Genomic DNA, 59,827 nt, shown 5'->3' with positions numbered 1-59,827 from the left:
TTGTCATTCACTTCACATAACCACACAGAATTAACCCAGAGTTAACTCACACCTGGTCTCGTCTGTTGAGTCAGGGCACGTGTCGCGTTCAGAGTTAACTCATCCCTCATCCCACCTGTTGGGATGGGACAATCCTGGAGAAGAGAAGGCTGAGAGGGGATCTCATCAACATTTATGAATATCTCAAGGGTGGGTGCCAAGAGAATGGGACCAGACTCCTTTCAGTGGTGCCCAACGATAGGATAAGGGGCAATGGGCACGGACTGAAACATACAATATTCACTCTGTATATCAGGAGAAACTTCTTTACTTTGAGGGTGCCAGAGCCCTGGAACAGGCTGCCCAGAGAGGTTGTGGACTCTCCTTCTCTGGAGACATTCAGGACCCACCTGGACACATTCTTGTGCAACCTACTCTAGGTGACCCTGTTTTAGCAGGTGTGTTGGACTAGGTGATCTCCAGAGGTACCATCCAACACTAAACATTCTGTGATTCTGTCTCCCGCTTAACTTGCTCAAAGGCTTGCTACTGCTGAGGGCCCCACTCATAATCAGCCTTTTTCCAGGCCACTTGTTAGAGAAGGCTCACAATCTGACATCTGACAGTAGCTTGAAACGTGCATTCTCCAAAACCCCACAACCCCCAAGAAAGTCTGTGTTTCCATTTTAGTAGCTGGGGGAGACACAGCTGCTATTTTGAACACATCCACTGGGATGTGACAACATCCATTCTGCTGTCTTACTCATAAATACTGGATTTCCTATGTAGGTCCCTTGACCTTACTTTGTTTTATAGCTAAACTGGTTTTCAGAAAAATTTGGATTATCCTCTTCCTTTCCTCAAAAACTTCCTCTGCTGTGTCACTCCACACGATGGTGTCTTCAATGTATTGCAGGTGTTCCAGAGCTTTGGCCTGCTCCAGTCCACTCTGGATCAGTCCATGACAAATGGTGGAACTGTTTCCACCCCTGGGGCAGTCAATTTCAGGTGTACTGGATGCCCCTCCAGGTGAAAGCACTGTGGCCTGCACTCTGCTGCCAAAGAAATTGAGAAAAATGCATTAGCGATGTCAGTTGTGGAATATCGCTCAGTTGCCTTCGACGCCAGTTCATATTGCAGCTCTAGTATGTCCAGGACAACAGCAGTTAACAGTGGCGTGACTCTATTCAGGCCACAATAGCCTACTGGTAGTCTCCACTCTCCATTGGACTTCTGCACTGGCCATATGGGACTGTTAAAGAAGGAGTGAGTCTTACTGATCACTCCTTGCCTCTCCAGTTTACAAATCAACTTATGCATGGGAATCAGAGAGTCTTGGTTAGTGCACCACTGCCGCCGGTGCACCGTTGTGGTAGCAATTGGCACCTGCTGTTCTTTGACCCTCAGAAATCCTCCAACAGAAGGGGGCTTTGAGAGACTGGGCAAGGTAGACAGCTGTTTAATGTGCTCTGTCGCCACAGCTGCTACGCCAAAAGCCCACTGGCACCCTTTTGGCTTCTAAAAATCCCCTTTCCTGAGGTAGGCTATACCAAGGATGCGCAGAGCATCTGGGCCAGTCACAAAGGTGTGCTTTTGCCAGTCCTTCCCAGCTAGACCCACTTCAGTGTCTAACACAGTCAACTGCAGGGATCTGCCAGTCATTCCAGAAACACTGATGGGTTCTTCCCCTTCATAGTTTGATGGAATTAGAGTACATTGAGCACAGGTGTCCATTAGAGCCTTGTACTCTTGTCAGTCTGATGTTCTAAGCCATTGAATCTCCATAGTCAAATAAACCCGGTTGTCCCTCTCATCCACCTGGCTGAAGGCAGGGCTCCTCTCGTTCTGGTCATATTTTTTTTTGCAAATATGAATCAGAAGCCCCTTCAAGAGGATCAGAAGTAAGATCAGCCCTTCCACTCTGTCTGGGCAACTGCCCACTGGAAGCTAGAGCAGCATTTTTCCTGGCAGAATCCCCTCTTGTGGTTGTTTTTCCTTGCTACTCATGTACCTGTGCCTCTAGGACTGAGGTAGGTTTTGCCATCCCACCTCCTCATGTCTTCTCCATGGTCACACAGGAAAAACCACAGGGTTGTCCCTTTTTTGTACATTTTATATTCTTTCTCGTGATTATCTTCTTTCTCATGATCTGAGAGACACTCCCTCTGAGCATCTGAGTTCCTAGGCTGTACAGATGGTGAGTGGAACTTGTATTCGAAATGGTCCTCGTGGCTGCTCTGAAGCAGCAAGTGGATTCCCAGTTGCAGCCAGTGCCAAAATCTCCCACCATCCCAGACAGCAGCTGGCACCTGAAACACAAAAACACTGAACCGCTTTGTCCAGAGGGAACTAAGAATGTCCCAGACCACCCAGCTCCCTGGCAACAAGAGAGATGGAGAGAAAGAGACTGCCTCTCTGGTCAGCCCCCTTTATAACCGACCATGACCTTATACGGTATGGAATACCCTTTGGCTAGTTTTGGGTCAGCTGTCCTGGTTGTGGCATCCTCCCAGCTCCCTGTAGATATTAACCCTATGCTCAACAATCCAGCACAGGCCCCACCTGATGGGTTGATGCATCAGTAAACCAAATCCTTGGTATTTGGAAGGTGGAATATCTAATGCAGGTTTTTGTCACTAGGTTCCAGATAGTCTCAGCTATCTGCCCAACCTGTTCCTTATACTGATCAAAGTCAATTATCTTGCGATCCTATAAATAATGGTCCTAAAGCGAGACCTTTGGAGCTCTCCTGGATCACAGCAGGACGCGACTCACTGTCTCCCCCTGACTGGGATGCCTGTCAGGGCCGATTTCTCAAGGACTCAACAACCACCTAATACAGAATCACAGAATGTCAGGGATTGGAAGGGACCTCAAAAGATCATCCAGTCCAATCCCCCTGCTAGAACAGGAACACTTAGATGAGGTTACACAGGTATGTGTCCGGGTGGATTTTGAATGTCTCCAGAGCAGAAGACTCCACACCCTCCCCGGGCAGCCTGTTCCAGTGCTCTGATGCCCTTACTGAAAAGAAGTTTCTTCTCAAATTTAAGTGGAACCTCTTGTGGTCCAGTTTGAACCCCTTACTCCTTTTCCTACCGCTGGTTGTCACCGAGAAGAGCCTGGCTCCATCCTTGTGACATTCACCCTTTATATATTTGTAAACATTAATGAGGTCGCCCCTCAGTCTCCTCTTCTACAATATGAAGAACCCAGCTCCTTCAGCCTTTCCTCATAAGGGAGATGCTCTCCTCCCTTAATCATCTTCGTGGCTCTGTGCTGGACTCTCTCCAACAGTTCCTTGTCCTTCTTGAATTGAGGGGCCCAGAACTGGACACAATATTCCAGATGGGGTCTCACCAGGGCAGAGTAGAGGGGAAGGAGGACCTCTCTCAACCTACTAACCACCCCCCTTCTAATACACCCCAGGATGCCATTGGCCTTCCTGGCCACAAGGGCACAGTGCTGGCTCATGGTCATCCTGCTGTCCACCAGGACCCCCAGGTCCCTTTCCCCTACACTGCTCTCTAATAGGTCATTCCCCAACTTATACTGGAACATGGGGTTGTTCCTGCCCAGATGCAGGACTCTACACTTGCCCTTGTTATATTTCATTAAATTTTTCCCCACCCAACTCTCCAGCCTGTCCAGGTCTCACTGGATGGCAGCACAGCCTTCTGGTGTGTCAGCCACTCCTCCCAGCTTGGTGTCATCAGCAAACTTGCCGATAGTACACTCTATTCCCTCATTTAAAGAATTGATTACTATATTGAACAATACTGGCCCCAGTACTGACCCTTGAGGCACTCCACTAGATCCAGGCCTCCAACTGGACTCTGCCCCACTGGCCACAACTCTCTGCCTTCTTTCCTTCAGCCAGTTCCCAGTCCACCTCACTACCTGACCGTCCAGACCACACTCCCTCAGTTTAGCTGTGAGGATGCTGTGTGAGACTGTGTCAAAAGCTTGACTGAAGTCAAGGTAGACCACATCCACTGGCCTGCCATCATCCATCCATCTTGTTATGTCTTCATAAAAGGTTATGAGGTTGGTCAAGCACGACTTCCCCTTGGTGAAGCCATGCTGACTGCCCCTAACGACCCTCTTATCCTTGATATGCTTTGAGATGGCACCAAGAATAAGTTGCTCCATCACTTTCCCAGGGATGGTGATGAGGCTGACAGACCTAGCATTACCTGGGTCCTCCTTCTTGCCCTTTTTGAAGACTGGAGTGACATTTGCTTTCCTCCAGTCCTCAGGCACCTCTCCCATTTCCCAAGACTTGGCAAAGATGATGGAGAGTGATCTAGCAATGACGTCAGCCAGCTTCCTCCGCATGTGCAGGTGCATGCCATCCAGGCCCATAGATTTATGGATGTCCAGATTGCCTAACTGTTCCCTAACCCAGTCCTCATCAATTAAGACAAACTCCTCCATTGTCCTGACTTCCTCTGGTGTGTCAGGGGTACAGGGCTCCCCAGGACAGCCTCCGGCAGAGTAGGCAGAGACAAAGAAGGCATTCAGTAACTCTGCCTTCACTGTATCTCCTGTCACCAGGGCACCCACCTCATTCATCAGTGGGCCTATGTTGCCTCTGGTGTCGGTTTTGTCTGCCGTTTATTTGAAAAAGCTCTTTCTGTTGCCCTTGACCCCTCTCGCCAGGTTTAATTCTAAGGAGGCCTTAACTTTCCTAGTTGCCTCCCTACATCCTCTGACAACAGCCTTATATTCTTCTCAAGGGGCCAGCCCCTCCTTCCATGATCTGTAAACTCTCCTCTTCCACTTGAGCTTACCCAGCAGTTCCTTGTTTAACCATGCAGGTCTCCTGGCTCCCTTCCTTGACTTCCTACGTATTGGGATGCTCTGATCTTGTGCCTGGTAGAAGCAGTCCCTGAATGCTAAACAACTATCTTGGGCCCCTTTACCTTCAAGCAGCCTTGCCCATGGGATTTCCCCTAGCAATTGTTTGAAAAGGCCAAAGTTTGCCCCGCTGAAGTCCGGGGTTGCAATTCTGCTTGGTATTCTCTTCCTGCCACACAAGATCGGGTACTCGACCATTTCACTGTGACTGAAACCAAGGCAGCCCTCAACCTTTACCGCTTCAACCAGACCCTCCTTGTTAGTGAGGATAAGGTCCAGCAACGCACCTCTCCTAGTCGACTCCTCCACCATTTACAACAGAAACTTATCGTCAAGGCACTGGAGGAACCTCCTGGACAGTTGGGCCCTCTGTCCCTCTCAGAAGGGAATTGCCTACTACAATTACCCTTCTTTTTTTCTTATCGGAAGCAGTCCTCAGGTGTGCAGTCAACTGCCTCTTCCTATGTGACCTTGTAGGAGGGCCTTGCACCACATCCTCACCTACCTCTTCTTCAAGATCCAGGCCCTCAAACCTATTACGGAGGTGCACCTGGGGAAGCAAAGCAGGTATGGAGGGGGGGTTGCCCATGATGCCAAACTGGAACTCGCTTCCAACCCTCCTCTTTTTGGTCCCCTGCCTCTGTCTGACAGTGACAGGGCAGGGGCTGCCTTGGGTCTCAACCCTCTGCCCAACAGGGCCGGGGGTCCCTCACCTTTTGAGGGGTACCTCCCTGGGAACTTTGTCTCTGGTATGCCAGGGAGTTCCTCCACCAATCAATCTCCTTTTCACACTCCCTGATGGCCCTCAGTCTCTCAACCTCCTCCTTAAGTTTCACCACCATCCTGAGCAGATCTTGCACCTGCTCACACCTCACACAGATGGGATGCTGGCCTCCCTCCCCTGGCAGCAGTAAGCTCTGGCACTCCCTGCAGCTGGAAACCTGAACAGCCATGCTTTGGGGGAGGCCCTCAACCTGGGTCACCACAATCTTTTTGTGACAACCTCTCTTTCTGGAGGAGACCACGGTCAGCAGCAGTCTGGGTCACTGGCAATAATTTAGGTGGTCTATCAAGCAAGTGGTGACAACCTCTGCACCCTACTACTGCTGCTGCAGCTCAGTGTGGGTGGTACTCACTCACTTCACAAGCTGGTTGCCCTTCCCAGAGCCTCACGGAGGCTTTTTCAAGGTGAGAGGCAGGGACGTGATCGCCATCACCATGGTAACACCCACACCACATCAGCCACTCTCGCAAGGGCTGCCAGGTGCTTCTAAGTCTCAAAATCAAACCCCCAAAACTGAACAACCCCCCTGTAACACACGATCCACCGATGCAGCTCCGGCTGAGCTGGCTCTGATCAGCTGAACTCGGGGACTCCTTGATCACAACAAGAACAACGTTGGCTTGCCTTGTGATCACCAAGCCAGGAGCTCTTAATTTTCCCAACTTACTCCACCCTTTGATCAAAACAAGAACTTTTGTCCCCTGGGCAGGAACATAATGCTGGCCTGTCTAGTGGTCACTAGGTAGGAAGGCCAGTTCATTTCTACTCACTGCCTTTGTGATCAAAGCAAGAACACTTGTAACCAAGCTGAGAACACAACGTCATCCTGTCTTGAGATTGCCACGAGGTCCCAGACCATTCTGCACTGCCACATTCCACCCTGTGACTAAAGTCAATCTGTTCTTCCACAGAGTGGTGGTATGGTCAGCTCTTGCCTCTGTGTCTGTAAACAGATAATGCCATATTCCAGTCATGGTTGGGGTAACATAGATAGAGAGGCATACATATAAAAGAAAGAGATATATGTTATTTTATCAAAAGTAGTTCAACAATACTATGTAGACAGGGAAGTTTTGTGATTTTTTTAGCCATTCTTCTGAAAGTTTCTTTTCCCTACGTTTCCCACGGCAGACCCTCTGTTATGGATTCCAGAAATCCTTCTGAAATAAGTAATTTATTTGCAAGGTACACTGCAGAGCAACTTGAGCTGGATGTCTCCTGAAGAGGGCCCACAAACAAAGATAACCTTGGGCAAGTATAGCCCTGCAATCTAAGCCTCCCACCCCTGTGCATCACTCTGGACCAACTGCAAAATTGCGTTCTGAGATCTCACTGAATCACAGAATAGTTTGGGTTGGAAAGGACCTTCAAAGCTCATCTAGTACACACCCCCTGCAATGAGCAGGGTTATCTTCAACTAGATCAGGTTGCTCAGAGCCCCGTCCAGCCTGGTCTTGAATGTTTCCAGCATTGGGGAACCTACCATCTCTTTGGGCAACCTGTTGCAGTGTTTCACCACCATCATCACAAAAAATACTCTTCCTTATCTCTAGTCTGATCTCTCCTTGTCTAGTTTAAAACCATAACCCCCTCTCTTATCATAACAGGCTCTGTCCCCGTCTTTCTTATAGGTCCCTTTCAAGCACTGAAAGGCTCCAGTAAGGTCTCCCTGGAGCCTTCTTTCTCCAGGTTGAAGAACTCCAACACTCTCAGCCTGTCCTCACAGGATAGATGTTTCAGCCCTTTGATCATTTTTGTGGCCTCCTCCGAACTTTCTCCAACAGGTCCCTTTCTTCTCTGTACTGAGAGCTCTAGAGTTGGGTGCAGGAGTCCAGGTGGGGTCTCACCAGAGCAGAGCTGACAGTCAGAGTCACCTCCCTTGACCTGCTGGCCATGCTTCTTCTGATGCAGCCCAAGATACGATTGGCCTTCGGGGCTGTGAGTGCACATTGCCGGCTCATGTCCAGCTTTCCATTCATCAGTAGCCCCAGGTTATTCTCAGCAGGGCTGCTCTCCACCCCTTCATCCCCCAGTCTGTATTGATACTGGGGGCTGCCCTGACCCAGGTGCAGGACCTTACACTTGGCCTTGTTGTACCTCATGAGGCTCACATATGCGTACTTCTCAAACTTGTCCAAGTCCCTGTGAATGGCATCCCACCGCTCAGGTGTATCAACTGCACAACTCAGCTTGGTTTCATCTGCAAACTTGCTAAGAGTGCACTCGATCCCACTGTCTGTGCCATTGAAGAAGACATTAAACACTCCTGGTCCAAATATGGACACCTCAGGGACATCAGTTGTTACCGGTGTCCAACCAGACATTAATAACTACCCTCTGGTTGTGACCATCCAGCCAATTCTTCATCGAACACACAGTCTCCCTCTTCTTTGTTGGATCTCATGGTTTTTGTTCAGGGGGCTGCCAGTCGAAGTCCTGACCTTTAGCTGCTTCTCCTGTAGCTAGAGAAAAAAAAAGGTCTTGGCATTAACCAAAACAAGTTTCATTTTTCTCTTTTATCTTCCTTCCTATGCCCCTCTATTTCTTTACTTACCTCCACCTCCCCTTACCTCCTGAGGCCATTTTGCTTAATGAGGCAGGAAACTCAGAAGTTCACAGCTTGCAGAAGTTATGCTAAATGTACTTAAGTTATGCTAAGTGAAGTCTGGATAAGCATTTTCTAAACAAGTTCTGTAAGAAGCACAACACCAAATAATTCAAGAAGCTAAGGAAACCTACTCCCTACCTACCATTTTTTTCAAAGTTTGATATAGAAATCAAAATTGAACAACAAACATAGTATAACGAGAGTCACAAAATTCATGATAGGGTGTAGCATAAATTTTAATGCTCCGTCTGCCGTCGGAGACCATGCCAACAGGACTTTCTAGCATCTATGTTCTTCATTTTTCTTCACTCTTCATTAGACATGAAGTACCTCCTCTGCATCGTGATGGACAGTGATTAGGGATTTCTGTCCACTGATCTGAATTTGGTTTATCACTTTTTTCAACTTATCATGTTACAACACTTTTCTCCCTGCTGTGAGAGTCATTCCAATAGGGGTAGGAACTCACACTCTTTGATCAAGACAAGAACATTGATACCCTAGGCAGAACCATAATGCTGGTCTGTGTAGTGACCACCAGGTGAAGAAGGCCTGTTCATTTCTACTCGCTACCCTTGTGATCAAAGCAAGAACACTTGTAACCAAGGTGAGAACATGACTCGGGCTTGTCTTGAGATTGTCTGGTGACCCTGGGGCAGGTCTGTATCAGCACAAGGAGGGATAGTTTCAGCAGATGCTTGTGGTAGTATCTGCCTGTAAATGTCCTCACCTACGGCTACGAACTGCCAATTTGGAAACACCCAGATTGCACAACATCCTGACTGGAGGTGCCACCCGCAGCCCTGGTAGCAATAAAAAGCTGAGGGAGCAGACACATCGGCAGACAACTACGAGGAGCACATCCCCGTGTTCTCCAGCTGTCTGTCTGTCTGCTGCAGAGATGGTGCAAGTGTCTCCCTTCCTCCTGGTGCTCAGCCTGGCCCTGGTGGTTCCTGGCTTCTCTGTAACAAAGGTAATGTCAGGGCTGGGATGCATGGGGCAGGTTGGGCAGGGGGGCTCTGTCTCCCAGGGATGCCCCCTCTTGCTGCCCTGTCTGTGACTGGGCTGTGCTGTGGCACCAATACTGGGTCCCCTCCGCTACAGTGCGAGCTGACCGGTAAGTGGATCAACGACCTGGGCTCCAACATGACCATCGGCCCTGTGGATAAAGAAGGCAAATTTAATGGGTCCTACCTCACGGCTGTGAAAGACACCCCAGGCAACATCCGTCGCTCACCACTGGTAGGGTTCCAGCATAACCCAAACACATGTAGCAAGAACGTCACCTTCGGCTTCACCATCAACTGGAACTTTTCAGGTGCTCTTCCATCCCCAGCCTCCCTGCAGTGCCTGCAGAACTCCCCTCCCCTCCCTGTGATGTCCCCAATGGTCCCCTGCCTTACCTGTAATGTTGCCAATGGTCTTTTGTATTCCCTGTGATGTCTCCCATGGTCCCATGCCCGACCTCTAGTGTCCCCGAACCTCCCTTGCAACGTTCTCACCATTCCTGGGCCCTCCCTGTGATGTTCCAAATCTTCCCCTGCCCTTTCTGCGATGACCCCAGATCTCCCATGCCCTCCCTGTGATATCCTCAGAGCTCCTCTGCCCTTCCTGTGATGCTTTAAGAGCTCTTCTGCCTTTCTTCTGATGTCCCCAAAGATCTCTTGACCTTCCTGTGGTTTTTCCACAGTTCCCTTGCCTTTCCTGTCATGTCTTCATTTGTCCTTTGCCCTACCTCTGCTGTTTCCAATGTTCTCCTGTTCATCCTCTGATGTCTCCAGTGCTCTCCTGCCCTCCCATGTGGTGTCCTTCATGCTATTCTGCCCTCCCCTGTGATGTCCTCGATGATCCCCCATCCTTCACCCTGGAAGTCCTTAGCTGGTGTCACCTCCCAGTCCCTGAGCACACAGGATGTGCTGGGGGCTGAAGCCTACTGCTGTCTGCCTATCTCCATGTGAGAGCAGCCCTCTGACCCCTTCTACCTGCCTTCCTCATCACTGTTGTCCCCAGAGGGCAGGGACAGCCCAGGTCTGATGTCCCCTGTCCTGGCTCAGCACTTATCTGCACATCTGGCCACTCTCACCTCCACCTCCTGCTTCATCCCACAGACTCCATCAGCGTCTTCACGGGACAGTGCTTTGTGGACAAGAAGGGAAAGGAGACTTTGAAGACCATGTGGCTCCGGCGGTCACACCAGGACAAGATTGAGGATGACTGGAAAGCCACCATGTGAGCCCCCTGTCCTTGCCACATGCGGGTTCCCTGCACATCCCTGGGTTTGAGCTCTCCCACCCTGCAGTACTGAGTGCTCGGCAGAGCTACTGCCACTGTGAGGGTGACCGAGGATGGGGTACTCGGGCATGGCCTCTCAGAGGTCCCGCGAAAATGCAAATACTGTTGGAGAGTGGGATGGGATTGAATGGGTATTCAGCACTGGGAGTGTGCATTTGTCTTGTGCAAGTGTGCTTTTCCCACCTTTACATCTCTTCCTTCTGTGTCCCTGAAGGGTTGGCACCAACACCTTCACTCGTCTGCACCGACAGGACCAGAGTGATGTCGCAGGAGATTGCAAGGCTGACAGAAGAATCTGGGATGCTGACACCATCTACTGCCCCACCACCTGTTTCTAATATGTAGACTCCCTCCCCTGCTCCAGGACCTGCTTCTAACATGTAGACCCCCTCTCCTCCCCATCACCTGCTTCTAATAATAAAGCTTTGCTGCAAACAAGTGTCTGCTTCCTCATGTCGTGGCCCAGTGCCCATGTTTTCCTATCCCCTCACAGCATCCCATGGCTTCTCCTGTCACTGTCCCCAAGGTACAGTCTGTGTTCCCTGCCGTGACCCCCTCATGACCCAGGGTCCTCCTTTGCAACCCTCACCACCACACCATGCTCTCTCTGGAATCCCACCTTGCCCAGGGAACAGGACCCTGCTCAGTCTGGCATGGAGACTAGTGGCCCATGTTCCACTGGGGTGGCCCTTGGCAGGAATCCCTGGCATGGGCCATTGCTGCCCAACTGCAGCCCACTCCACTATAAAATAGGATGAGTGGATGTGGGACAACAGTGAATGCTGAGCTCAGGCACCATGTACGGCCACCACTGCTGCCACTGTCGCCATGGGGAGCCTCCAGTGCTGCCTCCTGCTTGCCCTGGCCCTGCTTGGTCCCCACACTGCTGCTTCCAGGAAGGTAAGGGCAGCCTGGGGACAGTCTCTGGCTGGGGGCTGCCCGCTTCTGCTGTGCTGTGCCACGCTGTGTCATGCCATCCCCAGGGTGTAGTAAGACAATGAGGACCTGCGCACTCTGGCTGTGCTATGGCATCCCCGGGATGCAGCGTGAACAGCTGAAAGGCTGCCTGTGCTTGTTCTGCTCTTCTGTGCTGTCTGGTGCCATGCCGTGCCCTGTTGTGCGATGCCATGCTGTGCTGCACTGTGCTTTGCCACAGTGCATTTTGCCATGCTGTGCCATGCTGTTCTATTTCTGTTGGGTGCACCTGGCTGGGTAGCATCCTGGTGATGTCCCTGATCTGGGCTCCAGGTAGACTACAAACTCCCCTACAATGAGGGTGAATGCTGCATACTGGGCCCTTCGTTCCTCTCAGAAGGGAATTGCTTACTACAATTACCCTTTTTTCTTTCTTATCTGAGGAGGTCTTGAGGCACAAGGACTACTGCCTCTTTCTGTGTGACCTTGTAGGTGAGTCTTGCACCACATCCTCGCCTACCTCCTCTTCAAGATCCAGGGCCTCAAACCTATTACGGAGGGGCACCTGGGGAAGCAAAGCAGGTAGGGAGGGAGGGAGGGCGGTTGCCCACAGCCCCCAACTGGAACTAGCTTCCAAACCTTGTCATCTGTTCTGTCCCCTACCTCTGCCTGACAGCAACAGGGCAGGAGCTGTCTCAGGTCTTCTCCCTCTGCCCAACAGGGCAAGGGGTTCATCACCTTTTGGGGAGTATCCCCATGGAGCTTCTCTGAGTGGCACGCCAGGGAGTTAGTCCACCAGTCAATTTCCTTTTCACACTCTGTGATGGCCCTCAGTCTCTCAACCTCCTCCTTAAGTTTCACCACCATGTAGAGCAGATCTTGCTCCTGTTCACACCTCACACAGGTGGGATGCTGGGCATCATCACCTAGCAGCAGGCTCTGACACTCCCTGCAGCCAGAAACCTGAACAGGCGAGGTTCGGGGCAGGCCGTTGGTCTGAGTTGCTACAGTCTTCTTGAGGCAAGCTTTCTTTATGGACGGGACCATGGTCAGCAGTGGTCTGGGACAGTGGCAATAGGTCATAGGGTCTAACAAGCAAAAAGTGACAACCTCTGCTCCCCAGTGCACAAGTTACCACACGTGCTGCTGCAGCACAGCATGGGTGCTACTCACCCACGTCACACGCTGATTGCCCCTTCTGGCATCTGGTGGCCACTGACTCGTCCCTGATGCTTTTTCAAGACAAGGGGCAGGGATGTGATCGCCCTCACCATGGTAACGCCCACTCCATGTCAGCTGCTCTCGCAAGGGCTGCCAGGAGCTGACGGGTCTCTCAAGAACGAAAGCACCTGATTGAGAGGAAAAAACAAACAAACAAACCAAAACCAAAAACAACAAAAAAGGCTTCTCTGTACCTCGGAGATTTCACTTAATCGGGACCTGCCAAGCTGGCTTCGATCAGCTCATCTCAGGAACTGAGTGCTAGTGTCAAGTTACGATGGCTTTTAAATCACCAGCCCTCGCTATTAGCAATTTAATGTAGATTCAGCGAGGGGTAACTGACGGTTTCACAACTATTCAAAGGCCTAATTTTGCTCAGTTGATGATTGTTTCTTGATGAATATCAACATGTGAAAATCAGTAATTTATAAAACTCACAAAAGGGAAATTTTAATCATAAGTTAGTGTGTGTATGCATGGGAGAGATTGTGTGTGGGTAATTTGATTTTTGAATTGCTTTGTCTGCCTGTCTGCTTGTTTCTATGTTTCATTTTACCCTCTTTTGTGTGTGTATGGGTCTTCGAATCAAAAACCCTGCTGTAAGTTTAGCATGAAATTTGGCAGTTATGAATCTGTAAATAAATGGCTATTTTTGATAGATCATAACAACTTTCAACTATATCACCGGTAATTTGGCTGATGATTAAATGCTATCAGTAACTATACAAGCTACCCTTGTAATCTACCACAAAGTGTGAATAAATCCTAAATTGCTGCTAAACCAAATCTGTGCAAAAATTCTGTGCATGACCAGGGTCCCCTGGCACCTCACAAGAGGCCCTGGCTCCTGCAGGTCAGTGACCATGAGGACGGATGCTCAGGTAGGAAAAAAACCCATATTTGGGACTGTTATCCCTTCTGTCACCCATTTGCCACTCCATCATCATGCCCAGGGTGCACATGGAAGCCAAGGAGCCGTAACTCCAAGGCATCCCAGGATCAGCCACTGCACACGGTCTCACCCTGCTCCTCCCCACCCAACATCCTCATATGAATCCAAAGATTGCTGGCAGCCCTGGGATGCCATGCTGAGTACTGCTGTAGCTGTGAACAGGCATTGCACAGTGAAGCCAAAGGTGGGCTGTTCGTCGTTGCTGGGGTGCTACTGCACGTGGTGAAGACAAAGGTGGGCTCCTACTTGCAGGATGACACCAGGATTGGCTTGCTGGTGGAGGCCGTGGTGGTGTGGTAGAAACCTGAGAAGATCCTGGCTGCATCCAGGGCTGAGAGAATCACATTGGAGCCCAACGTGGCTGGAATGTGGTCGTGGATGGCTATGTCCTTCTCAGGAAAGACAGGACAGCCAGGCGACGTGGTGGAGTTGCTCTTTACGTGAGAGAGCAACTACAATGTACTGAGTACTGTCCAGGCACGGATGAGGAGGGAGTTGAGAGTCTATGGGTGAGAATTAAGGGGCAGGCTGGCAGGGGTGATACTGTTGTGGGTGTCTATTACAGGCTACCAGATCAGGGTGAGGAAGTTGATGAAGCCTTCTACAGAGAGCTGAGAGCAGCCTCACAGTCACAGGCTCTTGTTGTCGTGGGGGATTTTAACTTCCCTGATGTTTGCTGGAAGGACTGCTCAGTCAGCCAGCCACAGTCCAGGAGGTTCCTCCAGTGCCTTGACGATAAGTTTCTGATGCAAATGGTGGAGGAGTCGACTAGGAGAGGTGCGTTGCTGGACCTTATCCTCACTAACAAGGAGGGTCTGGTTGAAGCGGTAAAGGTTGAGGGCTGCCTTGGTTTCAGTCACAGTGAAATGGTCGAGTACCCGATCTTGTGTGGCAGGAAGAGAATACCAAGCAGAATTGCAACCCCGGACTTCAGCGGGGCAAACTTTGGCCTTTTCAAACAATTGCTAGGGGAAATCCCATGGGCAAGGCTGCTTGAAGGTAAAGGGGCCCAAGATAGTTGTTTAGCATTCAGGGACTGCTTCTACCAGGCACAAGATCAGAGCATCCCAATACGTAGGAAGTCAAGGAAGGGAGCCAGGAGACCTGCATGGTTAAACAAGGAACTGCTGGGTAAGCTCAAGTGGAAGAGGAGAGTTTACAGATCATGGAAGGAGGGGCTGGCCCCTTGAGAAGAATATAAGGCTGTTGTCAGAGGATGTAGGGAGGCAACTAGGAAAGTTAAGGCCTCCTTAGAATTAAACCTGGCGAGAGGGGTCAAGGGCAACAGAAAGAGCTTTTTCAAATACACGGCAGACAAAACCGACACCAGAGGCAACATAGGCCCACTGATGAATGAGGTGGGTGCCCTGGTGACAGGAGATACAGTGAAGGCAGAGTTACTGAATGCCTTCTTTGTCTCTGCCTACTCTGCCGGAGGCTGTCCTGGGGAGCCCTGTACCCCTGACACACCAGAGGAAGTCAGGACAATGGAGGAGTTTGTCTTAATTGATGAGGACTGGGTTAGGGAACAGTTAGGCAATCTGGACATCCATAAATCTATGGGCCTGGATGGCATGCACCTGCACATGCGGAGGAAGCTGGCTGACGTCATTGCTAGATCACTCTCCATCATCTTTGCCAAGTCTTGGGAAATGGGAGAGGTGCCTGAGGACTGGAGGAAAGCAAATGTCACTCCAGTCTTCAAAAAGGGCAAGAAGGAGGACCCAGGTAATGCTAGGTCTGTCAGCCTCATCACCATCCCTGGGAAAGTGATGGAGCAACTTATTCTTGGTGCCATCTCAAAGCATATCAAGGATAAGAGGGTCGTTAGGGGCAGTCAGCATGGCTTCACCAAGGGGAAGTCGTGCTTGACCAACCTCATAACCTTTTATGAAGACATAACAAGATGGATGGATGATGGCAGGCCAGTGGATGTGGTCTACCTTGACTTCAGTCAAGCTTTTGACACAGTCTCACACAGCATCCTCACAGCTAAACTGAGGGAGTGTGGTCTGGACGGTCAGGTAGTGAGGTGGACTGGGAACTGGCTGAAGGAAAGAAGGCATAGAGTTGTGGCCAGTGGGGCAGAGTCCAGTTGGAGGCCTGGATCTAGTGGAGTGCCTCAAGGGTCAGTACTGGGGCCAGTATTGTTCAATATAGTAATCAATTCTTTAAATGAGGGAATAGAGTGTACTATCGGCAAGTTTGCTGATGACACCAAGCTGGGAGGAGTGGCTGACACACCAGAAGGCTGTGCTGCCATCCAGTGAGACCTGGACAGGCTGGAGAGTTGGGTGGGGAAAAATTTAATGAAATATAACAAGGGCAAGTGTAGAGTCCTGCATCTGGGCAGGAACAACCCCATGTTCCAGTATAAGTTGGGGAATGACCTATTAGAGAGCAGTGTAGGGGAAAGGGACCTGGGGGTCCTGGTGGACAGCAGGATGACCATGAGCCAGCACTGTGCCCTTGTGGCCAGGAAGGCCAATGGCATCCTGGGGTGTATTAGAAGGGGGGTGGTTAGTAGGTTGAGAGAGGTCCTCCTTCCCCTCTACTCTGCCCTGGTGAGACCCCATCTGGAATATTGTGTCCAGTTCTGGGCCCCTCAATTCAAGAAGGACAAGGAACTGTTGGAGAGAGTCCAGCACAGAGCCACGAAGATGATTAAGGGAGGAGAGCATCTCCCTTATGAGGAAAGGCTGAAGGAGCTGGGTTCTTCATATTGTAGAAGAGGAGACTGAGGGGCGACCTCATTAATGTTTACAAATATATAAAGGGTGAATGTCACAAGGATGGAGCCAGGCTCTTCTCGGTGACAACCAGCGGTAGGAAAAGGAGTAAGGGGTTCAAACTGGACCACAAGAGGTTCCACTTAAATTTGAGAAGAAACTTCTTTTCAGTAAGGGCATCAGAGCACTGGAACAGGCTGCCCGGGGAGGGTGTGGAGTCTTCTGCTCTGGAGACATTCAAAATCCACCCGGACACATACCTGTGTAACCTCATCTAAGTGTTCCTGTTCTAGCAGGGGGATTGGACTGGATGATCTTTTGAGGTCCCTTCCAATCCCTGACATTCTGTGATTCTGTATTAGGTGGTTGTTGAGTCCTTGAGAAATCGGCCCTGACAGGCATCCCAGTCAGGGGGAGACAGTGAGTCGTGTCCTGCTGTGATCCAGGAGAGCTCCAAAGGTCTCGCTTTAGGACCATTATTTATAGGATCGCAAGATAATTGACTTTGATCAGTATAAGGAACAGGTTGGGCAGATAGCTGAGACTATCTGGAACCTAGTGACAAAAACCTGCATTAGATATTCCACCTTCCAAATACCAAGGATTTGGTTTACTGATGCATCAACCCATCAGGTGGGGCCTGTGCTGGATTGTTGAGTATAGGGTTAATATCTACAGGGAGCTGGGAGGATGCCACAACCAGGACAGCTGACCCAAAACTAGCCAAAGGGTATTCCATACCGTATAAGGTCATGGTCGGTTATAAAGGGGGCTGACCAGAGAGGCAGTCTCTTTCTCTCCATCTCTCTTGTTGCCAGGGAGCTGGGTGGTCTGGGACATTCTTAGTTCCCTCTGGACAAAGCGGTTCAGTGTTTTTGTGTTTCAGGTGCCAGCTGCTGTCTGGGATGGTGGGAGATTTTGGCACTGGCTGCAACTGGGAATCCACTTGCTGCTTCAGAGCAGCCACGAGGACCATTTCGAATACAAGTTCCACTCACCATCTGTACAGCCTAGGAACTCAGATGCTCAGAGGGAGTGTCTCTCAGATCATGAGAAAGAAGATAATCACGAGAAAGAATATAAAATGTACAAAAAAGGGACAACCCTGTGGTTTTTCCTGTGTGACCATGGAGAAGACATGAGGAGGTGGGATGGCAAAACCTACCTCAGTCCTAGAGGCACAGGTACATGAGTAGCAAGGAAAAACAACCACAAGAGGGGATTCTGCCAGGAAAAATGCTGCTCTAGCTTCCAGTGGGCAGTTGCCCAGACAGAGTGGAAGGGCTGATCTTACTTCTGATCCTCTTGAAGGGGCTTCTGATTCATATTTGCAAAAAAAAATATGACCAGAACGAGAGGAGCCCTGCCTTCAGCCAGGTGGATGAGAGGGACAACCGGGTTTATTTGACTATGGAGATTCAATGGCTTAGAACATCAGACTGACAAGAGTACAAGGCTCTAATGGACACCTGTGCTCAATGTACTCTAATTCCATCAAACTATGAAGGGGAAGAACCCATCAGTGTTTCTGGAATGACTGGCAGATCCCTGCAGTTGACTGTGTTAGACACTGAAGTGGGTCTAGCTGGGAAGGACTGGCAAAAGCACACCTTTGTGACTGGCCCAGATGCTCTGCGCATCCTTGGTATAGCCTACCTCAGGAAAGGGGATTTTTAGAAGCCAAAAGGGTGCCAGTGGGCTTTTGGCGTAGCAGCTGTGGCGACAGAGCACATTAAACAGCTGTCTACCTTGCCCAGTCTCTCAAAGCCCCCTTCTGTTGGAGGATTTCTGAGGGTCAAAGAACAGCAGGTGCCAATTGCTACCACAACGGTGCACCGGCGGCAGTGGTGCACTAACCAAGACTCTCTGATTCCCATGCATAAGTTGATTTGTAAACTGGAGAGGCAAGGAGTGATCAGTAAGACTCACTCCTTCTTTAACAGTCCCATATGGCCAGTGCAGAAGTCCAATGGAGAGTGGAGACTACCAGTAGGCTATTGTGGCCTGAATAGAGTCACGCCACTGTTAACTGCTGTTGTCCTGGACATACTAGAGCTGCAATATGAACTGGCGTCGAAGGCAACTGAGCGATATTCCACAACTGACATCGCTAATGCATTTTTCTCAATTTCTTTGGCAGCAGAGTGCAGGCCACAGTGCTTTCACCTGGAGGGGCATCCAGTACACCTGAAATTGACTGCCCCAGGGGTGGAAACAGTTCCACCATTTGTCATGGACTGATCCAGAGTGGACTGGAGCAGGCCAAAGCTCTGGAACACCTGCAATACATTGAAGACACCATCGTGTGGAGTGACACAGCAGAGGAAGTTTTTGAGGAAAGGAAGAGGATAATCCAAATTTTTCTGAAAACCAGTTTAGCTATAAAACAAAGTAAGGTCAAGGGACCTACATAGGAAATCCAGTATTTATGAGTAAGACAGCAGAATGGATGTTGTCACATCCCAGTGGATGTGTTCAAAATAGCAGCTGTGTCTCCCCCAGCTACTAAAATGGAAACATAGACTTTCTTGGGGGTTGTGGGGTTTTGGAGAATGCACGTTTCAAGCTACTGTCAGATGTCAGATTGTGAGCCTTCTCTAACAAGTGGCCTGGAAAAAGGCTGGTTATGAGTGGGGCCCTCAGCAGTAGCAAGCCTTTGAGCAAGTTAAGCGGGAGACAGAATCACAGAATGTTTAGTGTTGGACGGTACCTCTGGAGATCACCTAGTCCAACACACCTGCTAAAACAGGGTCACCTAGAGTAGGTTGCACAAGAATGTGTCCAGGTGGGTCCTGAATGTCTCCAGAGAAGGAGAGTCCACAACCTCTCTGGGCAGCCTGTTCCAGGGCTCTGGCACCCTCAAAGTAAAGAAGTTTCTCCTGATATACAGAGTGAATATTGTATGTTTCAGTCCGTGCCCATTGCCCCTTATCCTATCGTTGGGCACCACTGAAAGGAGTCTGGTCCCATTCTCTTGGCACCCACCCTTGAGATATTCATAAATGTTGATGAGATCCCCTCTCAGCCTTCTCTTCTCCAGGATTGTCCCATCCCAACAGGTGGGATGAGGGATGAGTTAACTCTGAACGCGACACGTGCCCTGACTCAACAGACGAGACCAGGTGTGAGTTAACTCTGGGTTAATTCTGTGTGGTTATGTGAAGTGAATGACAGACAATCACTCCAGAGTTCAGATTCAATTATGACTTTTACTAAAAGTACGTATTGAAATATTAATTACAGCGAATAGTGGCTTGGCAAAAGTATAACAGAACTTAACAACACATTAACAGCAAAAGTCCTACTACAGGCAATGCATTGGCAACCATTAGTAGCTATAATATGAAATTTAACCAGAATCCAACAGCAGAGCTTAAAGATGATGTTACCCTTATATGTTCAAAAGGAAAAGAGAGAAAGAGAGTGGAAGAGAGGGAAGGAAAACTAAGGTGTAAGAGAGAGAGAAAGAGAGTAATATATCACGGAGGGAGAGACAAAGAAACAGGAATATAGACAAAAGGAGAGAAGGAAAGAGCAAAGAGAAAGGAAGAAAGAAAAGGGTGAGGGACCCAGTTACTCATCCACAGCATGAATGACAGGACTTGTATGATGATGTATGGCCTCGGTGTTCCACGGTGAGGATGCTCGGGTTTGCAGTTCAGGAGCACAGTGTCCTCCAATGCCTGGTTCAATTCCCTTTGGCAAGACTGGTGGGCTGAGGGTCCTCGGGGTGGTGGATTCCCTCGGTGAGGCTGGGCTAGTGAGTGAAGAGTCCTGAGGGTGGATTCCCTACCTGTGCTGTTTAGGTGAGATTTTTTATAGCTCTCCGAGTAGTGAAAAGTCTGGGGAGAAAGGGGTGATTGCAAGAGATTGACAAGTCTGGACAAGTCCTGGGCCACTGAAGGGTCTCAGCTTTTCCCCTTTGTTTGCCAAGCTGGGCATCTCAGAGGATGGGGCTATGTGCCCTCCAGCACATCCTCCACCTCTGGTATTGGCCAGCCGGCCTGGGCTGTGGGTCATTAGCTTGTCGTTAATATGTAAATTGCAGTTCCCCCTATACTCAATGTGTCATCTCCTGTGGCTGGATGGACTAGTTTCACCACAATGTTTTCAGCCATGATCCCTATCAATACACAACAAGGATTAACAGACTGCATTCTCCCAATCTCTTCCCCTGAGAAAGATGCTCCAGACCCTCAATCATCTTCGTAGCCCTCCACTGAACACCCTCCTTGTCCTTCTTAAACTGTGGAGCCCAGAACTGGACACAGTACTCCAGATGCGGCCTTGACAGGGCAGGGTAGAGCGGGAGGACAAGCTTCCTCAACCTGCTGGTCACACTCTTCTTAATGCACTCCAGGATACCATTGGCCTTCCTGGCCACAAGGGCACATTGTTGACTCATGGTCAACCTCTTGTCGACCAGAACTCCCAAGTCCTTCTCTTCAGTGCTGCTTCCCAGCAGGTCTGCCCCTAACCTGTACTGGTGCCTGGGGTTATTCCTCCCAGGTGCAGGACCCTACACTTGCCCTTGTTGAACTTCATCAGGTTCTCGTCTGCCAGCCTGTCCAGGTCTTGTTGAATGGCAGTACAGCCTTCTGGTGTGGCAGGCCTTCCTCCCAGCTTGGTGTGATCAGTAAACTTGCTGAGGGTGCACTCAGTCTTTTCATCTAGGTCACTGATGAACAGGTTGAACAGTACAGGACCTAATACTGACCCCTGGGGAACCTCACTAACTACAGGCCTCCAACCAGACTCTGCACCATTGATCACAACCCCCTGAGCTCTGCCATTCAGCCAAGGTAGACAACACGTGCTGCTCTCCCCTCATTGACCCAGCCAGTCATACCATCGTAGAAGGCTGTCAGGTTGGTCAAACATTATTTCCCTTTGGTGAATCCACGTTGACTACTCCTGATAACCTTCTTTTCCTCCACATACTTGGAGGTGATGCCCAGAATTAGTTATTTCATCACCTTTCCAGGGATGGATGCGAGGCTGAGGCCTGTAGTTTCCTGGGTTGTCCTTCTTGCCCTTTTGAATACTGGAGTGACGATGGATTTCCTCCAGTCCTCAGGCACCTCTCCTGTTCTCCAAGACCTTCCAAAGATGATGGAGAGTGGCTTTGCAACAATATCTGCTCATTCTCTCACCACTCATGGGTGCAACTCATTGGGGCCCATGGATCCGTGGATGTCCAGAGTAAAATGATCTCTAACCTAATCCTCCTCAACCAAGGGAAAGTCTTCCTTCTGCCAGACTTCCTCTTCAATCTCTAGGGTCTGGTATTCAGTAACTCTGCCCCCTCTGCATCATCCGTCACCAGGGCATGCCATAGGTGAGACAGATTACATCCCCTTTCCCCCATCATATCTAGTTTAAAGCCCTGTCAACGAGCCCTGCTCACTTTTGTGCAAAGATACTCTTCTCCTTACGGGTAAGGTGAACTGATACCAGCAAACCTGGTGCCCATTATCAAAAAAGCCAAAATTGTGGCAGTGACACCATGGATCCATGTGTTAATAGAGTGCTCCCATCTGTTTATTCTAATGTCACTGCCCACGACTTGAAGAAGAGAGGAGAAAATCACCTGTGCACCTGATATCCTCACCAACCTTCCCATGGCCCTGAGGTCTCTTTTAATTGCCCTTGGATTATGGATCACAACCACATTGCCACCTACATGAAAAAACAGTAATGGGTAGTAGTCTGACGGCCGTGTTGGGCTAGGAAGTTTCCTTGTGATGACCCTCACCTGAGCCCCAGGAAGGCAGCAAATCTCCCTAAGAGGTGGGTTCTTCCAGCATATTGGGCCTTCTGTATCCCTCAGAAAGGAGTCCCCTACAACTATAACCCTCCTTTTCTTTCTTGTGGAGGTGGTCGTAATACGGAGATGGGCCTTTCAGATCATGTGAGCACCTGTGGTGTAGATGGTGTAAACAGTCCTTCATTTTAATTTGCTATTGACTGGCCTTCCACTCCCAGAGCCTCGTACCTGTTGTATACAGGGACCTGGGAAGGTGGGATGGGCAAGGGGATGTTTCACCTGCTACCTCAGATGTGGACTTGCTTCCATTCATCCCCTTCCCTTGACCTGCTGTCTTCAGTCAGCTGGGGGAAGGTGAAGAACTCTCTTGGTCTTGGTTACTTGGTGGTGGTCCCTCATGTTTCAGGGAGGCCAGGGATTGATCCCACCAGTCTATTTCTTTCTCTGCCTCCCTGATACTTGGCAACACTTCTGCCTCCTCTTTTAGCTCCACCACCAGGCTGAGCAGGTCGTCCACCTGCTCACACCTTGCATAGCTGTTCTCTCTCTTACCATTCCACGCCAGCAAGAGACTCTGGCATTCCCTGCAGCCTGAGGTCTGGACGGCTGCATGTTTCCTTGGCAATTCTGTCTGTGTTGCTGCCTCCTTCATGGTAAGTGCAGGGGACTTACCTTTCTTTTGAGTGGTTACCATAGTGAAGCTCCTCCTGTGAGGGTAATAACCACCAACCGCACTAATCTCTTGAGATGGCAGAGCTTCCTCACCCTTGCCACTCACCCTTCCATGCAAACTGCCACGCTAACTTCCTCATCCCTGTTTGCTGACACTTTGTTGGCTATGTTCCTGGTAGACTTGACCATAGATTCTGTTGCCCAGGTTATCCACGAATGTGGAAGACACGCTACAATCAAGCCGGCCAAGTGGTTAAAGCCTGTGTGGCATGGGGGGCAATAGCTAAAGTATAAATATGGGGAGGGCTGGCAGATTGACTGTATCACAGTCCCACAAACCCACCAAGAAAAGTGCCATGTTCTAAAACGGTGGAAGCAAACACTGGATAGTTGGAAATATATGCCCCGTGCCCTGTGCCCCGTGCCCCGTGCCACTGCCCGGGACGCTGTCCTGGGCCTTGAAAAACAAGTCCTATGGTGACATGACAACCCTGAAAGAATGGAGTCAGACAATGGGAGTAATTTCTGGAACAACCTCACAGACACTCGAGCCAAAGAGCACGTCATTGAATGGGTATATCACATCCCGCACTAGGCACCAGCCTCCAGGTAAACTGAACACTACAATGGACTGTTAAAGAGTACACTAAGAGCAATGGGTTCCTGAACCTTCAGAAATCGGGATTTAAATTTAGCAATGGACACCTGGCTAGTCAATGCAAGGCATCTGTCAGTTGAGTTGTTCCTGTCCAGCCGAAGCTTCCACGTATTGTAAGGGGATATAGTCCCTGTGGTGCACAGGAAGAATGTGTTAGGGAAAACAGGCTGGGTTCCTCCTGCCTTGGGCAAAGGCAAACCCATCCGTGAGATTCCTTTTGCTAAGAGACCTGGGTACACTTAGTGGATAATACCAGAGGGTGGAGAAGTCCAATGTGTACCTCACGGGAATTTGATTCCAGGTGAGAAAACTCCCATGCTGTGAACTGCATGCTGTTAAGTACTACTGTGAATCACTACATAATACTATCCACCATATTAGAAGTTTTCAGTAAGTACCTTTTGGATTAATGTAGGATGAACTTTGATAAAACTGAACAAAATGCAGCAATGATGGAACCAGAGCTGGCTTTGACAACTGGCAACCAGCCACCTCTTTGAGGTCCACACCTTTGACCTGCAAACCGTGGGCGTGAACTACACTAGATGCACGAGATTGAAGTTACAGATGCAGCATGCAACAATGCAACACTCCAACATGACACTCCATCTTTCTTGACCTGGGAAACTACCTTGACAGATAGAATCCAAAGTCATAGACTAAAATATACTCAATGAACATTTTAGAAGGATGAGAGAAGGCCATGGACTAAGGGAATAATATCTGTGTGCATATATGTGTGTGTGTGCGCATGTATATATATACAAAAGTGGTAGTAATTAACTGAAATGTATTGGTAAGTGTAAGACCTGAGCATGATGTTGATGGTATAGAGTAAGGGTTGGAACATGTTGGGCCAGTCAAGACAGGGTTAATTTTTAGAGGTAGCTGGGGGGATGACACAGCCACGACAGCTGACCCAAAGCTAACCAGCTAGCCAAAGGGGGATTTGATACCTTAGAGGGCTGTGCTCAGTTGCAAAGGAGGCTGGCCAGGTGGCAGTTGCCCTCTTTGCCACGGACCGGAGCAGTCCAGGACGGTATCAGTTCTCTCTGGACCACTCGGTTCAGTGCTTTTGAGTTTCATGCAGAAGCTGCTGTTCATGACAGGGAGGTTTTAGCACAGGCTGCAGTTGGGAATCCGCTGGAGACATTGGAGGAGGTGAGCTGCGGCTCTGGAATTGCCACGTGGTGCGATTGCACTGTTTATCCATCACTTTTCATATTCCTTCATTCATAGTGTTGTTATAGTTTATCCAGGGTTTGTTGTTTGTTTCTTTGTTTGTTTCTTTGTTTTTTCACTGTTCCAGTAAACTGTTCTTGTCCCAATGCATGAGTTTTGCCTATTTTTTCCTGATTCTCCATCCCACGAGTTGTAGGGGAGAGGTGAGTGAGCAGCATGTGGTTTTGGTTGCCAGCAGGGGCTGGGGCTGGGTCTAAACTACAGCAGTCAAACAAGGGCTCAGTGCCCTTAACACAGATCATCCGCCATGTGAACATCACTTCAGCAACTCATGAAGTTTCTAACTCAGGAGTTTCCTTACCTGTAATGTGCAGTTCTTAACTTGGCTGGCCCTGTGCACCCCAAGGAGAAGTTGTGAGGGCAGGGAGACGTGTGAGGGCTCGAAGGAGGGGGCTGCCTGCGGGCTGCAGGGCTGCTGGGGAAAGACACTGGGATGCAGCAGGGACTTTGGGGCAGTGAGCACACAGTGGCGCGAGAAAGTGTCTTCCTCTCATGGTGTGCTTGCCATTCCCCAGTCTTCCTCAGCCTTGGCGGCTCTCCTACTATCCCTGCTTAGCTCTGGGGCTGCTCTCAGCCCCCCTGGCTCCTGGACGTGAACCACAGCCTGTCCAAGGTATACCTGTATCAGCTCATCCCAACAGGCTACTGTGCCAGTTCGTTCAGCATTTGATCAAAAGCCAGCCCTGCATGCTCATCCTCACCCTCACATCCCCATTCTCACTCTTAAATCCTCATCCTTACCCCATAACGTCATCCTCACCCCTGCATTCTCATCTTCACCCCTGCATCCTCATCCTCATACCTTCACCCTCATCTTTACCCTCACGTTCCACATGCAGCTTCTCAGATCAGCCCCATTGCACTATGGCATCCTTGGCACTGCCCTGACCATCCTGTGCTCATTCTCATAGTCACCCTCCCCAAACAGTTACTGGGGCTATGATCAGACCTCTGGTGGGAGAACCCCATGGCGGGATGCAGTGCCATTTAGAACCATGCAGGATCATGTCGGACCCCTGGAGATTAAGACTTTATTCTGTCCTAATATCACCCCCACAGCTGTCAATTCCATCTCTCCTCATCTCGCAAAAAAGGCAAAGGATGGGAGAGGAGATGATGGAAGCAACCTGCTTACTACATGGGGGAACAGAAACAGAAAGCAGAACAACAGAGTTTAGAGGGAGCCAGCACTGATGGTCTCACGGCCACTGGCCCACAAGCCATGTTCATCACGTGCCACAGGCACCCCGCATCTTTGTCCCATGTCCCTTTACAGCCTCATCCTCAATCCTTCTGTAGCCCTCCTGGCCGCATCCTGCCTCAGCATTCACTAGCATTTTGCACTTGCCTGGTACCTGTGACCAGGGCTGCCCATTCTGGCCTGCTATGCCCTTGGATCTTCTTGTTGCTGAAGGGGCAAGTTCGCTTCCTTCATCTGCCGAACCCCTGGAGCCACTGCAGATCACCAGGCATCCCCACACACATGCCCTAATTGTGCTCTGGTGATTCCCCATCCTTCTGTCCACCCGTTGCAGCGTCCAGAGGGCTGTTCAGGTGCAGGGCCTCCTGCAGGGCAGGGTGAAGCCCAGGCACAGCCCTCAGCCAGGGGACACTGGGACACAGGCCGGGGACCCCCAGGCTCAGCCATATCAGTGAGCAGCTCCAGTCAGCCCAGTCTACATCCCCAGCCCTCTTTCTATCACTGTGCTCATGGGACAGAGGGAGGGGCTGTGTGCAGACAGCCCCCAGGGACGTGACTGCTCATCCCCCAGTCATTGTGACCTGACTAGCTGGTGGGAGAACAAGCTGGGCTCCAAGATGCACAAGTCCATGGTCAACAGCCAAGGCAACTTCACTGGCAAGTACCACATTGCTGTGTTGAGCACTCAGAAATCAAATGAGTCATCCCCCCTTGTCAGTTCCCAGCACTTGGGTAAGGAAAGACAGTGCACCTTCAGCTTCACCATCACTGGAAATTTTCTGGTCAGTATTTGCAGCAGCGGTCATGCCTGGGTGGTGTGGTGGAATGGGGAGGGTAGCTCGGGCAGGTCGCAGCACCTACTCCAATTCCTCTGTCCCCTTTCCAGTCCCCAGTCTGTCCTTCCCTGGCCCCTCCCTGCTCTGGTCAGTATCTGCACCGCAGCAGGACACCTGCTGAAACACTGTTTAGGCATCAACAGTTGCTCTTGTGACCTGAGGTTTGATCTGTTTCTGCTACTAGTGCCAAGCTACTAAACCTAAACAAGACTTTTCAGATAGAAGAATACATTAAATGTATGCTGTAACAGTTCTCCCTACTCCTGTCTTAAGAATTTATAGAAGATAATCCAGTACTAAAACATTGAGCCTCATGGCTAACTTTTCTTTACTGGATTGCTGGTGGCACCTGCATGCATAGCACCACTTTATGTATCCTGCTGCTCCTTTCCTGGTTAAGATTCCCCAGCCCCAGTCTTGATGATTGTTTTCCCAACAACCTTGACAACAGTTATTAATACACCGACCAGGATGATATAGGCTACAACTACTGCAGGATAACCAAAGCCAACTGTGCTGATGCCGTTTCAAATCTACCCCTATTGCAACTGAATCTTGACTACAGGTTCAAGCATTTTTGGTTTTAAGAGTCCTGTTCATTCCTTCCACCTGTCCTGAGGACAGCAGATGACATAGAACATGTAGATGTCACTGTATTCCTCAGCCTCTATAGCTATTGCTTGGTATTTCTGGTGAAAAATGAGAACCCCTATCAGATACTGTAGTTTCAGGTATCTGCAAATGATGTCACACGAGAGTGCTTTGAATACTCCTGTAGTGTCAGCTTTACTGGTGGGAAATGCTACCCAACCTGTGAGGTGATCCATGATAACCAGCAGGTGCTTAAATCTGCTTACGGGAGGCATGTCAGCATAAGCAATCTGCAGTCTTTGGAATGGGAAATATGCCCATGGTCATACTCGAACCTCCTGTTTGGGTTTTGCATCAGAAAGCTTCCTGCCTGTGGGACAAGAACTCACAGTCCTTTTTACTGCCACATGTATCTTGGGAGCTGCCCATATTTTCTCAGCCTGGTGAACAACTGCTGTCATTCCTCCATGTGTTTGTCAGGAAGACACCTAGCCAAGTCATTAAGGATTTTCTTGATAAAACAGCTTTTCCTCCAAGAGTCCAAATTCCAGATCCATCTTTCACAGCCTTCCAGCTTTCCCATCAAGCCATTTGGTCTGGATTATTGATAACTGTCCAGTCATTGCAAGAGAGAGTTGCTATGGTGTTACACTCATATATAGATTAGCAGGAAACAAACAGCTCTAGCTGCTTTATCTGACAAATCATCATTTATTTAATTTCACTGGATCCTTTGTCATGAGCTTGACAACATTCTATGGTGATTTCCCTTGAAGATTAATGACTTACAACAGTACTTGTATCTCAGTCTCATTAGAAATATTTTTTCCCAATGAGATAAGGAACCTTCCATCTTTCTATAGCACATTTGTTTTATAGCACATGCCAAAGGTATATTGAGAGTCAGGATAAACAGTTACTTGCTGGTTAAATTCCCAACAGACTGCTCTACTAATGCAGTTAATTCAGCCCTTTGAGCACTCACTGAGGGTTGTAGAGGTTCTGCTTCAAGCATAGCCCATGGGTTGTTTTCCATTCTCGTAGTATGAAGATCCAGCTGTGAAAAAGGTTAGATCTGAGTTCTCTAGAGACTGAGTTTGCAGGCGGCTTGAGTAAAACACTACCTTAGTACAGTCACAATGCAGGTCACCATGAGAGGGAACAGAGGGAACAGTTGTTCCATTACTTACTAAAGTAATATCACCTGCCTTTAAAATTACCTGGCTGATGACATTATCCTCTATGCACTCCAGGAGTCTCCTGGATCACCTGCAGCTCACCATTTTACTCTTCCAGCAGGTGATGGGGTGGTTGAAGCCAACCTGCAGGCCAAGAGCCTGCCGGCAACAACACCTCCTGTAGCTGGAATAAGAAGGCTTCATCAATAGTTTTGCCCCAATTGAGAGGCTAATAGTAGGCACAAACCACAAGGTTCCCTTTGCTGCTTTGGTCTCTGATTCTTACCCATGTGCTTTAAACATGCTGGTGGCTATTCTTCAGAAACAGCTCTTCCTGATCCATTTCTTGACTCAGAGGGCAACCCGTCTCCACCTCCTTCTTTGACTGTCCATTCAGCATAGTCTGGAGCCACTCATTGCTGCACTCCCTGTCATGGGATGCATCCCACCAAGTTTCAGTCGTGCTAACTAGGTTGTAGCTTTCTAGTAGTACCATCTAGGGCTTCCATCTCCTCGTGTTTGTTGCCCACGCTGTGTGCATTGATGTAGAGGAATTTCAGCTGGGCTGTTGACCGTGTCACCTTTATAGAGCAACCCACCTTCATTGCTGTGAGGTATGTCATCGGTATTCCCCTCTTGTCTCCGATTACCTCAGGAGCCCCTGGCTCAATCCATCTGGGAGTTCTAGTGTGCACCAGTGTACCCAAGACATGGCAGGGCAGCAGGCTGAGGGCCCTCGTGAGCACTCCATCCCTCCAACCTTGCCATGTCATCTCATGGCTTGTCACAGGTGAACCCTCTCCCTTCAAGTCTAGTTTGAAGTTCTGTCAATCTGGTCTGCTAGCTCCCGAACAAAGACCCTCTCTCAATTTTGAGATGATTGAGCCTCATCCACTGACAGAAAGCCTAATGTCACCTAGACCATCACATTATCAAAAGCCCCTAAATTCAGATGGCTGTCAATGAACACCCCCTGCTCTTTTTTCACCAGGCAGCTTTCCAGCCACTGTTGACCGAGTCTGCAGTGTTGCATGGGTTGTCGTGACCCAAGTGCAGGACCCAGCACTTGGCCTTCTTGAACCTCTTACAACTGGCCCCAGCCCATTGATCCAGCCTGAATATGTGGCAACTCCAATACCATGGTGAGATAAACCAAAGACACAAAAGGAGCCTGGTGCTGTGTGGGTCTGCACGAGGATGCCTGGTGAGGAGGAGCAGGATGAGGCTGTGTACTGTAGCTAGCCCTGGGGTACCTTGGGGTTAAGGCTCCTTGGAACCTCTAAGCATCCCTGGCACAGCAGCGGGGTGGCAAATGGGTGGCAGAAGGAACAACAGCTCCTGAGAAGGTTTTTCTCTGGCTGAGCATCTGTCCTGGCAGTCACTGACCTGCAAGGGCCAGGGCTTCTCTGCAAGGTGATGGAGAGGCCTTGTCATGCATAGAATTTTTACACAGCTTTGTTTTAGCAGCAATTTAGGATTTATTAGCACTTTTTGGTAGATTACGAGGACAGGTTGTATAATTACTAATAGTGCTTAATCATCAGCCAATTTACCAGAGTCATATAAGTGAAATTTTTTATAAGCAATCAAAAATAGCTACAGGGTTCATGCTAAACTTACATCAGGGATTTTTAACTGAAACACACACACAAAAAGGGTAAACTGAAACACACACACACACAAGCAGACAAATAGATAGACAAAGCAGTCCTAAAATAAAATTAAACATACACACAAGATGAATTACAATTAAAATTTCTTTCCATGAGTATTATAAATTTCTCACTTTTCAGTGTTGACATTGACCAAGACAATCACCAACTCAGCAAAATTAGACCTTTGTTCTTTGTGAAATCACCATCAGATGATGACTGAATCTACATTTCACTGTCAATAGACGATCACTGAGTCGTCAAGAAACGGGCCCTGAGAGGCATCCCAGTCAGGGGGAATCACTGGCTCACATCCTGCTGTGATGCAGGACAGCTGCAAGGATCTCGCTTTAGGACCACTGTTTATAGGACTGCAAGATGATTGACTTTGGTCAGTATTTTTCCATTCCAGCCGTATACCGCATCGGGCAGCCCTGGCCTTTCGCAGACTGGGCAACGATCCAGTTGGTCGGAGTCTCAGGTGCAATCAGGTGGTGCGTGATTCACAGAATGGTTGGGGTTGGAAGGGACGTCTGGAGATCATCTAATCCAACACACCTGCTAAAGCAGGTTCACCAGAGCAGATCACACAGGAATGTGTCTAGGTCAGTTTTGAATGTCCCCAGAGAAGGAGACTCCACAACCTCCCTGCACAGCCTGTTCCAGTTCTCTGGCACCCTCAAAGTGAAGACGTTTCTCTTCATATTCAGCTGGAAGTTCCTATACTTCAGCCTTTGCCTGTTACCCCTCATCTTATTGTTGGGCACCACTGAAAGGAGTCTGGTCATATCCTCTTGACTTCCACTCTTGAGATATTTATAAACATTGATGAAATGGCCTCTTAGCCTTCTCTTCTCCAGCCGGAACAGACCGAGCTCTTTCAGTGTCACTTCATAAGAAAGGTGCTCTAGGCCCCTAATCATCTTTGTAGCCCAGAGCTGGACTCCCTCCAGTAATTCCTTGTCCTTCTTGAACTGGGGAGCCCAGAACTGGACACAGAACTCCAGATGTGGCTTTACCAGGGCAGAGTAGAGGGAGAAGAAAGCTTCCCTCGACCTACTTGTTACACTCTTCTTAATGCACGCCAAGCTATCATTGGACTTCTTGGCCACAAGGGCACATTGTTGACCCATGGTCAACCTGTTGACCACCAGAACTCCCAAGTCCTTCTCTGCAGCACTTCTTATCAGCAGGTCCACCCCTAACCTGTACTGGTGCCTGGAGTTATTCCTCCCAGGTGCAGGACCATACACTTGCCCTTGTTGAACTTCATCAGGTTGTTGTCTGCCAGCCTGTCCAGGTCTTGCTGAATGGCAGTACAGCCTTCTGGTGCGGCAGGCCTTCCTCCCAGCTCGGTGTGATCAGTAAACTTGCTGATTGTCCCTTCTCCCTCTCTGATCATGACAAGGACATTGTTGGCCTGCCTTGCGATCACCAAGGAGCGATTAATTGTCCCACCTCACTTCACCCTTTGATCAAAACAAGGACATTTGTCTTTTGGGCAGGTCCATAATGCTAGCCCATGTAGTGATCACCAAATGAGGAAGAGCTGTTCATTTCTACTTGTTGCCCTTGTGATCAAAGCAAAACACTTGTAACCAAAGTGGGAACACAACGTCATCTTGTCTTGAGATTGCCATGTGGCCCCTAACCGGTCTGTACCACCACATTCCACACTGTGACTAAAGCCAATCCATCGCTCCACAAAGTGGTGGTGTGATCACCTCTTGCCTCTGTGCCCATAAACAGATTGTGCAGTATTCCTGTTGTAGTTTGAGTGAAATTTTTCATATTTGGTTAGAATATATATACACACACATGTATAAGAAAGAGATATATGTTATTCTGCCAAATGTGGTTCAACAGTACTATATACATGGGGCCGGGGGGCGGGGGGACGTGTAATTTGTTTAGCCATTGTTCAGGAAGTCTCATTTCCCTAGGTTTTCCATGACAGAGATCCATGGTTCGATCTCTTGATTTTCGTTTTAGGGCTGTCAAAGTCCTGACTTTCAGTAGCTATTTTGCACCTGCAGCTGGCAAAGAATATGTTCTTGGCAGTAACTAAAATTTTGTTCTGTTTCATCTACTTTTACATGTCATTCTGCTCCCTCACTTATCTCCAGGGATGCAGGTCCCCTTATCTTCAGAGGTCTTTTTTGCTTAACAAGGCAGGAAGTTCAGAAGTTCAGAGCTTGCAGAAGTTAGGCTAAGCAAAATTCCATGATGTTATGCAAATTCTATATGGTCAGTTTCAGAACATGTTGTGTAAGAAGCAGTATACCAAATCATTCAAGAAGCTAAGGTAATCTACTCCCTTTACAGCCATTCTCCAAACTTTAATGTATAAAAAAAGTTAAACAATGACCATAGTATAACAAGAGTCACTGAAATCACCGTAAGGTTCGATGCTCCAGCAAGGAAAGCCTTTCCTCAAGATACCTGTTCCCTGGGCAGGACCATAATGCTGGCCTGAGTAGTGATCACCAGGTGAGGAAGGCCATTTCATTTCTACTCCCTATCCACGAGATCAAAGTTAGAACACTTGTAACCGAGGTGAGAACACGACATTGGCTTGTCTTGAAATCACCATCTGATGTGGTGATGCACTCGACTCCCACCACTCCCTCAGCCAAACCAGCAGCAGTTTGGAACAGACTCCAAGGAAGGTAAAGGCCTGAGCTGCAGCCAGACCAAGGACTCCTATTAGGAAACCCACGAGGAAGCAGAACAGTACACCAAACAGTGATAAAGTGTGGGTTCAGGGACCCTCGTGCACAACTTTTTCACAGTATGCAATCTGACTACAAGGCAAACACTTTATTCCATGACTATGACAGCCTGGGTGAGCCTACTTTGAGCTCTCTCTGCTGAACAACTGTAGCTGTATGGTGATGATCTTTTACTACTCATAGATTACTGAATGAGACGAATTTCAGTTTCATATCAGTCCTCCAGCTCCAGTAAATCTGTGTTCAATAGAACAAATCCCTTAGAATGATAAAGTTGTGTGATTGTTAATATACTGTCTGCTTTCTGTTACTTCATGAGCTGAATTTTCTGACATTTGAAGCTTTATGTTGTAAAGCACTGCTCATATTTACTAAACTTGCATCTACTTAATGGAAACAAAAACAGCTACAGACTACTATGGACATCTGTGAGATGAGACCTGTTCTGAACTTTGCTGGAAGGAATGTAATTGACTGGGGAAAAAATTATATCTTCAAGGCCAGCAGGAAGCAATCGTGGACACCTAAAATATAAGGCCCGTTCTGCACTTTGGTGGGAGGAAATAGGATTCATTCGGACAAAAAAACACCTTCAAGGGTGGCACAAAGCACCTATGAACTGTAAACAACATCTACAGCTAAACAAAACAATGGCCAATGTGAGGTCAGTGAAAAGAATCCAACGAGAAGCAAGAAGACCGCAGACTCAAATATTGCTATTGGACTGAATCATGATGTCAGGGATGGGTAAATAGTCTGTAAGGGTATAAAAACGGAGGGACTTCTTTGCTTGGCTGGGATCTCTGCAAAGGGACTCAGTCTTGTCCCCCAACCCTGATGCTGGACTACTCCATCAAATTATTTATTTCTTCAAACTTTGATGCCTGAGAGTTTGCTTCAGGTGACCGAGGATCCAGACTCCAAAGTGACGTGACACCAGGCCCCTAGAGGGGACGTAAGCAGGTTGAGATGCAGAAAGATGAAACTTTGCAATCCCAGCCAAGCGATATAAAGAATCAGGTGTGCACACATATAACCCTCTTATCTTTGAGAAGGAGTTTAGAAAGCAAGGAGGTCCATTTTAAGCCTTATGATTCAATGGGAGGACCTCTCTCTACCCTTTTGCATCTCCTGTCCCCATAAAAATCACTCTAAAACAACTCTCACCTAATTCTGCTTGATGTATTTCCTCCATGCAGTAACTAATAGAGTGAGCCTTGACATCAAACTCTATTAAGTCATACTTCTCTTTTTTGTGATCTAAAATCACTGCTCTGTGAAAAGTCAAATGTTAAATCACTCATTTGCATTTTCTAAACGAGTTCTGTGAGAAGCAGTATAACAAATTATTCAAGAAGCTAAGTCAACCTACTCCTTAAACATCATTCTGCAGACTTTGATATGTAAACCAAAGTTGAAAACAACCGTAGTGTAACAAGAGTCACTATAAATCCTGATCGTGCATAGCACAGGGTTCAGCGCTCCGTCTGCTGTTGCAGACCTTCCGGGACCTCTCCAGGTTCCTCGGAGCACTGAAAAATCACAGAGAGAGGTCTCTCTGGGACATCAGTCAGCTCTTTATACACCTTTGGACGAATCCCATCAGGCCCCATCAACTTGTAGGGATCCAGCTGGAGTAGCAAATCCAGTACAAGTTCAGGATAGTTCACGTACCCATGGTTCTCTAACAGAGGGCTATGGGGGCCCCCAAGTCCATCTTCAGTGTGTAAGACTGAGGCAAAGAAAGTGTTAAACATCTCAGGTTTGTCTGTGTGCCTGTTAATAAGGTGATCATACTTATCAATTAATGGGCCAATGTTATTTCTAGTGTGCATTTTGTCATTAACATATTTTTAAAAGCCTTTTATATTGTTCTTCATGGTACTCGCCAGCTTCAATTCTAGTGGAGTTTTGGCCGCACATTTTTTTTCCCTGCAGTGGCGAGCAGCATCTCGTTAGTCCTCCCGTGTTGCCTGACCTTGCTTCCACTGACCATGTAATTTCTCTTTTATGCTTAGGTGGGACGTCTGTGCAGGTACCAGCCTGAGCCAGCCCTCCTGCTACTCTACTCCTTTTTTTCTTTTTCTTTTTCTTTTTTTTTTTTTTTTATTTCTGAGAATTTCTGAGAAATCTAAACAGTAATCAGAACCCTTAATTGCTCCCCTGCAACAGTTCATCAACATTTCAGGTATAATCAGAGGGTGCCTGATTGTCCCATCCCACTCTCGGATCACAACAAGAACAATGTTGCCTGCCTTGTGATCACCAAGTAAGGAGAGCTTAATTGTCCCAACTCAATCCACCTTTTGATTAAGACAAGGACATTTGTCTCCTAGGGCAGGAATATAATACTGGCCAGCCTAGTGATCATCAGGTGAGGAAGGCCTGTTCGTTTCTACTCACTGCCCTTGCAATCAAATCAAGAACCGTTGTAACCAAGCTGAGAACACAAACTCATCTATTTTTGAGATTGCCAGGTGTCCCCGGGTCAGTCTGCACCACCACATTCCACCCTGTGACTAGTTCAATCTATCACTCCACAGAACAGTGGTGTGGTCACCTCTTGCCTTTGTTCCTATAAAGAGATAATGCCATCTTCCAGTCATAGTTTGGGTAACACAGATAGAGAGGTATACCTATAAAAGAAAGAGATACATGTTATTCTGTCAAATATGAGTTGACAGTACTATATAGACAGGGAAGTTTTGTGATTTGTTAAGCCATGGTTCAGCAAGTTTCTTTTCCCTAGGTTTCCCATGGCAGAGGCTCAGGTGTACATGTCAGAAACTCTTCTGAAAGAAAAAAATTATTTGCAAGGAGCAGCACAGAGCAGCTCGATCTGGATGCCTCCTGAAGATGGACCTTGGGCAATTATGCCCCTACAATCCAAGCCTCCCACCCTGTGCATCACTCTGGACCAACTGCAAAATTCAACTCCGAGATCTCATTGAATCACAGAACAGTTTGGGTTGGAAGGGACCTTCAGAGGTCACCTAGTCCAAGCACCCTGCAATAAGAAGGGTCATCTTCAACTCGACCAGGTTGCTTAGAGCCCAGTCCAGCCTGGCCTGGGATGTATCCTTTGTAGGGGCATCTATCAGCTCTCTGGGCAACCTGTTCCAGTGTTTCACTGCCCTTATCCTAAACAAATTCTTTCCTAACTCTGGTCTGAACTTACTTCTTTTAGTTTAAAACCATTACCCCTTGTCCTATCACATCAGGCCCTGTCCCCGTCTTTCTTTACAGGCTTCTTCTAAGCACTGAAAGGCTACACAGCTGAGGGCTCCAGAACTGGAAGCAGGACTCCAGGTGGACTCACCAGAGCAGAGCAGAGCAGAGCAGAGCAGAGCAGAGCAGAGCGAGAGGCAGAATCACCTCCCCTGACCTGCTGGGCACGCTCCCTTTGATGCAGCCCAGGATATGACTGGCCTTTGGGGCTGCAAGTGCACATTATCAGTTCATGTCCAGCTTTCCATTCAGCAGTATTCTCAAGTTATTTTCTGCTAGGCTACTCTCAACCCCTTCATCCCCCAGGCTGTATTGATATTGAGGTTTGCCCAGACCCAGGTACAGGGCCGTGCACTTGACCTCGTTGAGCGTCATGAGTCTCATTTGCACCCGCTTCTCAAACTTATCCAAGACCCTCTGGATGGCATTCCATCGCTCAGGTGTGTCAACTGCACAACTCAGCTTGGTGTCATCTGCAAACTTGCTAAGGGTGCACTCAATCCCACTGTCCGTGTCATTGAGGAAGACATTAAACACTCCTGGTCCAAATATGGACACCTCAGGGACACCAGTTGTTACTGGTGTCCAACCAGACATTAATAACTACCCTCTGGTGGCGACCATCCAGCCAGTTCCTCATCGACCACACAGTCTCCCTCTTCTTCATTGGATCTCTTGGTTTTCATTCAGAGAGCTGCCAGTCAAAATCCGGACCTTCGGCTGTTTCTCCTGTAGCTAGACCAAAAAAAATGTTCTTGGTATTAATCAAAACCTTTTTCATTTTCCTATTCTCTCTTCTTTTCTATGCCCCTCTATTTCTTTACTTACCTCCATGTCCCCTTATCTTCTGAGGTCATTTTGCTTAACGAGGCAGGAAGCGCAGAAGTCCACAGCTTGCAGAAGTTATGTTAAGCAAACTAAAGTGACGCTAAGTGAATTCTGGATAAGCATTTTCTAAACAAGTTCTGCAAGAAGCACTACAACAAATAATTTAATAAGCTAAGGCAGCCTACACCCTAAACACCACTTTTCAAAGTTTGATATAGAAATCAAAGTTGAACAACAAGCATAGTATGAGAATCACAAAAATCATGATAGGGTGTAGCATAAGTTTTAATGCTTTGTATGCCATGGGAGACCATCCCAAAAGGGTTTCCCACCATCCATGTTCTCCATCTTTCTTCACTCTTTCTAGGGTGTGATGTATCTCCTCTGCATCATGATGGACACTGATTAGGGATTTCTGTCCAGTGGTCTGAATTCGTTTTAGCAATTCTTTCAGTTCATCATGTTACAACACTTTTCTCCCCACTGTCAGAGTCATCCCAATAGGGGTAGGCACTCACACCCTTTGATCAAGACAAGAACACTTGTCTCCTAGGCAGGGCCATAATGCTAGCCTGGGTAGTGATCACCAGGTGAGGAGAGCCAGGTCACTTCTACTTGCTGCCCTTGTGATCAAAGCAAGAACACTTGTAACCAAGGTGAGAACATGATTTCAGCTCATCTTGAGATCGCCTGGTGGCGGCGGGGCAGATCTGTATCACCATAAGAAGGGATGGTTTCAGCAGGTGCTTGTGGGAATATCTGCCTATAAATGCTCCTGCCTACGGCTACAAACTGCCAATTTGGAAACACCCAGGTTGCACAATGCCGTGGATGGAGGTGCCACCCGCAGCTCTGGCAGCAATAAAAAGGCGAGGGAGCAGGCACATCGGCAGAGCCCTATGAGGAGGACATCCCCACGTACGACAGCTGTCTGTCTGCTGCAGAGATGGTGCAAGTGACTCCCTTCCTCCTGGTGCTCAGCGTGGCCCTGGTGGCTCCGGGCTTCTCTGCAAGAAAGGTAATGGCAGGGTTGGGATGGACAGGACAGGGTTGGCAGGAGGCTGCAGCTCCATGGAGTGCCTGCTCCTGCCACCCTGCCCATGGATGCGCTGTGCTGTGAGACCAACATCAAGTCCTCTCTGCTCCAGTGCCCGCTGGAAGGGAGCTGGAGGAACAAGGAGGGCCACATTCTGAAGATCTGGTCTGTGGATGATCCCACATGCGAATGTGATGGCTACTACAGAAGAAATGGGAGATATGAGCTGAAAGAACGCTGGCTCTACTGGGAGGATAACACAATAATCTTTGGCTTCACTGTCTACTGGTCATCAGGTGCCTTTCCTTTTACAGCTTCCCTGTTGTGTTCAGCGAGCTCCCCTGACCTCCCTGTGATGTCCCAAATAGTCTGCTGTCTTTACTATGGTGTTTCCAATGGTTTCTTGCCTTTCCTGTGATGTGTCCCACAGCACTTTCCCTCCCTGTGATGTTCCCAACATTTGTCTGCCCTCCCTGTGGAGTCCCAAGTGTTTACCTGCCCCCGCTTTGATGTCCCAAATGGTCCCCTGCCTTCCTCCTCTTCCCTCTGATGTTCCAAACGGCCTTTTCCCTGTAATGTTGTCCATGGTCCTCTGCCCTTCCTGAAATGTCCATAGAGCACCCCAGCCCTCCCTCTCATGTTCTCCTTCGTCCCCCGCCCTTCCTGTGATGCCACCATGGCTTCTCTGCTTTCCCTGTGATTTCTCCAGAGCTCCTCTGCCTTTCTTGTGATGTCCACAGAACACTCCTGCACTTCCTCTCATGTCCCCTGCCCTTCCTGTGTTGTTCCTAATGTTGCGCTGCTGGTCTTCTCATGTCCTCAGTGCTCCCCTGCCCTCCCATGTAGTGTCCTTGTGGCTCTTCTGTCCTCCCCTGTCATGACCATGATGATCCCCTACCTTTCCTGATGGTATCCCTGATGCTCCCTCATCCTTCACCCTCGAGTTTATTGGCTGGTGTCACCTCCCAGTCCCAGGACACATTGGATGCCCTGGGGGCTGAAGGCCACTGCTGTCTGCCCATCTCCATGCAAAACCCCCAGTGCTCTGACCCCTCCTGCCTGCTTGCCTCAATACCACTGTCCCCTGGGGCCAGAGCCAGGCTGGGTCTACTGTTCCCATAGCTGGGTCATGGCTCGGCACTGACCTGCAGCCCCAGATATGTTCACATCCACCACATGCTTCATCCCATAGACTTCAGGACCACCTTCATGAGCTGGTACAGGAATGAAGGTGGGAAGAAGAGTTTGCAGACCAACTGGTATGAGGAGATACGTGTCTGTGACAACACTTGGAAAATCATCAGGTAATCTTTTGTCCTCGTTGCATGTGCTAGTCTGCACATCTCTGGGGGTTGGGGCTCTTCCACCCTGCACTGCTGAGCACCCAGCAGAGCTGCTGCCAGCGTGGGGGTGACCAAGGACGAGGTACTCATGCAGGGAAGCCCTGGTGGTCCTGCCAAGGTGCAAATGCTGCTGAGTGGGTGTTCAGTACTGGGAGGGTGCATTTGTCCTGTGCAATGGTGCATTTCCCACCTTTACATCTCCTCTCACTGTATCCCTGCAGAAGAGGCACCTATACTTTCACCCGCCTGGACTCATGCCCAGTGAGCGGCATTGTGGGAGATTCCAACACTGACGGAAGCACCTGGGATGCAGAGCCCCTCTCCTGCATCAATATGGGCCAGCACTCACAGAAGACGCGTAGCAGTGCAGGGGATTTCAAGGCTGATGGAAATGCCTGGGAGGCAGACCCCATTTCGGGCTCCACCCCATGCTTCTAATATGCAGACCCAATCTCCTGCTCCACCACGTGCTTCTAATATGCAGACATTCACTCCTGCTCCACCACCTGCTTCTAATATGCACACCCCATCTCCTGCCCCACTATCTGCTTCTGATAATAAAGCTTTGCTGCAAACACCAACCCAGCTCCTGTCACGTCATAGCTCAGTGCCCACATTACCCTGTCCCCCCGATGGCATCCACAGCCTCCTCTGTCACTGTTCTAAAAGAAAAGTGTGTTGTCCCTGCTGTGACCTCCCCACAGCCCAGGCTCCTCCATTGCAGCCCCCACCACCTCACTCTGCTCTCTCAGGACTCCCACCTTGCCCAGGGAGCAGGACCCTGCTCAGTCTGGCATGGTGCCCTGTGGCCCAGCTCCCACCAGGGTGGCCCTTGACAGGAGTTCTAACACGGGCAGCTGCTGCCTAACTGCAGCCCCTTCCACTACAAAAGAAGCTGCGTGGACAGAGGGCAGCAGCGCTGGCAGGGCCAGGGCACCGCGCACAGGGACCACAGTTGCTGCTACCGTCATACTGAGCATCCACTGCTGTCTCCTGCTCGCCCTGGCCCTGCTCAGCCCCTGCACCACTGCTGCTGGGAAGCTAAGAGGAGCCGGGGGGCACTGGCGGGGCAGGGAGCTGCTTGCTCCTGCTGTGACATACGGTCCCATGCCATGCTGTCCCCAGGGTGTAGGGTGAGTGGATGAGGAGCTGCATGCCCTGTCTGTGCTCTGCTGTACCGTGCGGTATCGTGCCATCCCTGGGGTGCAGTGAGAATGGCTGATGGACTATTAACAATATCTACATCTAAACAAAACAAAGGCATGTATTAAATCAGTGAAAAAGATCCAATGAGAAGCAGGAAGACCCCAGAGTGAAATATTGCTATTGGACCGAACCATAGTATGAATGGTCTGTAAAGGTATTAAAGTCAATACTTTTCTGTGCACAGAGGTTGGACCTCTGTGCAGGTACGCTGCTTGAGCCAGCCCTCCTGCTATCCTGCTCCATTAAAGTGTTTTTCCTGATTATTTTTTGCCTGAAAGTCTGCTCTGCATATGGTTACCAGGCCTTACCTCTAAGTTTGTCTCTGGAGCTCCAAGACACAGATACCAGAGCGCAGGGTTATCAGGGAGGGAGACTCCTGAAAGTTTGTTCCGTGAACGGTTACAGGCAGCTGGAGTGAATGTAAACAGCATTCGACTTGGCATATTTCCCCCATGCAGTAACTAAAAGAGTGAACCGGCCACCAAACTCCTTTAAGTCACACTTTTCTTTGAGAAATCTAAACACTGTTCTGCAGTAAGCAGGACACTGAATTACTCCCCCCACAACAGTAGGGTTTGGAGACATGGGGCTGGAAGACAAGGGGAGGACGGAAGCTGGGTAACTGCACTCCCTGACCACGGCTTTGGGCCTCAGCAGCTGCCTGCTTGCCCATGCACCTGTCTGAGTCACCTGCAGGGGTCCTGTGGTGGGTGGTGCCAGGCAGCATCCCTGGTGTGGAGCAGCACGATGCCACATGGCCAGGGTTTGGGGTGAAGGCTGTATGCAGCCAGCATGCTCATCTGGCCCTATCTGGCATCTCTGCATCCCAGTCTGCTCCATCATCCCATTAAACTCCATTTCCAGCTACTGCTCTGCGTGGGGGGCTTGGTCCTGGTGGACAAATGAGGGAATGCTTTGTGGCAGCCGCAACAGAGGGCACCTTGATGATGAGCTGGGAGCCTGGGGTGTTGGTGTGGTCCGAAGTCCAGGCTGGACACTGGAGGGACCAGGGGAGGGACCTGGGACACAGAGACAACTACTGGGCACACTGAGCGGCTAAGGACAGATGTTGGACGGATGGTTGGTGCAAAAGAAGTTGCAGTTTTTGCATTGTTGAACTTTGCCATTTGATATTGGAATACACTATTAAATAAATGTGGTTAGGTTATACATCATTTTAATGTGCTTTTCTCATTAATGGTTTCTTTGTGGTTTTTTTTTGGTTGGTTGGTTGGTTGGTTTGTTCTTTGCTACTGACTTACTACTTGCTGTTTTTTTTTTTTTTTTTTTTATTTTAGACAATGGAAACGATGTTAGACAAAAAGCAAATTCAAACTATTTTCTTATTTGAGTTCAAAATGGGTCGTAAACAGTGGAGACAACTTGTAACATCAGCAACTCATTTGGCCCAGGAACTGCTAATGAACGTACAGTGCAGTAGCTATTCAAGAAGCAAAGGAGTAGAGAACCTTGAAGATGACGAGCACAGTGGCCAGCCGTTGGAAGCCAACAATCACCAATTGAGAGCAATCATTGAAGCTGCTCCTCTTACAACTACATGAGGAGTTGCTGAAGAGCTCAACGTCAGTCATTCTACTATCCTTTGGCATATGAAGCAAATTGGAAAGGTGAAAATGCTCAATAATTGGGTGCCTCATGAGCTGACACTTCAAAACAAAAAACATTGTTGTTTTGACCTGTCATCTTCTCTTGTTCTACATTAAAACAAACCATTTCTCAATCAGAATGTGACACGTAACAAAAAGTGGCTTGTATACGGGAAACAGCAATGACCATCTCGGCGGTCAGACTGAGAAAAACCTTCAAAGCACTTCCCAAAGGCAAACTTGCACCAAAAAAGGTCACGGTCACTGTTTGGTGGTCTGCTGTAGATCTTATCCACTACTGCTTTCTAAATCCCGGTGAAACCATTCCTCAGAAATGCTATGCTCAGAAAATTGATGAGACACACCAAAAACTGTAACGCCTGCATCTGGCATTGGTCAACAGAAAGGGCCCAATTCTTCTACAGGACAACACCTGGCTGCAGGTTGCGGCAAATGGAAATGACGCACACCAGGATGCAGACAGAGACGCACGCATAGACAGAGATCTTGTTCAGGAAGGAGCGCAGAGCCGGGCAGAGCAGAGAGCTGAGCCAGGCTGAGGCCTTCTGTATTAATCAGTGACAATGTATAGGATTTACAGATACGGACCTGGACTAAGATGTCACGTAAGATGTTTTTCCAATAATTGTTATTACAAACACACCACACTGATGTTATCTTTGTTTCAGTTACATTCACAGACCAGGCCCAAGGACATCACACATCATACATATGGGGGCGGTTTTCCAACCTGAGATATTCTCACTGGCCTGGGCTATCACTTCTCACACTCATAAAAACCATACTTCTGTATAATCTGTCCAAGGCCCTTTAGCTGGAACTGCTGTTCCCACAGCAGGTCGCACAGCTAACACTTCAAAAGTTGAACTAATTGGGCTATGAAGTTTTGCCTCATGTGCCATATTTACCTGACCTCTTGCCAAACAGCTACCGCTTCTTCAAGCATTTTGACAAATTTGTGCAGGGAAAACTCTTCTATAAACAGCAGGATGCAGAAAAAGCTTTCCAAGAGTTCTTAGAATCCCAATACACAGATTTTTATGCTACAGAAACTTATTTCTCTTTGGCAAAAATGTTTTCATTGTAATGGTTCTTATTTTGATTAATGAAGATATGTTTGAGCCTAGTTATAATGATTGTGTTATAACCATTGTGATGTCCCCCCTTGTCACCTCCAGCACTTGGATGAGGACTGGCAGTACACCTTCAGCTTCACCACCACCAGAACAAGTTTTCTGGTAGGTTTTTGGTAGCTGCAGTGGTGGTTGTGCCTGGAAGGTGTGCCAGGATTGGCAGGGGAACTCAAACAGGTCCCAGCACCCACCCCAATTCCTCTGTTCCCTCTCCTGTCTCCAGTCTGTCCCGCCCTGACCTATCTCTGCTCTGGCCAGTATCTGCAGACAGCAGGACACCTCCTGAAACACTGTTCAGGCATCGAGAGTTGCTTTTTTAGGCCTAAGTCTTCAACCCCTGTAACTACTAGTGCCAAGCAACCAGTGCTAAACAAGGCTATTCAAATAGAAGAATGAAGTTAGTCAAACTTATTCCATACCAGTACTCCCTGCTCCTATTCTAAGAACATATAGAAGATAATCCAATAATAAAACATCGAGTCTCAAGGCTAAATCTTCATCACTGGGTGGCTGGTACCACCTGCATGCACAGCACCAGTTCATGTATCCCACTGTGCCTTTTCTGGTTATTTTGCCAGCCCCAACTTTGCTGATGGTTTCCCCAACAACCTTTACAAAAAAACAAGGGCATGTGCCACATTTTGCACCTGGCACACAGCTGTACATACAGACTGGAGGACGAGATGCTGGAAAGCAGCTCTGCAGAGAGGGATCTGGTGGTTCTGGTTGACAGCAAGCTGAACATGAGCCAAAATTGAGTCCTGTCAGCCAAGAGGTCCAACCATGCCCTGGGGTGCATACAGAACAGCATTGGCTGCTGGGCAGGAAGGTGATTATCCCACTCTGCTCTGAATTGGTGTGGCCTCACCTGGAGCACTGTGTGCAGTTCCGGGTGCCACAGGATGAAAATTATATAAAGCTACTGGAGAACGTTCAGAAGAGGCTACGAAGTTGGTGAAGGGTTTGGAGGAGAAGCCGTATGAGCAGCGGCTAAAGTTACTTAGTTTGTTCAGCCTGGAAGAGACTAAGAAAAGGCCTCATCATGGTCTACAGCTTCCTCACTAGGGGAGGAGAGGGGTAGGTGCCAATTTCTTCTCTCTGGTGACCAACAACAGAACTCAAGGAAATGTGTGCAGGAAGATGTGACGGGAGGTTCAGGTTGGACATGAGGAAAAGGTTCTTCACCCAGAGGGTGCTGGAGCACTGGAACAGGCTCCCCAGGGAGGTGTCACGGCCCCAAGCCTGACAGTGTTCAAGAAGAGACTGGACAATGCCCTCAGACACATGGTGTGAACTTTGAAGTTGTTATCTGCAGGAACAGGAGTTGGACTTGATGATCCTTATGGGTCCCTTCTAGCTCAGGACATTCTGTAATTTCTCCATTTTTGTACCCTGCTACTGCGCCAACCAATTTAAATGTCACAGAAGCTCCTCCAAAATCAATGTAGGTAGGCAATCACCTCCAAACAGAATTTATTCTTACCAGAAATATTTAGCATAAACCATCTAGAATTGAGTTTTATCAAAAATTCTTCAGCACTCCAATGACATTATAAAACACAGATTTAGATACCAGTGAGGAGTTTATTTACTACACAGCTGATTCAGACTCAAGGGATCCCAAAACTCTACAGTGATGGTTTAATTGTGCCCGTCCCCAGGCATAAAATGTGAGAACTCTCAAGGCTACCCAGAAGAGTGCTCACCAATAAAACAATGTCTCTCACTTCTCAAGGAACTTTTCTTAGATGGCATCCTAGTCCAAGGAAGAGAGTCTTTGACTGCACAACTCCTGCTCTGAGGAGGACTAAGTCAATGGGGTCTCTAGTGGGCTACATGTATGGTAGTAGTCCAGTAGCTTCTCTCAACCAAGGCATTTCATTGGTCAAGGGCCCTGTGTGTTGACCAAGGGTGTGTGCATGAGCATGCTGGTCTATTGGTCTAGAAGTTTCTGCTGCCTTTGGGCTGGGGGAGGTTAGGGAGTGGTCGGGGAGTGCATTGCCACAGTGTCCAAGTTTGGAGAATGGCTGCTAGTAGATTGCTTTAGCTTCTTGAATTGTTTGGTACACTGCTTCTTACAGAACTTGTTTAGAAACTGCTCATATAGAATATGAGAACTAACATAAATAGTTTCCTTACCATAACTTCTTCAAGCTGTGAGCTTCTCAACTTCCTGTCTCATTAAGAAAATAGGCTTTAGAAGATACGAGGAGCCGCAACCCTGGAGGTAAGTAACGGAATGTATTGACTTCTTGTCAAGATTTGATTGCAGGGTGACAATAAACCATGGCAGATGTACTGTTAGCCCCCTCCCCCCGACTTTTTCCCCCTTTAGCCCTCCTCCCCTGCCCGTCCCACTAAGGACAGGTGATTGGAAGGGAAAGTAGGACAGAGAAAGAAGAGTTGGAAAAATTAAAAATGTTTTACTAATCCTACTAATAAAATAGAGAAAATAATACAAAATACACAAAACCAATCTTGAAAATCCTGGCAACTGCCCTGGCGGATATGGGGCCAGCACCTGAAAGTCCTGGACTGGACTCTGCAGCCAACTGGAACTGGATTCAGTCTGTCACTAGGCCTCATTTTGCAGGGATGACTCACAAGGTCCTCTCCTAATGTCGGCCATAGGGAAAAGGGGTGAGATCCTTGTTATCTCCCACTTTTATATGAAGTATCACATGAATGGGATGGAATACTTAGTGGGTCAGTTTTTGGTCACCTGTTTCAGTTCACTGCTTGCTTCTCTCATGGAATGCATCATTATCAATGACATCGCATTCCATTGCTATGTCTACCAAAACATGTATCTAGTTTTCAAAAAAGTACAGTTAGGGAGAAGACTTTAGCTGACAGGAAGATTCACTAAAAGAGAAACTTGTTTTTAACAAAACCAGGACACTTCTTAAAATAGGGAAAACAGAATAAAGTTTGGTTCTTGCCAGTAAGTTATTTTTCTTCAGCTACAGGTACCAGGTAGCAACTGAACATTAGGACTTTGAGTGATGGCCCACCTGAGAAGAATGAAGAGAACCAATGAAGGAAGGAGAGAGTCCAGACTCTAATATTCCAGTTGGCTTGGAGTGACATGTGGAGGGTGGGAGGCTTGGATTGTGGGGGTGTAATTGCCCAGGGTTATCTTTATTCGATGTGCCTCTTCAGGAGGCACCCAGCTCAAGCTGATCTGTGCCATACCTTGTGAGTAAATTATTTATTTAAGAAGAATTTCTGGAAATCATGCTTCAACTTCTACCACAGAAAAACTAGGAAAAAAAAAAACCTTCTGAACAACAGCAAAACAAATCACAAAACCTCACCATGTGTATAGTACTGTTGAAGCCCATTTGACACAGTAACTTGTTCAGAATGGACCCCCTTGCTTTCTAAACCCTTCAGAGAGGAGAGGATTTCAAAGTTTCCTCATTCTGCATGTCAACCTGCTTACCTCCCCTCTAGAAACCTGGTCTCATGTCACTTCAAAGTATGGATCCCACGTCTCTTGAAGCAAGCTCTCAGACATCAAAGTTTGTAGAAATAAATGATTTAATGGTGTAGTCCAGCATCAGGGTTGGCTTGAGCTGAGTGCCTTTGCAGAGATCCCAGCCAAGCATAGAAATTCCTGGGTTTTTATACCCTTACAGTCTATTTACCCACCCCTCACATCATGACTCAGTCCAATAGCAATATTTGAGTCTGCGGTCTTCTTGCTTCTCATTGGATTCTTTTCACTGCTTTGGTTTCCATTAAGTAGATGCAAGTTTGGCAAATATGAGCAGTACTTCACAACATACAGCTTCAGATTTCAAGAAATTCAGCTTATGAAGTAGCATGAAGCAAACAATATATTAAAAATCACACAATCTTATAATCCTAAGGGTTTTGTTCTATTTAAAACAAATTTGCTTGAGCTAAATGACTTATATGAAACTTAAATTGGGTTCATCCAGTGACCTGTGAGCAGTAAAAGTTCGTTGCCATATAGCTACACTTCTCTAGCAGAGAGAGCACAAAGTAGGCTCACCCAGGCTGTCATATTTATGGGATAAAGTGATTGTCTCATAGTCAAATTGCATACAGTGGGAAACGTCTGCACAAGACTCCTTCCACCCACAATTTATCAGTGTTCAGTGTTCCTTTCTGCTTCCTTGTGGGTTTCCTAAAAGGAGCCCTTGACCTGACTGCAGCTCAAGCCTTTACGTCCTTTGAAGTCTGTTCCAAACTGCTGCTGGTTATGGCTTTGGGGGAGGCGGTGATGAGTGCATCCACCATACTAGCTGGTGATGCCAAGACAAGCCAATGTCATGTTCTCACCTTGGTTACAAGTGTTCTTACTTTGGTCACAAGGGTAGAAATGAACTGGCCTTCCTCACCTGGTGATCACTAGACAGGCCAGCATTATGTTCCTACCCAGGGGACAGTTGTCTTGAGCAATGGCTGTAAGTGCTGGAGCATTGAACCTTACGGTACACCCTATCGGGATTTTAGTGACTACTATTACACTATGTTTGCTGTTCAACTTTGATTTATATATTAAAGTTTGGCTAATTGCTGTTAAGGGAGTAGACTACCTTAGCTTCTTGAATTATTTGGTATACTGCTTCTTAAAGAACTTGTTTAGAAACTGCTTATATACACTTAAGCTTGCTTAGTATAAGTTCTGTAAGCTGTGAACTTCTGAACTCCCAGCCTCATTATGCAAAAAAGGCCTCAGAAGATGAAGGAAGCTGCATCCCTGGAGGTAGGTAAAGGAACAGAATTACATGTAAAAGGAAATGAAACAGAAGAAAGATTTGGTTCTTGCCAAGAACTTATTTTTCTGTAGTTGCAGGTGCAAAATAGCATCTGAAAGTCAGTACTTCATTGACTTTCATTGACAGCCCTCGTGATGAAAACCAAGAGATCTAGCCAAGCATCTCTGTCATGGGAAAACTAGGGAAAAGAACTTCCTGAAGAATGGCTAAAAAAATCACAAAACCTCCCTTTGTGTATAGCACTGTTGAAACAGTGGAATGCGGTGGTACAGACTGGACCAGAGCCACCTGGAGATCTCAAGACAAGATGACATTGTGTTCTCACCTTGGTTACAAGTGTTCTTGCTTTGCTCACAAGGCAATGAGCAAAAATGAACAGACCTTCCTCATCTGGTCATCACTAGACAGGCCAGAATTATGTTCCTGCCCAGGAGACAGACATTCTTGTCTTGATGAAAATGTGGAACGAGGTGGGACAATTAATCGCCCCTCGCTTGGTGATCACAAGGCAAGCCAACATTGTTCTTGTCATGATCAGAGAGTAAAGTGGGACAATCAGGCGCCACCTGATTGCACGTAAAACTCAAAGGAACTGGGTCATTGCCCAGTCTGGGACATTTCAGGACTGCTTGGTGCTTGATGTGGCCAGAATGGAAATATAATTGTCGTAAATTGAAACAATTAGAGCTGTCCAGGATCACACTGGGATGTCACCCAGTGTCTCCCCATGACTAGGATGCTTCTCGAGGTTGATTTCTCAAGGACTCAATGATCGTCTATTGACAATTTTGTGTGGATTCAATTATTATCTGCTGATGATTTTGCAGAATTCCAAACACCTAATATTGTGCAGTTGACATTCATGTCCTGATCAATGCCAACGTTTAAAGGTGAGAAAATTATAATACTCATGGAAAGGAAGTTTAATAAAAGTTTAACGTGTGTGTGTGTGTGTGTCTGTAATTTTATTTTAGAACTGCTTTGTCTACCTATTTGTCTACTTTTGTTGCATGTGAAACATGAAGAGCAGTTATTGAAGGATGGCCATGAACATGTTGAAAGCTTATCAGTAAGAATCAGAGACCAAGGCAGCAAAGGGAACGTGTGTGTCTACTGCAGGCTGCCCAGTCACGGAAAGACTATTCATGAAACCTACTTAATCCAGCAACAGGAGGCATCACACTCACACACTCTTGGCCTGCTGGGGGATTTCAGCCACCCCAACATTTGCTGGAAAAGTAGTACAGTGAACTGAAGGCAAGCCAGGAGACTTCTGGAGTGCATAGAGGATAACATCATCAGCCAGGTAATAGACAGCCCTGCCAGAGGGCATGCGATATGGGATGTGATGGTCACCAACACAAGTGAGCTAACTGGTGATGTCAAAATGAGGGGCAGCCTGGGCTGCAGTGATCATGCACTGGTAAAATTTGCAGTCCTGAGGGATCTGGGACAGGTGAAGAATAAAGGTGGGACCCTGGATTTTAGGACAGCCAAGTTCCAGCTCTTCAAGGAGTTAATCAAGAGAACCACCTGGGGAACTGCCCCCAGGGACAAGGCTCAGAACAGAGCTTTAAGGATCTGGTTAAGAGCTTTGGTTAAATGGGGAAATCAAATACCCAGGTTAAGAGAAGGTATGGGTTGATGTGCATCATTGTTTTTTTAGTATTTGTATGAGATATAATCTATAATGGACTGATGTTAACCTGTTAGTCAGAGACCTGTTTCATTCAAATGAGAAGACAAGGTAATTGAAGTGGTAGTGGAATTAACCCTACAGGCAGGGGAAAATTTGACTGCCTGGCCTCAGGTATCCTAGTTGGGATTATAATATTAAACATAGAGAGAGAGAGATAAGTCCCAAAATCTGATAATACCTATGAGGAGATAAGAGTAAATTGAACTTAAGTACAGGAATGTACAGAGAGGCCAGAGGAACATCTCAGTGACTACTGGGGAAGATTATAACAAGCTTTGTTGATGTGTGGGGGAATGACTCTCCAGAATTTTAATAATGAATTGGCAGCAAGTGTGTTTGTGGACCAAGCCACCTCTGCCATCCACAAAAATTTTAAGGATCACATCCCAGGGTGACAAGGAGAAAATGTGAAAGATATTCTCTTATCTGGAGGTACTATTTTTGTACAACATGTAGATGATTTGTTGCTAGTCAGTCAGACACGTGAAGACTGCTTGAAAGATACTATTTGTCTGTGTTCTGCTTTAGTGGGAAAAAAGGTCACCATGCATTTCTTTTACAGCTACAGCTATGTGAGCAGGAAGCAAAATATTTAGGATGTATTTTAAAAGTAGGACAAGTACGAGTAGACCCAAAACAGGTCCAGGCTATTGAAGAAATACCTCGAGTGGCAACAAGGAAACAACTGCAAGGATTTTTAGGCACAGTCGGCTACCGCTGAACCACGATACTGGGGCTAGAAGAGGTAAGTAAGCCATCAACAGAAGTTGCTGAGGCAGAGGAATGAGAGCCTATACGGTTGGTCCAGAGAGAGAAAAGCCTTTCCAAGATATAAAAGGAGATTTAACATTCTGCTCTGTCACTGGGATTGCTGGATTATTCCAGACCCTTTGAGCTATTTGTGCATGAAAACAAAGGAGCAACAGCCCAATCCTTACTCAAAACCACATCGCTGCCCTGTAGTTTGTTACTCAACTCAGCTTGATCCATGGCAGCAGAAAATAATTCCTGTGTTAAAGACATAACAGTGACTATCATAAAAAGGAGCAGACCATTAGTTCTGGGTCACCCAACAACCATGTATGTCTCTCATGAAGTAGAACTTAAACAACATGCTATATAAGCATTGTCCCCACAAAGAGCACATTGTTATGAATTAACCATTTTAAATGCAGATGATATTACTTTAAAAATATTTAACGTTTTGAACCATGCAGCTTTACTGCCTGTTCTCTCTGATGGTCAGACACATTTGATTGTACCAAGGCAGTGTTCCACTCAAGTCGCCTGCAAACTCAGTCTCTAGAGAACTCAAATCTAACCCTTTTCACTGTTGGATCTTTATACTATGTGAATGGAAAACCCATGGGCTTTGCTTGAAGCACAACCTCTGCCACCCTCAATGAGTGCTCAAAGGGCTGAATTAGCTGCATTAGTAGAGCAGTCTGTTGGGAATGTAACCAGCAAGTAACTATTTATACTGACTCTCAATATGCCTATAGCATGTGCAATAAAACAAATGTGCTATAGAAAGACGGAAGGTTCCTTATCTCATTGGGAAAAATGTTTCTAATGAGACTGAGATCCAAGTACTGTTGTAAGTCATTAATCTTCCAAGGGAAAATTGCCGTAGAATGTTGTCCAGCTCATGCCAAAGGATCCAGTGAAATTAAATAAATGATGATTTGTCAGATAAAGCAGCTAGAGCTGTTGCCTGCTAACCTATATATGAGTGTAACACCATAGCAACTCTCTCTTGCAATGACTGGACAGTTATCAATAATCCAGACCAAATGGCTTGATGGGAAAGCTGGAAGGCTGTGAAAGATGAAACTGGAATTTGGACTCTTGGAGGAAAAGCTGTTTTACCAAGAAAATCCTTAATGACATTGGCTAGGTATTTTCCTGACAAACACATGGAGGAATGACAGCAGCTGGTAACCAGATTGAGAAAATACAGGAAGCTCCCAAAATACATTTGGCAGTCAAAAGGATTGTGAATTCTTGTCCCACAGGCAGGAAGCTATCTGATGCAAAACCTAAACAGGAGGTTCGAGTATGACCATGGGCATACTTGCCATTCCAAAGACAGTATATTGATTATGCTGACGTGCCTTCCCTAAGTAGATTTAAGCACCTGCTGGTTATCATGGATCACCTCACGGATGGGTTGCTTTTCCCACCAGGAAAGCTGACACTGTGGGAGTCATTGAAGCACTCTTGTGGGACATCATTTGTAGATGCAAAATACCTGAAACTATGGAATCCAATAGAGCTTCTCGTTGTTCATCTGCAATACTAAACTATATCTATTGAAGTTTAGGAATACAGTTCCATGTCATCCACAGTCCTCAGGACAGGTGAAAAGAATGAATTGGACTCTTAAAAATGCTTGAGCTTGAAATATCCAGAATTTGAAATATCCAGAATTTTTATGAATAGTGCTATGGTATCTTAGAAATCTCCCTTGCCAGCCTACAAGTTTTTCTCCAGCAGAAATAGTGTTTGGTAGGCATTTAGCTATACGTGATACCTTTTTCTCCTCTAGGACCAGCATCTTAGATGGAGATGAATGAGTTACGCAATTCGTATTTGCGACACAAGAAACATCCATGAGAATATAGGACACAAGCCAGACAGTTTCAACCAGTACCAACTGGAATGCAAGTACACGATATCCAGTCTGGAGCTGCAGTAATTACAAAAGTCCATTCTCACAAAACCAAGTTTTGGACCTAAGGGACACTAAATGGGACGGTGTACGTGCTCTGTTATTAACTTCTAATTTGCTGGAACAGCTGCAGAAATAGGTTCACCACTCATGTTAAATAACTGCTCAAGGTACATCAATTAGATGGAAAACTGTCGACCCTGTGGGACTCCTTCAATCCAACCTTCGAGATGGAAACCAGGACCATTAGAGTTTACAAATCCTGAAGGAATCCCAGAACTACGTCAGTTTTCTTTTCCTTCTAGAGCCACCTGAGCCAGGGAGCCACTCACTGTTTGGCCAAGTGGACTATCAGAGACGGTAAAACAAGGACAGTTTGGGGTACTCACCATCCTTATAGAGTGGGTATCACTGTAGGCTCAGTTGCTAGAGAGGAAGGTTTGAGATGGCATCGGCACAGTTGGCTTTGCTTATCCTGCACTAATTGTGGCCTATGTCATCCGGGGTGCTGTATTCCTAACTTTTGTAAAGATTGTTGGGAAAACCATCAGCAAAGTTGGGACTGGGAAAATAACCAGAAAAGGCATGGTGGGATACAGAAACTGGTGCTGTGCATGCAGGTGGCACCAACCATCCAGTGATGAAGAGTTAGCCTTGAGACTCGATGTTTTATTATTGGAGTAAGATTATCTTCTACATGTCCTTGGAATAGGAGCAGGGAGTACTGGTACAGAATAATTTTGACTAACTGCATTTTTCTCTCTGAAGAGCCTTGTTCAGCACTGGTAGCTTGGCACTAGTGGTTACAAGGATTGAAGACTTAGGCCTAAAAAAGCAACTCTCGATGCCTGAACAGTGTTTCAGGAGGTGTCCTGCTGTCTGCAGATACTGGCCAGAGCAGAGATAGGTCAGGGCAGGACAGACTGGAGACGGGAGAGGGGACAGAGGGATTGGGGTGGGTGCTGGGACCTGTCTGAGTTCCCCTCCCCATCCTGCCACACCTTCCAGGCACAACCACCACTGCAGCTACCAAAAACCTACCAGAGAACTTGTTCCGGTGATGGTGAAGCTGAAGGTGCACTGCCAGTCCTCATCCAAGTGCTGGAGGTGACAAGGGGGGACAGCACGATGGTTTTCTGGGTGTTTGACACATTGGTGTGGTACTTGCTGGAGAAGTTGCCCTTGTTTCTTTCCAAGTCGTTGACAAAATAAAGTGTAATGTAAAGGCAATTGTGTTCTGTGAATCTGCCCACTTGGAAGGGGCCTTATCCTGTTGCACCCTCCCGTTGAGGGAGAACCAGTTGGTGGGAAATACATGCATACGTATGTATTCAGTTGGTGCAAAAGTAATTGCAGTTTCGGACCATGAATTTTAAATCATTATAACTAGGCTCAAACATATCTTCATTAATCAAAATAAGAACCATTACAATGAAAACATTTTTGCCAAAGAGAAATAAGTTTCTGTAGCATAAAAATCTGTGTATTGGGATTCTAAGAACTCTTGGAAAGCTTTTTCTGCATCCTGCTGTTTATAGAAGAGTTTTCCCTGCACAAATTTGTCAAAATGCTTGAAGAAGCGGTAGCTGTTTGGCAAGAGGTCAGGTAAATATGGCACATGAGGCAAAACTTCATAGCCCAATTAGTTCAACTTTTGAAGTGTTAGCTGTGCGACCTGCTGTGGGAACAGCAGTTCCAGCTAAAGGGCCTTGGACAGATTATACAGAAGTATGGTTTTTATGAGTGTGAGAAGTGATAGCCCAGGCCAGTGAGAATATCTCAGGTTGGAAAACCGCCCCCATATGTATGATGTGTGATGTCCTTGGGCCTGGTCTGTGAATGTAACTGAAACAAAGATAACATCAGTGTGGTGTGTTTGTAATAACAATTATTGGAAAAACATCTTACGTGACATCTTAGTCCAGGTCCGTATCTGTAAATCCTATACATTGTCACTGATTAATACAGAAGGCCTCAGCCTGGCTCAGCTCTCTGCTCTGCCCGGCTCTGCGCTCCTTCCTGAACAAGATCTCTGTCTATGCGTGCGTCTCTGTCTGCATCCTGGTGTGCGTCATTTCCATTTGCCGCAACCTGCAGCCAGGTGTTGTCCTGTAGAAGAATTGGGCCCTTTCTGTTGACCAATGCCAGATGCAGGCGTTACAGTTTTTGGTGTGTCTCATCAATTTTCTGAGCATAGCATTTCTGAGGAATGGTTTCACCGGGATTTAGAAAGCAGTAGTGGATAAGATCTACAGCAGACCACCAAACAGTGACCGTGACCTTTTTTGGTGCAAGTTTGCCTTTGGGAAGTGCTTTGAAGGTTTTTCTCAGTCTGACCGCCGAGATGGTCATTGCTGTTTCCCGTATACAAGCCACTTTTTGTTACGTGTCACATTCTGATTGAGAAATGGTTTGTTTTAATGTAGAACAAGAGAAGATGACAGGTCAAAACAACAATGTTTTTTGTTTTGAAGTGTCAGCTCATGAGGCACCCAATTATTGAGCATTTTCACCTTTCCAATTTGCTTCATATGCCAAAGGATAGTAGAATGACTGACGTTGAGCTCTTCAGCAACTCCTCATGTAGTTGTAAGAGGAGCAGCTTCAATGATTGCTCTCAATTGGTGATTGTTGGCTTCCAACGGCTGGCCACTGTGCTCGTCATCTTCAAGGTTCTCTACTCCTTTGCTTCTTGAATAGCTACTGCACTGTACGTTCATTAGCAGTTCCTGGGCCAAATGAGTTGCTGATGTTACAAGTTGTCTCCACTGTTTACGACCCATTTTGAACTCAAATAAGAAAATAGTTTGAATTTGCTTTTTGTCTAACATCGTTTCCATTGTCTAAAATAAAAAAAAAAAAAAAAAAAACAGCAAGTAGTAAGTCAGTAGCAAAGAACAAACCAACCAACCAACCAACCAAAAAAAAAAAACCACAAAGAAACCATTAATGAGAAAAGCACATTAAAATGATGTATAACCTAACCACATTTATTTAATAGCGTATTCCAATATCAAATGGCAAAGTTCAGCAATGCAAATACTGCAACTTCTTTTGCACCAACCATCCGTCCAACATCTCTCCTTAGCCGCTCAGTGTGCCCAGTAGTTGTCTCTGTGTCCCAGGTCCCTCCCCTGGTCCCTCCAGTGTCCAGCCTGGACTTCGGACCACACCAACACCCCAGGCTCCCAGCTCATCATCAAGGTGCCCTCTGTTGCGGCTGCCACAAAGCACTCCCTCATTTGTCCACCAGGACCAAGCCCCCCACCCAGAGCAGAAGCTGGAAATGGAGTTTAATGGGATGATGGAGCAGACTGGGATGCAGAGATGCCAGATAGGGCCAGAGGAGCATGCTGGCTGCATACAGCCTTCACCCCAAACCCTGGCCATGTGGCATCGTGCTGCTCCACACCAGGGATGCTGCCTGGCACCACCCACCACAGGACCCCTGCAGGTGACTCAGACAGGTGCATGGGCAAGCAGGCAGCTGCTGAGGCCCAAAGCCGTGGTCAGGGAGTGCAGTTACCCAGCTTCCGTCCTCCCCTTGTCTTCCAGCCCCATGTCTCCAAACCCTACTGTTGTGGGGGGAGTAATTCAGTGTCCTGCTTACTACAGAACAGTGTTTAGATTTCTCAAAGACAAGTGTGACTTAAAGGAGTTTGGTGGCCGGTTCACTCTTTTAGTTACTGCATGGGGGAAATATGCCAAGTCGAATGCTGTTTACATTCACTCTAGCTGCCTGTAACCGTTCACGAAACAAACTTTGAGGAGTCTTCCCTCCCTGATAACCCTGCACTCTGATATCTGTGTCTTGTAGCTAAAGAGACAAACTTAGAGGTAAGGCCTGGTAACCATATGCAGAGCAGACTTTCAGGAAACAAAATCCTCAGGAAAAAAACTTTAATGGAGTAGAATAGCAGGAGGGCTGGCTCAAGCAGCGTACCTGCACAGAGGTCCAACCTCTGTGCACAGAAAAGTATTGACTTTGATACCTTTACAGACCATTCATACTATGGTTCGGTCCAATAGCAATATTTCACTCTGGGGTCTTCCTGCTTCTCTTTGGATCTTTTTCATTGATGTAATGTGTACCTTTGTTTTGTTTAGATGTAGATATTGTTCATAGTCCATCATCCATTCTCACTGCACCCCAGGGATGGCATGATACAGCACGGTACAGCAGAGCACAGACAGGGCATGCAGCTCCTCATCCACTCACCCTGCACCCTGGGGACAGCATGGCATGGGACCGTATGTCACAGCAGGAGCAAGCAGCTCCCTGCCCCGCCAGTGCCCCCGGCTCCTCTTAGCTTCCCAGCAGCAGTGGTGCAGGGGCTGAGCAGGGCCAGGGCGAGCAGGAGACAGCAGTGGATGCTCAGTATGACGGTAGCAGCTACTGTGGTCCCTGTGCGCGGTGCCCTGGACCTGCCTGCAGTGCTGTCCTGTGTCCACTCTCTTCTTTTGTAGTGGAAGGGGCTGCAGTTGGGCAGCAGCTGCCCGTGTTAGAACTCCTGTCAAGGGCCACCCTGGTGGGAGCTGGGCCACAGGGCACCATGCCAGACTGAGCAGGGTCCTGCTCCCTGGGCAAGGTGGGAGTCCTGAGAGAGCAGAGTGAGGTGGTGGGGGCTGCAATGGAGGAGCCTGGGCTATGGGGAGGTCACAGCAGGGACACACACTGGCCTTTGAGAACAGTGACAGCGGGGGCTGTGGATGCCATTGGGGGACAGGGTAATGTGGGCACTGAGCTATGACGTGACAGGAGCTGGGTTGGTGTTTGCAGCAAAGCTTTATTATCAGAAGCAGATAGTGGGGCAGGAGATGGGGTGTGCATATTAGAAGCAGGTGGTGGAGCAGGAGTGAATGTCTGCATATTAGAAGCACGTGGTGGAGCAGGAGATTGGGTCTGCATATTAGAAGCATGGGGTGGAGCCCGAAATGGGGTCTGCCTCCCAGGGATACAGTGAGAGGAGATGTAAAGGTGGGAAATGCACCATTGCACAGGACAAATGCACCCTCCCAGTACTGAACACCCACTCAGCAGCATTTGCACCTTGGCAGGACCACCAGGGCTTCCCTGCATGAGTACCTCATCCTTGGTCACCCCCACACTGGCAGCAGCTCTGCTGGGTGCTCAGCAGTGCAGGGTGGAAGAGCCCCAACCCCCAGAGATGTGCAGACTAGCACATGCAACGAGGACAAAAGATTACCTGATGATTTTCCAAGTGTTGTCACAGACACGTATCTCCTCGTACCAGTTGGTCTGCAAACTCTTCTTCCCACCTTCATTCCTGTACCAGCTCATGAAGGTGGTCCTGAAGTCTATGGGATGAAGCATGTGGTGGCTGTGAACATATCTGGGGCTGCAGGTCAGTGCCGAGCCATGACCCAGCTATGGGAACAGTAGACCCAGCCTGGCCCAGGCCCCGGGGGACAGTGGTGATGAGGAAAGCAGGCAGGAGGGGTCAGAGCGCTGGGGGTTTTGCATGGAGATGGGCAGACAGCAGTGGCCTTCAGCCCCCAGGGCATCCAATGTGTCCTGGGACTGGGAGGTGACACCAGCCAATAAACTCGAGGGTGAAGGATGAGGGAGCATCAGGGATACCATCAGGAAAGGTAGGGGATCATCATGGACATGACAGGGGAGGACAGAAGAGCCACAAGGACACTACATGAGAGGGCAGGGGAGCACTGAGGACATGAGAAGACCAGCAGCACAACATTAGGAACAACACAGGAAGGGCAGGGGACATGAGAGGAAGTGCAGGAGTGTTCTGTGGACATCACAAGAAAGGCAGAGGAGCTCTGGAGAAATCACAGGAAAAGCAGAGAAGCCATTGGGACATCACAGGAAGGGCGGGAGACGAAGGAGAACATGAGAGGGAGGGCAGGGGTGCTCTATGGACATTTCAGGAAGGGCAGGGGACCATGGACGACATTACAGGGAAAAGACCGTTGGGAACATCAGAGGGAAGAGGAGGAAGGCAGGGGACCATTTGGGACATCAAAGCAGGGGCAGGTAAACACTTGGGACTCCACAGGGCGGGCAGACAAACGTTGGGGACACCACAGGGAGGGAAAGTGCTGTGGGAGACATCACAGGAAAGGCAAGAGACCATTGGAAACACCATAGGAAGACAGGGGAGGACACAGTGAGGGCAGAGGAGCTCGCTGAACACAACAGGGAAGCTGTAAAAGGAGAGACAACTGATGACCAGTAGACGGTGAAGCCAAAGATTGTCGGGTTATCAGTCTTGGAGAGCCAGCGTTCTTTCAGCTCATGTCTCCCATTTCTTCTGTAGTAGCCATCACATTCGCATGTGGGATCATCCACAGACCAGATCTTCAGAATGTGGCCCTCCTTGTTCCCCCAGAGCCCTTCCAGAGGGCAGTGGAGCAGAGAGAACTTGATGTTGGTCTCACAGCACAGCGCATCCATGGGTGGCAGGAGCAGGCACTCCATGGATATTTGTCTCCTAGGACAGGAATATAATGCTGGCCAGCCTAGTGATCATCAGGTGAGGAAGACCTGTTCGTGTCTACAGCAGCCTCCTGCCAACCCTGTCCTGTCCATCCCAACCCTGCCATTACCTTTCTTGCAGAGAAGCCCGGAGCCACCAGGGCCAGGCTGAGCACCAGGAGGAAGGGAGTCACTTGCACCATCTCTGCAGCAGACAGACAGCTGTCGTACGTGGAGATGTCCTCCTCATAGGGCTCTGCCGATGTGCCTGCTCCCTCGCCTTTTTATTGCTGCCAGAGCTGCGGGTGGCACCTCCATCCATGGCATTGTGCAACCTGGGTGTTTCCAAATTGGCAGTTTGTAGCCGTAGGCAGGAGCATTTATAGGCAGATATTCCCACAAGCACCTGCTGAAACCATCCCTTCTTATGGTGATACAGATCTGCTCCGCAGCCACCAGGCAATCTCAAGACGAGCTGAAATCATGTTCTCACCTTGGTTACAAGTGTTCTTGCTTTGATCACAAGGGCAGCAAGTAGAAGTGACCTGGCTCTCCTCACCTGGTGATCACTACCCAGGCTAGCATTATGGCCCTGCCTAGGAGACAAGTGTTCTTGTCTTGATCAAAGGGTGTGAGTGCCTACCCCTATTGGGATGACTCTGACAGTGGGGAGAAAAGTGTTGTAACATGATGAACTGAAAGAATTTCTAAAACGAATTCAGATCACTGGACAGAAATCCCTAATCAGTGTCCATCATGATGCAGAGGAGATACATCATATCCCAGAAAGAGTGAAGAAAGATGGAGAACGTGGATGGTGGGAAACCCTTTTGGGATGGTCTCTGACTGCCTACAGAGCATTAAAACTTATGCTCCACCCTATCATGATATTTGTGATTCTCAATATACTATGCTTGTTGTTCAACTTTGATTTCTATATCAAACTTTGAAAAGTGGTGTTTAGGGTGTAGGCTGCCT

At 48.0% G+C, this 59,827-nt stretch overlaps 2 protein-coding genes across 2 annotated transcripts; both read left to right on the top strand.

Annotated features, from left to right (window-relative positions):
- Positions 1-9,046: 9,046 nt before the first annotated feature.
- On the top strand, positions 9,047-10,961 carry LOC135577350 (avidin-related protein 1-like). The gene is made up of 4 exons (XM_065046630.1): positions 9,047-9,204; positions 9,336-9,549; positions 10,340-10,460; positions 10,738-10,961. The coding sequence occupies exons 1-4, from the start codon at positions 9,133-9,135 to the stop codon at positions 10,859-10,861; spliced, it is 531 nt and encodes a 176-aa protein (XP_064902702.1). The 5' UTR covers positions 9,047-9,132; the 3' UTR covers positions 10,862-10,961.
- A 26,823-nt stretch (positions 10,962-37,784) lies between these two features.
- LOC135577349 (avidin-like) lies at positions 37,785-39,885 on the top strand. The gene is made up of 4 exons (XM_065046629.1): positions 37,785-37,943; positions 38,074-38,257; positions 39,154-39,265; positions 39,526-39,885. The coding sequence occupies exons 1-4, from the start codon at positions 37,872-37,874 to the stop codon at positions 39,740-39,742; spliced, it is 585 nt and encodes a 194-aa protein (XP_064902701.1). The 5' UTR covers positions 37,785-37,871; the 3' UTR covers positions 39,743-39,885.
- The last annotated feature ends 19,942 nt before the right edge of the window (positions 39,886-59,827 follow it).

Source organism: Columba livia, chromosome Z (assembly GCF_036013475.1).
Source record: "Columba livia isolate bColLiv1 breed racing homer chromosome Z, bColLiv1.pat.W.v2, whole genome shotgun sequence".
Classification (NCBI taxonomy): domain Eukaryota; kingdom Metazoa; phylum Chordata; class Aves; order Columbiformes; family Columbidae; genus Columba; species Columba livia.
Note: the sequence above shows the minus strand (reverse complement) of the source record. Positions and strands in the feature narration are given on the sequence as shown.

Excerpts from the sequence above, each read along its gene's own strand:
- LOC135577350 (XM_065046630.1), top strand. The coding sequence starts at position 9,133 with ATGGTGCAAGTGTCTCCCTTCCTCCTGGTGCTCAGCCTGGCCCTGGTG. Across the intron at positions 9,205-9,335 it reads CTGGCTTCTCTGTAACAAAG|TGCGAGCTGACCGGTAAGTG; the intron begins GTAATGTCAGGG and ends CCTCCGCTACAG. Across the intron at positions 9,550-10,339 it reads CATCAACTGGAACTTTTCAG|ACTCCATCAGCGTCTTCACG; the intron begins GTGCTCTTCCAT and ends TTCATCCCACAG.
- LOC135577349 (XM_065046629.1), top strand. The coding sequence starts at position 37,872 with ATGGTGCAAGTGACTCCCTTCCTCCTGGTGCTCAGCGTGGCCCTGGTG. Across the intron at positions 37,944-38,073 it reads CGGGCTTCTCTGCAAGAAAG|TGCCCGCTGGAAGGGAGCTG; the intron begins GTAATGGCAGGG and ends TCTCTGCTCCAG. Across the intron at positions 38,258-39,153 it reads CACTGTCTACTGGTCATCAG|ACTTCAGGACCACCTTCATG; the intron begins GTGCCTTTCCTT and ends TTCATCCCATAG.